At 55.2% G+C, this 61,123-nt stretch overlaps 1 protein-coding gene across 1 annotated transcript; it reads left to right on the top strand.

Moving 5' to 3' along the window:
* The first annotated feature begins 44,643 nt into the window (after positions 1-44,643).
* Positions 44,644-60,596, top strand: SPACA7 (sperm acrosome associated 7). The gene is made up of 7 exons (XM_069602133.1): positions 44,644-44,731; positions 47,670-47,726; positions 47,816-47,943; positions 50,154-50,331; positions 52,292-52,384; positions 59,786-59,910; positions 60,483-60,596. The coding sequence occupies exons 1-7, from the start codon at positions 44,644-44,646 to the stop codon at positions 60,594-60,596; spliced, it is 783 nt and encodes a 260-aa protein (XP_069458234.1).
* The last annotated feature ends 527 nt before the right edge of the window (positions 60,597-61,123 follow it).

The following is a 61,123-nucleotide window of genomic DNA, read 5'->3' on the forward strand; positions in this document are numbered from 1 at the left end:
TATCTATTTCACGCATAAAAAGTGAAAGTCACTCAGTTGTGTCCAACTCTTGGCAACTCCATGGACTGTATAGTAAAATCCTCCAGGCCAGAACACTGGAGTGGGTAGCCTTTCCCTTCTCCAGGGGATCTTCCCAACCCAGGGATCAAACCCAGGTCTCACGCATTGCAGGCAGATTCTTTACCAGTTGAGCCACAAGGGAAGCCCAATTACTTTTTTTTTTTGCACATGGTGGTGTTAGAAAGGACTTCTTAAATTGAATGGAGATATTTCCAAGACACTGCTGAGTGGATGTGTGGACCCTGGTCCCAGGGTGAGGCCCCTGCTCTGGAGTGAGTGATGTCTCTCTGATTCTGCTCCTGAAAGTGGCTCTGGTTTACTCTTCTTCCTTCTAAAGCTTCCTCCTTTGCCTTCAGCCCCACTGGCCATATTCAATTCAGACATCAGAGATACAAACTCCTTCCCAGTCTCCTTGTTTACAGGTGGGGAGCGGGGGCAGAAGTCATCTTGTCCCTAAAATCACTGCCTCTTTTAGCCCTGGCTGGTGGCTCCTTGGGCTGTAAGATGCACAGAAGTTTAGTTTGTTTTTTATCTATTTGATTTCTCTGTGCTCCAGGTGCTAAGAGCTGCACCCTCGGTTCTTATCCAGAACTGCCCCGTAGATTTCCTCTATTTTTTTTTTTTGCTATTTCGCCCTTGTGTTTCTGTTGGCCTGCCTGCAGGTGGAGCCCCATCAGGGCTTCTTCCCCAAGCCGTTAGTTTAGTATGCTGAGCTGGGACACGGGTGTGAGCTCAGCCTGACGTGAAGCAGCCTCGGCACTTCGCAGCCCTTCCGAGTTCACCCTTCCCTGTGAGGAGCGGAGGAGCAGCGGCCTTCTCTGATCTCATAAGCCCATGAATCTGTGGACCCTCCCGTTACTTCTGCTGGTAAGTAGTCAGATCTTCTCCGAGTAGGCCCCACGCTGCAATGCTTTGCCAACTGCGGACGCGTCGGCTGCTGTGGGCTTGGTGGTGTCTCCCTGCAAAGAAGATGCTGAAGACCCTCTCCTAGGGGGCACCGTGGACGTGGCCTTATTTGGAAACAGGTCAAGTTCAGGTGAGCTCACCGTGGATTAAACAGTCTCTAAATCTAATCCCTGGCACCCACAGGGAGGATGCCCGTGAGGACACCACCACCAGCTACCCAGAGAGGCCCGAGCGACCTGAGACAGCGGCGGAGGGGTGCCGCGGACAGGCAAGGAGCACAGGGTCCCCGGGAGCCGCCAGGGGCTGGGAGAGGCCAGGAAGCACCCCAGGCCCGTCGGAGGGAGCCCAGCCACGCCCGCACCTCACTGACTTCTGGCCCCCACACGCCCGCTGTTTCATGCATCTCGGCGTTTGTTACTGCCTCACGCCAACCAGCACCCAGACCCAGCCTCCCATCCAACCGCCTGCTCTGGAGCCACACACCTCGCACAGGTGAGCCGAGGGCCAGGGAACCAGAGGCGCTTCTTTCCCCCGAGGCCCTCTCCGTCCTCACACGGGTCCCCGTCTTTTCAGCCTCCACTAAGTTTCCTTTCTTCTCGACACCGCACTCCAATGACAGTGCCACACGGGGAAGGATTTTTTTTTTAATAGGCTTTAAGATTCACAGTAAAATTGAATGGAAGGTACAGAGATTTCTGCACGTTAGTAAGATGCAGTCTATATCTTCATCACCAAGGAGAATACACTCCAGGCTTCCCTGGTGTCTCAGACGCTAAAGAATCCACCTGCCAATGTCGGAGACACAGGTTCGATCCCTGGGTTGCAAAGATGCCCTGGAGAAGGAAATAGCAGCCCACTCCAGCATTCCTGCCTGGAGCATCCCACGGACGGAGGAGCCTGGCGGGCTACAGTCCACAGGGTTGCAAAGAGTCGGACACAACTTAGCAACTAAACCACCACCACCAGGTGCAAATGTCTTCGTCACTGAGGAGAATGCACTCCAGCTTAAATGACCTGGTGGGGCTGGGAGGCCACCTCCTCAGCTTCTCCATGTGGAAAGTAAGTGGCAGAACCTTGGATTGAAATGCCGCCTCTGCCGTAGCTCCTCCTCGAGGACCTTCCCACAAGAAAAGCAGTCCCACCCCCTCTTGGACACAAACTGTCCAGTTTAAGCCACAGCGAAGAAGCTCTCCTGATAAAGTCAACAGAGACGCTCCTCAAGAAGCACGGGCACTGGGTTCTAAGCCCTCTGTGTGAACAGCCCCCAACAAGCGTGGCCTTTGGCGCCTAAACACTCAGCCCCTGACGGTGGGTAGAGGTCAGACGGAGACTGGAGCGTTGGCATGTGGCTGGCGCTCAGTGAGGACCCCCTAAGGGAAGGACTCCGTGACTCTGGACCACACGAAGACCAGAAGGCCGGTAAGGCATATATTTTTTCTGCTAACCATCTTTTCTGATTTACAGATTTGTACTTCTCCTTTTTAAATGGTCAAGTTATTCTTGATGTGTAAAGACTAACAATGTCTTTTACTGGGAATAATTCCATTTTGGATTAGAGAATTAATGTTCTCCTGGTATTTGTATCAGTTCAGTTCAGTCGCTCAGTCACGTCTGACTCTTTGCAACCCCATGGACTGCAGCATGCCAGGCCTCCCTGTCCATCACCAACTCCCAGAGTTTACTCAAACTCAAGTCCATCGAGTCAGTGATGCCTTCCAACCATCCCATCCTCTGTCGTACCCTTCTCCTCCTGCCTTAAATCTTTCCTAGCATCAGGATCTTTTCAAATGAGTCAGCTCTTCAAATCAGGTGGCCAAAGTATTGGAGTTTCAGCTTCAGCATCAGTCCTTCCAATGAATATTCAGGACTGATTTCCTTTAGAATTTACTGGTTGGATCTCCTTGCAGTTCAAGGGACTCTCAAGAGTCTCCTCCAACACCACAGTTCAAAAGCATCAATTCTTCGGCACTCAGCTTTCTTCACAGTCCAGCTCTCATATGCATACATGACCACTGGAAAAACCATAGCTTTGACTAGATGGACCTTTGTTGGCAAAGTAATGTCTCTGCTTTTCAATATGTTGTCTAGGTTGGTCATAAGTTTTCTCCCAAGGAGCAAGTGTCTTTTAATTTCATAGCTGTAATCAACATCTGCAGTAATCTTGGAGCCCCAAAAAATAAAGTCTGTATGTTTCCACTGTTTCCCCATCTATTTCCCATGAAGTGATGGGACCAGATGCCATGATCTTCGTTTTCTGAATGTTGAGCTTTAAGCCAACTTCTTCCCTCTCCTCTTTCACTTTCATCAAGAGGCTCTTTAGTTCTTCACTTTCTACCAAAAGAGTGGTGTCATCTGCATATCAGAGTATTGATATTTCTCCCAGCAATCTTGATTCCAGCTTGTGCTTCATCCAGCCTGGCATTTCACATGATGTACTCGGCATAGAAGTTAAATAAGCAGGGTGACAATAATAGCCTTGACGTATTCCTTTTCCTATTTAGAACCAGTCTGTTGTTCCATGTCCAGTTCTAACTGTTGCTTCCTGACCTGCATAGATTTCTCAAGAGGCAGGTCAGGTCGTCTGGTATTCCCATCTCTTTCAGAATTTTCCACAAAGTCAAAGGCTTTAGCATAGTCAGTAAAGCAGAAGTAGTTTTTCTGGAACTCTCTTGTTTTTTTTGATGATCCAGCAGATGTTGGCAATTTAATCTCTGGTTCCTCTGCCTTTTCTAAAACCAGCTTGAACAGCTGGAAGTTCACGGTTCATGTATTGCTGAAGCCTGGCTTGGAGAATTTTGAGCATTACTTTACTAGCGTGTGAGATGAGTGCAATTGTGCGGTAGTTTGAGCATTCTTTGGCATTGCCTTTCTTTGGGATTGGAATGAAAACTGACCTTTTCCAGTCCTGTGGCCACTGCTGAGTTTTCCAAATTTGCTGGCATATTGAGTGCAGCACTTTCACAGCATCATCTTTCAGGATTTGAAATAGCTCAACTGGAATTCTATCACCTCAACTAGCTTTGTTTGTAGTGATGCTTTCTAAGGCCCACTTGACTTCACATTCCAGGATGTCTGGCTCTAGATGAGTGATCACACCATCGTGATTATCTGGGTCATGAAGATCTTTTTTGTACAGTTCTTCCGTGTATTCTTGCCACCTCTTACTATCTTCTTCCATTAGGTCCAGACCATTTCTGTCCTTTATTGAGCCCATCTTTGCATGAAATGTTCCCTTGGTATCTCTAATTTTCTTGAAGAGATCTCTAGTCTTTCCCATTCTATTCTTTTCCTCTATTTCTTTGCACTGATATCTGAGGAAGGCTTTCTTATCTCTCCTTGCTATTCTTTGGAACTCTGCATTCAAATGGGTATATCTTTCCTTTTCTCCTTTGCTTTTCGCCTCTCTTCTTTTCACAGCTATTTGTAATGCCTCCTCAGACAACCATTTTGCCTTTTTGCCTCTCTGCCTTTCTTTTTCTTTGGGATGGTCTTGATCCCTGTCTCCTGTACAAAGTCACGAACCTCCATCGATAGTTCTTCAGGCACTGTGTCTCTCAGATCTAAGCCCTTGAATCTATTTGTCACTTCCACTGTATAATCATCAGGGATTTGATTTAGGTCATACCTGAATGGTTGAGTCATTTCCCCTACTTTTTTCAATTTAAGTCTGAATTTGGCAGTAAGGAGTCCATGATTGAGTCAGTCAGCTCCCAGTCTTGTTTTTGCTGACTGTATAGAGCTTCCCCATCTTTGGCTTCAAAGAACATAATCAATCTGATTTTGGTATTGACTATCTGGTGATGTCCATGTGTAGAGTCTTCTCTTGTGTTGTTGGGAGAGGGTCTTTGCTATGACCACTGCATTCTCTTGGTATTTGTATATGACAGCCTCATTCAACCACCTTCTGACCTAAAGACTGTATTTGTTTTAGGATTGAAATATGGACGTTGTAGCCTGATCCCCTGTGTGAAGAATTCTAAAAGCAAGGGGTCACAGTACAAACACTTTTTTCATCTTGAAAACATACACAACAGGAAACGAAAACGGGAAAAGCTCCTGTCATGCAGTGTGCAAAAATTGTGCCAACTTCAGAATCTGTCTTAATCTGTTTTGAAATGAACTTGACCTTTGACACTTAATTCCTTCTATCGACAGCAAGATCCAAGGCTCTAATTTTTAGAGGTTTATAAAACAGGGAAAACAACTTTCTAAATATCAAGTGTTTCCTTGCTTCAGTTGTGTCCTAATCTTTGAGACCCCATGGACTATAGCCCACCAGGCTCCTCTGTCCGTGTGATTTCCCATGCAAGAATACTGGAGTGAGTTGCCATGCCCTCTTCCAGGGGATCTTCCCAACCCAGGTATCGAACCCACGTCTCCTGCAGTGCAGGCAGACTCTTTACCAGCTGAACCATCAGGGAAGCCCAAATATCAAAAAGCGCTCACAGAACCAGAACGTAAATGAAATGGATGTAGTCTAGTGCCAGATTTAATTCATTTGACATATACGTAGAAGCTTTATTTCTTAAGGGCCAAATATTTGGGGCCGTATTGGGATCTCCTTAGAGCTGAAAGGTTTAGAAGTGGAGGCACTGAGAAATCCTAACAGCTCTCGACATCCACGCTCTTGATGGCAGCTCTGTGTACTCTCCTGCATCTTGGAAAGCTTTTTCTAAGCAGAAGACTTTTAAAATTCAGAAGTTGAAACCCCCTCTCTGCTGAAGAGAGAAGGCAGAAGCCGCTCTTAGGCATTACAAATATTATCCGTCCTATGTTCAACATCAAAAGCTACAAATCAACAAAAAGACAAAGTAGTCAAGGGAGGAAAGAGCACACAGGAGCACACACGTCTCCCCTTAAAACGCTGATGAGTCTTCACAGGGCAATGGCACCCCTCCCGAGAGACCGACCCCAGGCTCTGAGGATCCCTCGCCCAGCAAGAGGCTCAGCCCCTGTCCTCAAGCCTCTCCCCTCCCAACACACACTTGGCTTCCAGAACAGCTTTAGAGCAACCCAGGCACGTTTTCTTCACAAGCACGCACTCGACGGCACATGCAACTCGTGCTTACTAAACATCTCTGCCTCGCCACACACCGCTGCCCAGCACACAGCGGGACTCGCAGTGAGTCACCAAAACCCAGAGGACAGATCAATCACACTTCCATGTGATTCTTTTGGGCTCTAAATTCTGTGCGCCTTTCTAATTTATAACAGTTTCTCTGGCTATCATGTTCCAACTAGCAAATACAGAAAAGAATCGTTGTGTTACAGCAGTCTGGGTGGCGTTTCCCTTTCTCCTGTTTCCACAGTCCCTGAAGCTCATTCAAAGGGTCCACCCCCCATAATCCAAGCAAAAAGCATTTATTGAGTAACCAGTACAGTCATGTCTCACTCAAGTGATTTTAAGGACAAGTGAACAAAGATAAAACTCTACCACTAAAACATGCTAACACAGGGTCTCGGTGGTCTCAGGCTGAGTCTGAATTTTTGTCCAGAACATTCCTGTGATGGACAAGACAGTAAGCGGGGAGGAGGGACAGGGGAGGGCAAGGACAACCAGAACTTCTAATTCAACCTTAGAAGGCAGGTCCACTCCACTTTCAACTATATTATACAATAAAATTGATACTTCATCTGATGGTACACGACACTTCTTACTATATCTGCAAAAATGTCTTTTGGTTAAATATTCCAGGACCTTGCAAAAACAAATTAGCAGTTTCTCATTAACCGGGCCTTTAAACGGTTTACAACGACTGGGTTTAGTTGTGGTAATTTAGTAATAATGCTATCTCAGTCTTGACTTCAGAGTTTGGAAGCATCTATCTATCTTTATGTCTGTCTTCCCTCAATAGAACCCCTAGAACAGGTCTTCTCAAACCATCTGTGGGGAAGCCCTGTTTGCTTTTTGATTCCAACCCACTGAAGACACTACTCTGCAAATTTACATGAAGATAAATTGCTAGAAAAATAAAAAGTAAATACGAACTACCAGCCTTAACCAGAAAAGCATCCTGTGTCGTGACTGAAACGCTTTCTAGGCTGACTCTCCGTTTCCACGTTACCGTGGACTCGCAAGCAGTTCGGAGGACACGTCATCTGAGACGGGGCACTGCATCATGTGGCCTAGACTGTGGTTCCCAAAGTGTGTGCCTGGGTCCCCAGGGGTGCCGCAGGAAACCCACAGGACACGGAGGAACTGTCTGCATCTTCACAGGGAAGGCCCCGGCTCTCAGCCTCAGCGGTCCAGCTGGTGCCCTAGCTCACCGTTTCCCATATCAGGCTGTACTCCATCCCTTCCTGGAACACCGTGCTTGCCAAGCCTGATGTTCAACAGTTGCTGACACAAAAATCAAGTATGCTCAGAAGTCTATGTTGAGCAGGAAGGGGCCGGGGCAGAGCCCAGTCTGACCGCACGTGTCCACGTGTCATTCAGCACCCAGTGGACATCACGTCCCCTTGATAAGGAATTCTGGTGACTGGAAAATGAAGCAAAAATAGTGTTTCTTTTTCTTTCAGTTTCATAAATTCTCATTGTTTGGCCCTAACTACCGAATAAACAGACCTGTTCAGGGTTTGTTCTGGCCTCAAGCACTGAGGAAAAATGTCACTGCAGCTCTGCAGCCACCAGGAAGGACCGGGCCACTCCGCGCTGTGCGTCCTGAGGAGCTGCCCTCAGGCGCTCACTGAGTGAACGGGTGCCTCGGTGCATCAGTCCTCCTCCAGCTCAGGAATACGCCAGGCTTCAGCAACCTCCCAGATCCCACGCGGGGGCCTCTGCTGAATCATGACGACGCCGCGCGTGGTGCCCGCTACTCCCCCCTCACCGTGAAGTCTCGCCCGTCCAGCGGGAGACCTTCTCACCGGCGCCGCCGCCCAGGACTCTCGCGTGCTGTTTTGCTCAAAGAGGATGCGAAAGAAGCGAATGGGGGCAGAAGGTGATGACTCTTCCGGAAATTCTTATTTGTGGAGAAAGTCTCGCATCTTCCGAGCAAAACATCGGTCCAGGGTGAAAGGAGGGCAGAGCCCAGGAGGGGCCTGGTGAGCTGTTTTGAGTGCAGGATGCAAACTGTCCGTGTTGTTCAATAACGAATTAAAACAGGAAGGCTTAAGTCTCCTCAGAGTTCCTTCTCTAAATGGTTCGCTACTCTGGGATGTTTTAACTAACGTTTTCCCCATGTGACATTTGGACCCACTCGACTTTTAAAAAGTCACAAATTGTCCCTAATAACAGCACAAATTATGTCAGCTGGTGACCATCACAGCACTGTTTAGCACTTTATCTTTTCCACATTACAGTGCAGTCATTTTCATTAGCCACTCCTCTATCCAAACAAAGTGCCCATTTAGCAGAATAATAAAGCAATTTCCTGTTCAGTGATGCTGACTGAGTCCACGGAAGTGACAGTTGGTGGCTAAAGTCACGGAGCAGAAAAGCACCAAGGTTCAGTAGAACCATCCCCCTAGTGCGGCCTGGGCTCCAAGGGGCCACTCCCCCTGCCCAGCATCATGCGGCTTGGGCACTGACCTCCCAACTGCAGACAATGGGGAGCAGCTGACCCCCGGGACCCTCAGCCTCACTGGTTTTGCCAGGAAACCGGATTTGTTGAGCCACGCCTCCTCTGTTTCCCTCCTCACTCCCAAGTGCATTCCCAGGGGCCATGCCTTAAATGCTGTTCACTGCATCCTTGGAAATTGACCTCAGATCCCCCCCGAGCAGATGAAAAGGAGAAGAGGGTTCTTATTTTAAGAGAAGAAAAACAAGCAAAAAAATGTGATCATTCAAAAGAGGGAATCTGTTAAGGACCAGTCATCACAGCGGTGTTTGTGACCCGCTTCCTGTGCCTGGAGACACTCTCCACTGACACATTGGTGGTGCCAGACCCTCACCACACGCCCCGCTAAGTACCAGCATCACCGGGGCCTCAACCACTGCCAACAACCAGGAATAGTCCCTTGGCACACCCACCAAAACGCCATCTTCATCAGCTTTGACAAACCTCTTTGCAACCAACGGCTCCCAAAACGGCAATTGCGATGTAAGCCTTCCTTTAATTCTTAGTCCCACACGGTGGACACTGTTACCATCACACAGATGGGAAATAGAGGGCGACACCGCGCCAGTCAGGGTGCTCCAGAGGGTCCCGCTGATGAACAAGCAAGCTTAAGCAGATAAGCACATGAACAGACATGCCCGTGTGCACCCACGGGCATCTATACCCATTCGTTTCTCTAGTTGAAGGCTTATCTCACTGATCCTGTCAGGGGCTGGCAAACCTGAGACCCACAGAGCAGGCCACAGGTGGGAACTTCAGGGGAGCTGATGCCACAGGGATTTCTTAGGGCAGAATTTCCCCTCCCCTAAGGAAACTGACCAGAGGAAGCCCAGCCTCGTGAAGAAGGCTGACTGCGGGGGTTGCCACGTCTGCAAACACCTCCTAGTGAAGTGCAGGGGTTTGGCAGAGCACCTGGGCACTACCTGGGCACTGCAGCTGGCCACGCTGCCACCCACGCTCTCAACACCAGGGCTCTGCCCAGGCTCACCAGCACCCGCGCAGCCGGGTGGACTCAGAGGCCTGGTCCGGTGCATGAAGAAGGACGTGGGCTGAAGCAGAGCTCGGTCCCAGCCAGCTGCCAAGAAAGAGACGTCCTCCCAGCAGCACAGGACCCCCCTGAGCCGACTGAAGGGCAACCTCGCGGGGCCAGGGCTGCGGGTCTGCCCTTCAGTATCGGGCACTTGCAGTGCCACCGCGTGCCTCTTTCGGTCATATTCCGGTACCCCCGACTGCACCAGGCATGGCCCCGGGGAAAGTTTTTCATCTGCCTCAGTTGATGCTATTAAACAAGTCAGCATCCAGGCAACATCAGAAATTACCACAAAGTCGGGTAGGGTGGGAGCAGCTGCTGATTCAAGCCCCAGATGCCCCAGTTCAGCACACAGAGCGAAGCAGACGGGGCAGCCAGACCTGCTGGCAGGACCAACCTCCCAAAGCCGGGGAAGATCCAGGGACCACAGGGCACCCTCCTGCTCATCAGAACGACCGCCTCCTGCCTCCTTCCCCAAATTGTCCATATTCAATGCCAGCCTTCACCTCCCTGCATCTCTGGGTAGGCAGGTCTGGGCAGTGAGAAGGGCGACAGGAGGGAGGTGGAGAGGGGAGAGAGGAGAGGGGGGACAGGAGGGGGGAGAGAGGAGAGGGGAGAGAGGAGAGGGGAGAGAGGAGAGTGGGACACAGGAGGGGGGAGAGAGGAGAGGGGAGAGAGGAGAGTGGGACACAGGAGGGGGGAGAGAGGAGAGGGGAGAGAGGAGAGGGGAGACAGGAGGGGGGAGACAGGAGAGGGGAGACAGGAGAGGCAGACAGGAGAGGGGAGACAGGAGGGGGGAGACAGGAGGGGGAGACAGGAGGGGGGAGACAGGAGAGGGGAGAGAGGAGGGGGAGACAGGAGGGGGGAGACAGGAGGGGGGAGACAGGAGAGGGGAGAGAGAAGGGGGAGACAGGAGGGGGGAGACAGGAGGGGGGAGACAGGAGGGGGGAGACAGGAGAGGGGAGAGAGGAGGGGGAGACAGGAGAGGGGAGACAGGAGAGGGGAGACAGGAGGGGGGAGACAGGAGGGGGGAGACAGGAGGGGGGAGACAGGAGAGGGGGGACAGGAGGGGGGAGAGAGGAGAGGGAGACAGGAGAGGGGGTGGAGGAGAGGGGAGAGAGGAGGGGGGAGACAGGAGAGGGGGTGGAGGAGAGGGGTGACAGGAGAGTGGGACACAGGAGGGGTGGTCGTAGAGGGGGTGTAGTGATTTTCTTTCTCCCTTCCTTCCTTTTCGTTGTCTAGCAATGGAATTTTAAAACAGCCAGCAACTAAGGCGGGCTCGGAGGACACCAGTCAGCCATTTGCACAATGCAGCGCTCGGGGGAGGACGCAGGCAGGCCTTAGATCTGTGTGACCCAGTCTAAACCCGGGAAGCTTGGCCGGCGTTAACCCGCGTCCTGGGAAGCACAATTATGGAGCACCGGGGGCCCTGGCTGGCTCGCGTCCCCAGCCTGCAAGCGCCCAGGGCCCCGCGGACGGTCAGCGCGGCGCGCAGGGACCGTCCCCTCTCCCGCTCTGGCCCCCGTTCCCAAGGCCCTTCCCGGGAATGGGCCCTTGTTCCCAGGGGCGCTGGTCCCCGTGGAGGCCGCGGGCTGGGAGCCGGTGGATCCCGGGCCTGAACCCAGCCCTGGGCTGGCCTGCCGTGCGCCGCCCGGGAGCCTGCCGTCTCCTCACCGCCAGCGGGCGACGCGGCTCCTGCGTCCCGCCAGCCCGGCCGGGCGGTGACCGGGCCTCGGGCCGCCGGCCCCTCGCTGGCGCGCCCAGCCCTGCCGGCCCTTCCTCCGCGCCCGCCCAGGCGCCACTCGGGGCCTCGCCCGGCTCCTCGCTCTCTCCTCACAGCGGCCAGGGGCTCGCCGCTTCCTGCGGGAGGCGCGCGCGCGTGCACACGGCGTCTGGTGCTCACCACTCCGCATGGGAGGCGCATGCATGTGCACACAGTGTCCGGGCGCTCACGGCTTCCTGTGGGAGATGCGCACGTGTACACACGGCGTCCGGGCGCTCACCGCTTCACGTGGGAGGCGTGCGGGCGTGTGCACCCACACACGTGATGCCTCAGAGTGCTGTTCTCGGCCGTGAGGCTCTAGTCCAAGGATGTGACCACGCTCCCAGGGACAGGGCCCAGGTCTACTCCACGAGGACGCTAAGTGCCTGTGACCGGAGGCCGTCCTGGGAGGGCGCGAGGTGTGGCTGGAGGCGGGGGTCCCGTGGGGCCGCCTGGGCCGGCGTCTGCCTGGAGGCATGGGTGCTGCCGGCCGGCCCTCTGCGAAGCTCTGTGTGGAGAAGCCACCGCGAAGAAAGCCCGGGTCGCGAACCACGGGCACAGCCTGGCTGAGCTGCGTCTCCCCGAGCGGCCCTGGGGCGGGCTCTGGCCCACCCTGACCGGTCTCCTTGTCCGTCAGGGGCTGTGCTGCTCCAGCGCCACCGCCCACGGTTAAGGGAGCCCCGGCTTCCCTCGGGCTCTGCCCACGTCTCCAGGGGCCGCATCCCCGAGCACAGGGCCGTTGGGTTTGTCCTCAGGGCGCAGGGACAGTCTCCAACTCGCTTATAGGAAGCTGGTCTGAGCAGCATCGAATGTGAAGAGGGGACCAGCAGAGGAGGGCGGGGACCACTTGGGGTCCTGCAGGAAAACGGAACAACTTAACAGAGGGGCATCACGGGGTGATGGGGTGCTCAGAAGCCCAAAGGGGCAGGGGAGGTGGCGGCAGCCAGCCCCCCTCAGTCCAGTGATGGGTGCGGAGACGCGGTGGGGACCGGACACTGGCAGAGCCCAGCCAGAACGCAGCCCAGAGCGCCGAGATTCTGGGCTCCCTGCTTCTCCTCCCGGCCAAGGGGGGTGGGGCAGGGAGCCGGGATCAGGGCCCCCAAGGCACCCCTCTGTGGACTGCGCAGAGGGTCAACCAGACGGCACCCAGGGGCTGGGGCCCCGCTCGGAGGAGACTCACGTCAGCATCCTCGCGTGAGTACTGAAGACTCCAGGCTTCTGAGATGCCGTCGCTGGTGGAGCTGGTTAACAGTCACGCCGCAGTTTGCAGTACACACCCACGCAGGCACACACGGAGTGCACACGCAGGCCCGGGCGCTCGGCCCTGGGTGCGTTCCCCTCCAGCCTGCCAGGCACCCGGCACTGTCCCCGCCCTGGAGGAGGCTCCACAGCACCTCAGGTGCTATGAGACGATGAGCCGGGCACCCCCGCCTGCTTCCAGCGCCCAGCTGGGTCTCGTCCTAATGGCTGGAGGGCGTTCCCCGCCGACTGTCGTCATCCACAGAGCCCCATACACATGAGCCTGGTTAAGCAGGAATTATCACTCTTCCTTCCGGACCCCCACCCTCTCCAGCCCCTAAACTGCCCCCCAGAGACCCCTGAGGCTCAGCAGGCAGACAGTGCCCTTCCCTGCACTGTTCTGGGCCTGATCACCTCCACCCCACCTGGACACAGAGGTCTGCACCTGAAACCCAGGCCCCATCGGCCTGGGAGGGAACACAGCTCCCGTCTGTGTGTCTAGGGAACGCTGAGGCATGGTCTGGGAGAAAGCACTTTCTAAAAAAGTTCTAGATGCTTAAAAAGTAAACTAGACCCACGCTGCTGTTGTTTTTAGTCATGGGGTCACCAAGAGTCGTGTCTGACCCTTTGTGACCCCGTGGACTGCAGCACGCCAGGCCTCCCTGTCCATCACCAACTCCCAGAGTTCACTCAAACTCATGTCCATCTGGTCAGTGATGCCATCCAACAATCTCCTCCTCTGTCGTCCCCTTCTCCTCCCGCCGTCATTCTTTCCCAGCATCAGGGTCTTTTCCAGTGAGTCAGCTTTTCACATCGTGTGACCAGAGGATTAGTTTCAGCCTCAGCATCAGTCCTTCCAGTGAAGATTCAGGTTAACTTCCTTTAGGTGATGATTTTGCTGGCGATGTTGAGAGATCACCGGCTACAACCTCCCAGCCCAGCCAGTGAGCCGTGGGCAGGTACCACCCCAGCTGACCTCAGAGTGGCTCCAGGGTCTGCCCTGTGCTCTCAGCCCCCAGATTCCTCTCCGTGCCAAGCGTGTGAGCCACCAAAGGTCTGTTCCCAACAGCTTCACAGAGCTCATGGCAGCTGCACTTTGCCTGTAACATGGAGCAGACTGGACACGGAGAGCATTTTTCCGTGTGCGCTGACACGTGATTTGAGGGGCCTCATCTCTGCAGGCCTAGGTGCCTTGATGTTGTAAAAGCACAGAGTCAGTACAGACCAGAGTCACGCCCCTCCACACACAACATCCCAACAAGCGCAGTCTGTGTCAGCGCCTGGCAGGGACCCGGTGAAAATTCCCAGAGAAGGTGACATTCTCCGCTCTGCTCCAGAGGAGCTTCTCTGATGCTGCAGAAGGGAGGAAACCAGCGTATGTCAGGGTCTGTGAGCCTGGTGAGCCACGTGGGCATCAGGAACCTAAGGTCTCGACACTATCTGATGAGTCGGGGGCCAAGGGCTCTGGGAATGAAGCCCTGGGAAGCCCGAGCCCCCATCTCCAGCCCCCAAGGCCACGAGAGACCGAGAGACTCTTGCTTCTGTCTGTGGCCGAGGGCAGTGAGGAGGTGCCGTCCTTGCTCGGGGAAGGGCCTCTGTGGCAAACACCCCACAGTGGGTAGAGAGCTGGCCAGGCAAGAGGAAGCCCTAACCCATCACCTAACCCTGGAGAGCAGCTCCTCAGGTGGCGCTTGTGGTAAAGAATCCGCCTGTCAAAGCAGGAGATGTAAGAGACCTGGGCTCTACCTGGGTCAGGAAGATGCCCTGGAGGAGGGAATGGCAGCCCACTCCAGTATTCTTGCCTGGAGAATCCCATGGACAGAGGAGCCTGGCGGGCTACAGTCCATGGGGTCACAGAGAGTCGGACACAACTGAAGGGACTTAGCACGCACGCGTGCATTCCTGGAAAAGTGACCAAGGGCTAACCCACATCCCTGGGCTTTCAGATGTCCAAGCAGAGTCCAAAGCCCCAGGCCCCTCCGGCTGGCAGGCAGGACCCTCTCCAACGGTCTTTCCACTCACACGAGGTTCCGCACTCACCCTCCTGCGCCTCCACCTGGGACCATCTTAGGGTTTAGGAGGAGTGACTCAGGGAGGAGAGCAGAGACAAGCACTGACCACTCCCAGGAGAGAAGCTGTGTGTCTGCCCAACTCCAGCCCCACAGCCACCTGCTTGTCCAGGCAGGTGAGAGGAGGGCAGCTCGTGGCCCTGCCATCCATGAGACCTGAGACCCCAAGCCAGGTCCAGGGAAGAGTTTTCTCCTGCAAGATGGCCCCCGGACACTCAGTTAGGATTGGGATAAGAACCACACTCTTCAGTCCCTGAGTAAGTTGGCACTTTCTAAGAATAAGGAGAAAAAATAAAACTTCAATAAGACACGTCAATTTTGTAAATATACAAACTACCTATAAAGGAAAGATATTCAGGCTGGCACTTGATTTTTTTCAACTGCAGCACCAACTGCAAAATAGCAATAAAGTCGTATTTGCAGAGTTACAGGTAAAGGATGATGAATTATATGATTAGGTCAATTATGGTTTAAATGTTGGGACAAATAAGTCTGTATTTAGATGGGCAAGAACTCAGAAGCCATAAACTCACTTCTAAAGAATTACTCAAGCAGGCTTTCCATACAAGTGAAAAATGGATTAGTAAAGGAACTTTGCATGAAATGCAGAAAAATGTGATGTTGAACAAACAGCAGAAGTTATCAGGTCTAAACATCCATCGATGATGTAGAGCTGATACAACAGTTAGGCCCAAGGTTTCAACACATTTCATAGGTTTTGTCTGGTGTCTTAGTTGTTGGGGCTAGAAAGCAAATTCAGCTCCTATTTCTCCATCTTGACCAGGGGCAGATTTCGACTCGTTGTTCTTATCAATTAAGATTTCTAAATGTTTCTGGTAGGAGAAAGGCCATTTGGTTTTTAATATCGATACACACTGCTCAACATGGGCAGGTGTCCTATGGATTCTAAAAGAGGTTCTAAGTGTTCGTGGGGGGTGATGTCCGTCTGCAGTCTAGTCACCAAGATGGTGACAGTTTGCCTTTTCTTCTCAGTGTTTGCATTTCCTACTTTTTCTTGTCTTTTGTGTTAATTCAGTGTTGAACGGAAATGGTGATAGCCAGCATTCTGGACTTGATCTTGATTTTTGTGAGAAAAATTCTGAAATGTTTTGCTATTAGCAGTGAGTTTTGTTGTAGTTTAGAGTTTTTCTGTCTTTTTTTTTCTTCTTTTTCTTTTTGCTGTTGTTTGAGAGATTCATCCACTTAAACATAATTTCTATTTTAACAAGATTTTTGTGACAAATTTATATTGAATCTTATCAAATGTCTCTGCAAGTTTTAAGATCACACGGCTTTTCTCAATCTGGAAGGACTCGAAACTAAACACATAGGATTTTCTCATGTTGAACCAACTCCAGAGAAACGCCCTTGGGTGGGGCCTTTGACGTATTTAACGTGTTCAGCTTGGAGTTTTGCTCAGGACCTGCGCCCTGTGCAAATGTATGAATGCATGTGTGCACACTCGGTCGTCCCGTCGTGCCCGACTCTCTGCGACCCCAGGGACTGTAGCCCGCCAGGGTCCTCCGTCCATGGGATTCCGCAGGCAAGACTACTAAGGGGTTACCATTCCCTTCTCCAGGGGATCTTCCCGACCCAGGAGTTAAACCCGTGTCTCTGGCGTCTGCTGCACTGGCAGGCGGGGTCTTTGCCGCTAGCACCACCTGGGCAGCGCGAGTACAAAGCCAGCCTGTAACTTTCACAGCGGATCCTGCCCCTCCACCCACACTGAAGTGTGAACATTTCTGGAGCCCAGTCACTCGGAGACGTGTGGCCTTCCTTATCTTCAGCACAGTACATGACCAGCATCAGCTGCTTTTCAGCCACGAAGCACACATCTCTCACAAACAAAACAGAGAGGAAAATGACGGGAAGACAGGGGGTCACGAGCGGGGCAGACAGACGGGGTCACGAGCGCATCCGCGGGAGGAAGCGGCGCGGGGCGTCCCGGATCTCCAGCGCAACGGCAGGGGTGGAGGCAGGCCCCGCGGAGACAGAGGGAGGAGCCGTCCCAGCTGCGCTCTGCCCCCGCGGGGCGCCGAGTGGTTGCCATCAGCGGAGTGACGTCCAAGCGCCTCTCTGCTGTCCACGAAGAACCCAAGTCCGTGTAGCGGTTCCCGCACACTTTCACGGCAGTTGACCCGAGCAGGTCACGCTCGACAACCATACGCGCCCCCAGAGGTTCTGGCTGGGGCGCCTGTCCACCCGCTCCCGGCAGGGCGTCGAGGGGCGCGTCTCTGCTCCGGCCGGGCCCAGGTTTCTCGTCTGCGGTGCACAGAGCCCCCGGCTCCTCCTGGGCACACGCTGATCTTGCCGTAAGCCGGCCCGTGCGAGGGGCCGGCTTCCCCGAGCCGGGCGCCTGGCTCCCGTCCGTGTAAACCCCTGGCCTCCGCGCCCGCAGTGACTCCAGGTTCACGCGGAGCCCTGCGACTCATCAGTTGCTCACGAGGCTCCCCTCAGGTCTGCAGAGAGGCTTCTGGACGAGTTCGGGGCCACGCAGGGAGCCCTCTGCGCTTTCTGGACGAGAGTCGATGCGTGGTGATGAGGATCGTGGTGACGACAATAACCTGTCTGATCTCACCACGAGCTGGACGCTGCGCTGAGACCACGTGTATGCCATCGCTCATCCTCACAGCCCCTTGAGACCTCACTTTGCCAGTGAGAGTGCTGACTCCCAGAGCTCGCAGAGGGGCGTTTGCTTGAACAAAAGCAGCCTCGGTCGCCCAGGGCCCCCCTTTCGAGCCCTCTCACCCCAAGCCCTCCTGACTGGCTCGAGGAGCTGCTGCAAAGGTGCTGGGCGCGGCTGCTGGGCGGCCGACCTGGAGGAGGAGACGCTCGGTCCCCTCCGAGCCCCTCCTTCAGGGGCTGCTCTGACCGCCCCCAGCAACCGACCTCCCCCCGTGTCCTGCAGGCGCCCTCTCCCCGGAGTGGGGAAGTCTCCCTTCAGCCGCAGGCACGTCCAGGGGAAGGGCCCAGCTGTGTGCCCTTGACGGGCCTGGGGGGCTCAGCCCACACTGTCCACCGTGGGGCCCGAGCTCGACCACCGCTGGACCAGAGGGAGGAGAGTGGAGAGCTCTGAGCCCCGTGTTTGTAGGAGTGTTGTTCATAACTCTGTAAGTTTTACAAAGATTTTTAACAGCAGGGGGTGAACATGCCCCTCACACTCGACACGGGAATAAACTAAGGAGAGCGCCCCGGGCAGGCGGGCCCACAGGGCAGCGGGTCAGGGCCACACGCCACACAGCCCACGGGCCAGTCCTGCCCGGCAGGGCCCACGGCGTGCGGCTTTCTCCCGCGGCGCGGACCAAGGTCCCTCCCGCGAAAGCGAGAGGAGCCTCCCGGAGAGGCCGGTGAAGAGTCGCTGGGAAGGACCGGAGAACAAGAGGTAAAGTCAACTGCGTAATGATGGCACAATTTCCAAATATTATGTGCGAGGCAGCCTCAAGACAAATATTTTTGAATTTTTAATGGAAAAATGGCATTTCTTTTATTTATTTTATATGTATTTTTGAGTGTTAACAAATAGTTCTAGTGGTAATTAGTATCTTTGTATATTTATTGAAAACCAGCACTAAATCTGTATATTTACAGAAAAACGCCTTCGACATAGATAATAGCACAATTCCATGTTTGTGAATTGACAGTTTCCTCTAAACACAGAGTAGAAATTCAGCAATTGTCACTACAGCTGTTTGTGAAAATTTGACAATAGATAAATAATGACTAGAAATCAATCTTTTCATTAAAATGCAAGAACCAAAAAATATCTAAAGGAATTTTATTATCCCTTCAGCAAGTCCGGGCCGGTCTTTAGGGAGCTCCTACACGGCCGTCGTGGCCTTGCTTCTCTCTGTGGACGCCGAAGCGTCTCTTTCATTTCACAGATGCGCGGTGGGGCGTGGCTTGGGCGCAGAGGGGGCGTGGCTTGGGCGCAGAGGGGGCGTGGCTTGGGCGCAGAGGGGGCGCGGCGGGGGCCCTGCCTTCCATCGACCCTCAACTCACTTTCAACATCCCCTCCTGACTTTTCCTCACTCACTGGAGGCCTGGGCTGCACGCACGCACACACGCACGTACACACACTGTACACACATTCACACACGCACACACTGTACACACATTCACACACATGCACACACATTCACACATACATGCACACACTAGACACCTTCACACTCATTCACACACATGCACTGTACACACATTCACACACACTGTACACACATTCACACACGTACACACACTGTACACACATTCACACACGTACACACATGCACACACTGTACACACATTCACACACATGCACACACATTCACACATACATGCACACACATTCACACACTGTACACACATTCACACATACATGCACACACACTGTAGACACCTTCACACACACACTGTACACACATTCTCACACACACTACACACATCCACACACACGCACACACATACACGCGCGCACACACACCCTGTACACACACTCGCATACACACAGATGGCGGTTCAGCCAAAGTGTTCACATTCATCCTGTCCACTGACCTGACCATCAAATGTGTTCCGGATATAACCCCTCCTCCCCCGCAAAAATAAAACCAAAACAACAGACTCAGACCATTGGCTTACATCATAGCCGTTCATTCACTGAGAGCACTGACCTAGACGCTGTCTGCGCGGGAGAATCAGCTGTGTGGCGGGTTTTCTCACAAGGAGGCGGGAGCCACGACTGAGGCGAAGACGGACCCACACGAGGAGCCACACGCTCTCGGCCGCTCTCGGCAGGTGAACGCCACGGCCGAGCGGGCAGCCGCAGGGAAAGACCCTCTCCAGTGAGTGTCAGCAGGGTCTGCGCCTGGTCCCGCTTGCAGGCATGAGGGCAAAAAAAAAAAAAAGAAGATGCTGATTCTAAACCAACGTCCTTCCGGGCCGGGCCCCGGGAAGCCCCTGCTCTGGGGGTCTCTGGCGTCTCTCCACGTTGCCATCCCGCCCGCAGCACCTGTGCTCAGGTGTGTGTGAGCAGACGCCCACCCTGAGCCGTGGGGTGAGCCGCAAGTGACCCTCGCGGTGGAGGAGTGGGCTGATCCCCATCACCAGAGGCCAGAGTTGACAGACCTTCGATTTCCAGCTTCCCTTAAAGGAGAAATAGAGCATTTTCCATTTTGGAGCTGGAGACACTTCCTGCCTCTCTCCCTTTGTACCCGTCTTACACAGTCCAGTGGGGGTGCTGCCTCTCACAAAGGAATTTTAGAAATGCAGTAATTCTTCGGAAATCAAGCAGCGAGGCCGGGTGTGTCTGTAAGCGGGCTTCACCCGTCCCACCAGATGAGGTGCCTGGGGCACCCTCTGCGGCGTGGCTTCCGTAACCGCTTGTCGGGTGAGCCGGCCAGGACCCTGTCTGTGGAATATGGTTCCCGTCTAGGTCAGCGTCTTAGGGGAGAGAAAAGCCCTTGAGCGCGTCTTCACAGAGGTCTCCCTGCTGGGCCTGGCAGGGGCGCTGTTGAAACTGTTCATCAGGAAACATCTTGGCTCACAAGCTATGTGAGGCCGGGTGCTGGGCTCTGGGATAGGTGCGTGTACATCCGTGGTGTACAGACACGGGGGGTGGAGAAGGACAGGGAGGTGGCCAGGTCCCCTGGGGGAGCCAGGTGGTCTGGTAACTCGCTTCTGGGCCCACTTACACCTCACCCTCCCCCCCGCCACTTTGCAAATCGTCAGTGAGATAGAGACACTCTAAAGCTGCTCCTTCCCTGATAGCTCTAAGCATCCAGGCAAGGCTTGTGAGCCGGAGGACTTGACGCCCCACACTCCCCTCCCCTCCGTGCAGGGCTCTGCCGGCCAACCACCCTCCACCCCAGAGCAGGTGTAAGGGTCACCCTCAGCACCCACGGGCTGGTGGGAGGAGGGGACGTCGTCTCCCCAGGGAGGCTGGGGTTCTGTTGTCAAATGAGGGGGCGTAGTCCTGCCACCCCCAAAACTCCTCTCGAGCGGCCTGCGAGCTGTCGCTGCCTCTGGCCTGCTGAGCAAAAGCCGTCGGGCCACCATCACCAGAAGTAAAAGCGCGAAGCTGCAATTCCAGCCCGGAAAATTGCAGGACTGATGAGAACCTGGATGGAGTCTGCTATCCACACCCGAGATGGGGCCGCATCATAGAAAGAGGTGAGATGGGCTAGGCAAACGGTCATGCTCTTTTTGAAGAAAGCTGTCTTCCCCATTTGGTTACACAAACGTAGCTTTCTTCAGAAATGGCAACAGACATGGTCAATGAGGTTGTTTTTATCAAAATGTCGAGTAGCATACAACAATTACAATTAAGCGCCAAAATCCAACCAAAACCAAGCCCTTTAAACAAACTGGAACGCATAAGAAGACATCAGACTGGTGTAAAATGTGGAGTTGAAACTTTCCGCGATCCCTCGGGTGGTGTCAGTCACAACAGCACAGGGTCTGCGGGAGAAGCCCCTCGGAACCAGAGACAGTCTCCAGAATAAAGTGCCGTGGGAGCCAGCACCCTGTGTGCTTTTAATAAAGCGGAGAGACGGCCCGGACTCCGACAGCACTTTCTACGTATTTATATTTGGATTGTTGCATGTTTAACATAATGCTGTCTATTTTCTGCCTTTTAGGTGCTTAGGCGATTATAACACTTTAACACTGCTCTGAAATAAGTGCTTTTTGTGAGAAGTTCATCCTCCAGGTTCAGACAGACTGCATTTCCTGGTAAATTTTATTTTGCAATTATTACACGTTTTTTAAAACATCTTCATGCCACAAGATGTGAAGTCCAAAATATTTATGTTCCTGATTGTCAGCCCTTCCTTCTTATAGATGTCGAAGTGAAAGGAAAAAGACAACTCATTTTGTTGAATCAATACAGGCGTATTATCACAGCAAGATTATAATTCAGGTGCACAAAACCTGCATTTTCCTAGCCCAGCAAGGAAGCGAGTAGGTGCTCAGAGGCACAGCAGGTAACTAATATCAATAAAGTAGCCCAGCTTTGAGTTCCAACAACAGAGAAGGGGTCAAGCGGCCACCCACAGAAGCGGTGAAAAGCAGAGTTGAGGCCAAAGTCCCCCCTAAGACCACCTCCCAGCTCTGGAAGAAGCGTCCACCCAGGGACACGCCCACACGCCCTCCCGGCACCCACAGGATGGAGGCGCCTCCAACAACGATGACTGGCTTTCTGTCCGGAGCAGGCAGGAGATGGGCATCAGCACCCCCTCTGACACCCCGTCTCTCTGCGGCTCTCGCCCCAAGCATCTCGGCCGCCCACCCATCACCTGGCACCCCGTCTCCTCCTCATCCCTCTCCATGCTGGGGTCTCTCTTCACGGCCGTGATCCCTGTTCCAGAAACGACCGTGTAATAGGACAGAAGAGACCTCAGTCACACTCGAGGAAAGCAGTCTTCGCAGTGTCTAAGCTCACTTCTGAACGTATGGAATGTACGTGTACTTTGAATATAAATGCTATGTGTATGCTGGCTTCCAGAGTCGGTCTCTAGAACTTCAGCTCCACGCAGAGTTCCCTCCGATGAGTCAACAGCAGACCCCAGGTATAGGACGTCTATGGGCTGCTGACCCAGCGAGACTCTGAGTGTGCAGGGCCAGCGTTCAGAGAGGAGAAAGTGCCGTGTTCACCAGCAGAGGCATGGGCTGACCCTGACCTGGGCCACAAAGGGCCCCCAGGGTGACAGTGGCGACCCCAGGGTATTCCCAGGGAAGCCCACAAGGCCCGGGCCCCACACAAGGAGGTTGTGCAGAGGTTATGAGAGTCTGGGTTTAGTTTAAGGAAATCAAGACGCTGTTTTCAGGTGTGAGTCATCACAAGGCTCCCTCAGAAGAACATCTCATCCTGAGGGCATCTGCATGCGGCCCCCGCTCGGCACCAGGCCGGGCCTCCAGCTGTCTGCCCTGGGGCGAGCGGCCTCAGTCGCGGGCACCAGGCTGGCCTGTGAGCAGGTGGGTGTGTGCCAACTGGAGTCACAGGGCCATGTGTCCAAGTCCCCAGACAGCCTGGGGGCGGCACGGCTGGGGCCCCGGTTGGCCGGCACTGTGCACTCGATCCCCGGGGCCAGGGCTGGATAGGACCACCACCCAGCATGGCGCCGCCAGGACCCTCAGGGACAGAGCGTCTGGGCGCGGCTCCAGCCGGGTCCTGGCCTGACGGCTCCACAGCCGTCACCCCCGTGGGTGAGGTCCGCCGGGGAGCGGGCACGTCCAGGCACTCATCACGCCGCGCTCCCAGCCTCCCCGCCCGCCTCTGCCCCTTTCTCCCCCAACCCCTGAGCCGACCTCTGACTCCACACCCTCTGAGAACACAGCTGCCTCCTGGGGATGGGGCCAGGGAGGCTCGGAATGCATCGGGGTGTCTGTCTCCACCCTTCTTAGGGGATTCAGAAGCCAGGAAGGTGCTCCTTAAGTCTCAGGTCTCAGGTCTCAGGTCTCTGCAAGGGTCCCGGGCACGTCCAGCGCCCTAAGCACCCGGGGTCTCGCCCTGCCATCAACACCGGCTCTGAGCAGCATGCAGGGACCGAGGACAGACTCGCCGGGCCTGCTCTCCAGGCCTCGGTGCCAGTGGGTCTGGGTGGGCGCTGGGCCTCTTGGCCGGGATCCCGCCACACATGGAGTCGGCAGTGCCTGGGGTCGGGGCAGCCCCCTTTGCAGGCGGCCCTGGACGCTCACAGCACTTTCCAGGTGGTGCCCACCAGCCACTGCCCCTAGGCCTGCCCAAGCCTGCGACATCACCGCCCACCTGGGCTTCTTCCTTGCAGACCCAGCCTGTGCTGTGCACGTGAACCCGTGCTCCTTAAGTGAAGGGAGCTGCCTGCTTTTTAAAAGAAGACGCGGAAGCTGCCCTCCAAACCTTGGGGATAACCCTCTGCTCTGTCGTGTGGCGGCAGCGGCTCCAGCTGTGTTTGCAGGTGACAGAGCCCTGTCTGTGGAGTCTGTGGCTCTAGCAGGCTGCCCTACCTGACTCCGTGTCTCGACCCCACAGACGCTGATTCCGGGCAAGTGTCTGCCAGGCTTGGTCCACCAGGGGCCCTCGGGGGCCTGCCCTCCAGAGTGGCCGAGGTAAGACCACCCGCCACAGGGCTGCTTTAGTTCTGTGATGTGGACGAGAGACCGTGTGAATCCCCCAATCCCTAACCCCCCATCCCCAACTCACGGGGACCCCCGCTTGGAGCTTCTTCTCTTCAGCGACGCCTGTTTGCATGCGAGCTCCCCTGGGTTGTCCCCAGTGCACACCCTCACGGGGCGGGGGCACTCCCCCAGCGACCTGTGGGGCCACGGAGACCCAAGAAGACTGCTCTTCCAGCTCTTAGAGGCTCCGAAGCTTCTTAACAGGCTCCTGGCCTCTGCAAACGGAACTGGGGACATTTATCAGCATGAGGTCGACACCGGCTCGGGTTAGGTGTTAAGGCAAGCCTGGTGGATGTGGCAGGAAGGGGCCCTCGGGGCCATGAGATTGCACGTGCCTCCCACGGCTGGGCCAGGGACTCCGGACTCTGTCTCATGGGCCTGTGAACCCCCTGAGAGCCAGTGGCAAATGCCCATGGGCCACTCCACGAGGACCCAGACGGTCAGAAAGGACACCCCATCACTGTGCCTGCAGCCCCCGAGGCCCCCAGCCCGGCCATGCTCGGCTCCAAGGCCGCCCGGGTGGCTGCACGGGGCTCTGTGACCACCATTCACGGGGCTGGCTTGTACCGAAAGCCAGTCCTTTCTGGCTCAGCAGACTCCAGGCCGCCTCTGGTGATTTTCGTTGCTTTAATTTAATTGACTTTAAAAGGCCGGCAGCGTATTGGTAAACTCGCTCCCCGGTCACATCTCCGGGAGGGTTAACGACCTGCCCAATTACAGGAGGGGTCCTGACCTGCACCTGGTAATTAAAATTGCTAATCACCCGCAGTTATCTGGCCGGGCTTTAGAGGCTGAAGAGCCGTTTGACCCTTCGCCCGCCGCGGGAACAATCTTTGCTGTCCGCCGCCGGGCGCTTGGCCCAGCTCGCCCGGCCCATTAAGGGCTCCTAATGGGGAGCAACAAAGGGTCCGCGACATCTGCGGGGGCGCAGGCCCCAGGTCTGCGGCACAGGTGCCTCGCGAGGCTGCCAGGAACGCGGGCCGGGAGACGGGCAGCAATTAGGCGGCTGTGTTTCTGCAGAGCTGGCAGCCGGCCTCCAGCCTCCCCTGGGTCCCAGCCCCCCGGGGAGGGGACGCGGGCGCCTTTTGTCCCAAAGGGCGCTTGGTCAAAGGCGCTGAACGCGGGTTTTTCTTCTCCTTTTTTTTAATGAAGCTTCTCCCTGCTCCCATGCAAGTGGAGAGGCTGGGAAGGCTTGACTTCAGCGGGGAGATGGGGGCTTTCCACTGTCACTCTTGAGAGATCGTGTCTGGTTGAAGGGTGCACGGACCAGACGCTGCATTCAGGCCCCCAGATGGTGGCCCCCACAGCCCCCCGGCGTCAGCACGGCTCCTGAAAACACACCTCCTCCATGCAGCCCCCTTCTCGGCGTTTAGAGGTGAGATGGTGCCAGTTTAGAAATCCGCACTCCGAGTGGCCTCGACCGCTTTGAGCATAAAAGCAGTGTAAGTCAGTCTATGAGCAAAAGATCCTTTCCAAATCTGGTGGGTCTCAATGTAGCCGAGAATGAGTAACTCATCAGTGGAGCTTTAGACTCGTCAGTGTTAGCAGCTCTTCCATGTTAGGTTGGTAACTGCCTCTCAAGAAACTGCCGCTTGTCTGGACTTCCCTGGTGGTCCAGAGGTTAAGAATCCACCCGCCAGGGCAGGGGACGTGGATTTGACCCCTAGTCCGGGAGGATTCAGCATGCTTCAGGGCAGCTGAGCCCCTAAGTCACGACTAGAAAGTCGCCCCCATGCAGGAGCAAAGACCGAGTGTAACCGGAAAGGCGATAAGAGTAACAGGGGCCACTACTCGCCACACCGCTGGAGCGCCGGAGCAGCTTATCCGCATTCCCTGGAAAAACGCTCACCCTTTTTCCAACCACATGTTGGAGGGAAGCTAAACTGCCTTATACCTCAACCAAAGCAACATAATTAAGGAAGAGAGGAGCATTCGGCACCCTTCTCGCTAAGTCACACATTAAAAAGACTTGCAAACATGTAAACCAAGACTATCCTCATTAAATTTCATTTCAGTTTGGAAAACATCACTTTTCATAAAATTATGCTACTTCAGTTCAGTTCAGTTGCTCAGTCGACCGACTCTGCGACCCCATGGACCGCAGCACACCAGGCCTCCCTGTCCATCACCAACTCCCGGAGCTCGTTCAGACTCAGGTCCATCGAGTCGGTGATGCCATCTGACCACCTCATCCTCTGTCGACCCCTCTCCTCCCGCCCTCAGTCCTTCCCGACGGCTGTGTTTGTGCAGAGCTGGCAGCTGCGCTGAGCAGCCGGCCTCCAGGCTTCACTGGACCCCAGCCCCCCAAGGAGGGGCTGCCAGGGCCTTTTGTCCTGAAAGGCGCTTGGTCAAAATCCCTGAACGTGGGTTTTTATATTTATATAGTTATATTTACCTTGTATGATTTATTATGATTATAAATAAATATTTTAAATTATTAGTTCTAATATCTATTATTGTAACTATGAAAGTGAAAGTCACTCAGTCATGTCTGACTCTTTGCAACCCCATGGACTAAACAGTCCATGGAATTCTCTAGGCCAGAATACTGTAGTGGGTAGCCTTCCCCTTCTCCAGGGGCTCTTTGCAACCCAGGGACCCAACCCAGGCCTCCCGCATTGCAGGCAGATTCTTTACCAGCTGAGCCACCAGGGAAGCCCAAGAATCCTGGAGGGGGTAGCCTGCCCCTTCTCCGGCGGACTGTAACTATAGATAGGTATAAGTCGCGCAAACAAGAGCTGTCTGGCGTCTCAGTAGCTGTGGAGGGTGCAACGCTGCCCACAGGCTAAAGCATTTGAGAAGCACCGCTCCCCACCCGGAGTCGGCACCACCAAACCGCCAGTGGCAGAAAGGGGCTTATCTGTGAAACAGGAATAGGCTTGTGGCTGCCAAGGGGAGGGAGTGGGGAGGGGTAGACGGGGGGTTGGGGGTTAGCAGATGCAGAAGATCATATACAGGACGGATAAAGAACAGGTCCAACCGTGGAGCCCAGCGAGCTACGTTCAGCATCCTGTGATAAACCGTAAGGGTAAAGAATACGAACGGGGATGTACACGCGGGCTTCCCAGGCAGCTCAGTAGTAGAGAACCCGTCTGCCAATGCAGGAGACACAAGAGACACAGGTTTGATGACCGGGTTGGGAAGATCCCCTGGATGAGGGCCTGGCAGCCCACTCCAGTGTTCCTGCCTGGAGAATCCCCTGGACAGAGGCGCCTGGCGAATGCAGTCACAGGGTTGTAAAGAGTGGGACCCGGCTGAGAACCAACACTTCGACGCTTTCATCACTCATCTCGAGAGCTATTAACCTTGTACCTGGGTTACCGGGAGCAGACTTTCTATAGAGTCCCTTCTCCCACACCACAGGCCATGGTTTTCTCTCTTGCTGAATGTGCATTTTTCCTGTACGTATTTTACTTAAAATTCTCAAGTTCAGGGTTCAGGATGATCAGAATCTCTGTTTCCATCCTGGCCACCTGCAAAGCATTCCTTCCTTTCCCTCTTTTAAGGTCATGAGCAGGAGGAGACGTGCAGGGCCCTCCGCTCACATGCCTCCAGAGGCATTAATAAGGCTCCTGGACCAAGAGTGAAACATCGGTATTCATCATCACCAAGAATGAAAGAATGGTATTCACTGTGCAGTTCTTATGCTAAACTGTTGATCTCCTCATCAGGAATCCCTGAAGGGAATGGGCCAACCTAGACAGTATATTAAAAAGCAGAGACATCACTTTGCCAACAAAGGTCCGTCTAGTCAAAGCTATGGTTTTTCCAGTGGTCATGTATGGATGTGAGAGTTGGACTATAAAGAAAGCTGAGTGCTGACGAATTGATGCTTTTGAACTGTGGTGTTGGAGAAGACTCTTGAGAGTCCAAGTCTTGCCGTCCAAGGGACTGCAAGATCCAACCAGTCCATCCTAAAGGAGATCAGTCCTGGGTGTTCATTGGAGAGACTGATGCTGAAGCTGAAGCTCCAATACTTTGGCCACCTGATGTGAAGAGCTGACTCATTGGAAAAGACCCTGATGATGGGAGGGGTTGGGGGCAGGAGGAGAAGGGGACGACAGAGGACGAGATGGCTGGATGGCATCACCAACTCAATGGACGTGAGTCTGAGTGAACTCCGGGAGTTGGTGATGGGCAGGGAGGCCTGGTGTGCTGCAATTCATGGGGTCGCAAAGAGTCGAACACGACTGAGCGACTGGACTAAACTGAGGGGGTCACTTTGGTGAGGTGGCCCCTGCAGTTGAGCCAGCGGAGGCCAGGGGGGCAGGGTTCTGGGCAGACGTGCAGCGTCCCTCAGAACAGTGTCCCCAGCAGGCTCCACACACACAGGCCCCCGGGAGCCCGCCTGCCCCTGAGCAGGCACTGTTCCCACATCCCAGGGGGAAATGAGCGCGGACGTTTGGAAACCAGGTGCCGTTGGGGCTGGGCCTCCACCAGGCTGTCCCAGGGACGCCTGAGCTCGATCACCACCTCCAGGGGCTCCAGGCCGAGACCAGCCCAGGGCTGTCTGGGACCCAGGCTGTCCGCAGACACAGGTGCCCATGCCCTCCGGCGGCCCAGCCGCCCTCTCATCCCTAGTCAGAGGCTGTGGGGAAACTGCTTTGCGGGAGGCAGGCGGGAGGCAATTCCCTGTGATTGATAGCACTAAATATGAAACCGCATGTACCTTACCCTGGGAGCGGGGAATCAGAGGCTCATTGTTAGTGGGGAGATGAATGGAACTTGAGATAACCTTGGCAAATTAGGCATATGTTAGCATCAGGCTTTGTCACTAAGCAGGCTATAAATTACAGGCATATTGTAAGTCCGTAAACTCTTCTAATGAAGTGAATGACAGTGGTAATTCAATGCGGGACATGCTAGCTTAACCCTTTTAAGAAATTAGCCCCAGGTCACTACGATGCTACAAGGCAAGATGCCTGCGAAGTTAGAGTTTAATACCTCCTGAGGGACCATGGGCAGCGAGATAGAAACATCTGATTAAGCGCTCCCGCAGATGGGAAACACAAGTTCCAGGCCCTGTGGGCAACTGTATTATTCCACAGTTCATTCTTTTAGGAGTGTTTTCCTCCCGCTTGACGTCTTCACTACAGCCCTTGCCCTTGGAACGGTCGCACTGACTGTACGAGGGGTGAGCCCGGGGCGCCATGCATTTCTGCGTGATTACTGAGCGCGTGGGGTGTCTTGTGTGCTTGGGGGCCAAAGGCTCAGACACTCTAACCAGAAACAGGGGCAGAGCTCCATACAGAGGCACCACGGGCAGTGTCCTGCTGCCGTCACGAAGTGGGATTCATCAATAAAACCAAGGTGCCAAGGCAGCCCCGTGCATTTCGCAGCCATTCCCGACAGGTGGGCCGCTGGCGACAGCCGCACGGGGGCTGGGGCGCGGTTTCAGAACGTGCTGTATATCGGAGTAAAAGTTGCACGTAGAAATAGCTGACAAATCGGGGTTGATCAAAAGAAAACTTTAAATTCAGATGGGAAAATTAAAGGTAATATGCCATGATTTAACGTGTGTTGACATAGCGAAAAGCCTTCTTCCGTTCTTATTCAGATGGAAGTAACGCAGCACAGCACCCGGAGATATGATTACGGTGCCGCAGGTCCCGCTCTGGCGCCTAGCGTCACCAAACGAAGGGTTTTCAGAGCAGATCGCCCCTGTGTGGGTGCCCTTTCCCTCTTACAGAACACAGTTATCTTGTCCGGTAGGTGTTCAGGGATCATGTGCTTTTTATTTCCCTCATCTTGGGGCCAGCACTCTGCAGCTGTCCGCCACGGCGAGGAATTCCAGGCAGATGATTCGATGCCTGCAGCTCTTACGTGAGCAGATCGTAGCTGGCATCATTTCCTCTGCCGCCAGCAGAAGGTGTCCACGGAACACTGTCAAGCTGAACTGAAGAATTCATGCTACCAGGGAAAGCGTAATTTCAATATTCCAGCCGTGTCTTTCCTCAGGTGGCCTTCAAGGGTCTTGACCAAAAATGTTGGATGCGAGTCTGTGTTAGCAATGTATGAACTGGGATCACTAAAGAATCTGAATCATTTGCCTCGAAACCTAAGTCAGGGAAACAAGCGCTGAAGCTGCCGTGTGCCGTTATTTGGGAAACTATACACAGAGTGTATCTCTATACGCTCTGAACTGTGGGGTTGCTACACTTCTCTGGGGCTGCACAGACCGCTGCATTAAACCGGACCTTCATGCTTGTCAACAGGCATCCTTTCAGGCTGTGGGCGGAACAGATGTCTTCCTCCGGGAGGTCAGTCTTGAGGGGCACTGGCCCGGCCGCCCCCCCCCACCGGCTTCAGGCCCCTCCTGACCTAGGCGACAGGTATGGGTCAGGGTCAGGGTCAGGGAGGGAGGGAGTCCTGCTTGCGGGCACCCTGGGCTTGTGGGCCCGGCTCCCGGCCGCCGGCCGTGGCGGCAGAGCCCGAGGGCACAGCGGGTGGACGTTGCTGGATCCTGTGAGTGAAGAGGTGCTGCTGCCGTTTCAGGAAACAGAGGACGCGGCAGCAGCCCTTGGGGTCACGGCTGCCGGACGGAGCCCCCAGGGCACAGGCCCGGGCGCAGGGAGGTCTTCCCACACTCAGAAAGCGCCGAAGTCCTTATCCGGGGACGTCGGGGCTTCCTTAGTTAACAGCAACCTTCTGCTGTTCTGACCACTGGTCTGTCTCCGGAACTATACATCCTGGCCGTCTCTCACCTGTTCCGAGCGGTCCCGCAGAGCCATGCGAGAGGCCGCGTCCTGGGCTGCGGTCCTCAGAAAGTCCCCCACTTAAAGCAGGATCCTCGACTTACGTGCGCTCGTGCCAAGCCGCTTCAGTCGTGTCCAACCCTCTGTGACCCCGTGGACTGCAGCTGCCAGGCTCCTCTGCCCAGGGGGTTCTCCAGGCAGGAATACTGGGGTGGGTTGTCGTGCCCGCCTCCAGAGGATCGTCCTGACCCAGGGATGGAACCCACGTCCCTTGGGTCCCCTGCATTGGCAAGTGGGTTCTTTACCACCAGCACCACCTGGGTTGTCTTTAAAAAGAGAAAACTTTGAGTGCTTCACCCAAAGGCCCATGCACACACCGCCTGGCCCTCCCCACACCTGGCGTTCTAGACCCAGGTCCCCCAGGCGCTGGCCTGCCGCTGAGGCCCAGACACCTGCGGCTGATACCCCCAAGCCTTTCCCCAGGGAGCGGGCACGGGGGGCCCACGGGGCCCACAGAGCCCACGGAGCCCACGGAGCCCACGGAGCCTGCCGCGGCCACTGTGTGCAAGCGACTGCCGGGGCTGGGGGTCAGGGGACGTGGGCCCGGCTTGTCTAGGGCAAACCAGTTTGAAGCCAAATATAATTAATTGTGTAAACTGAGTCATTTCAGATTAATTCTGCTAAAACCACATCATGGAACTGAACCGTAGAGGAATGGTTTTCACAAAGAAACCAAAGTCTCTAAACGTCGGGCTCATACCCAGTGCCGACGACCAGGCATCATAACCGGGGCTGCTGAAAATGAGCTCACACAGAGACCATGAACCACAATTTAACAAACTTCAGTGCCCCTGCTGTGGAATCGGGTGGGGTGGGGAGGAACACTAACGTATTCTGACTCCCACTGGAGTCACGCTGAAAACCTCGGAAGCGTGCGTGTTCACACCTGAGAGTGTCAGGGACAGACGACAGCCGTGGAGAGGGAGCCAGCTGACCGGGTCCCCAAGCCACACACAGAGAGCCTGCACACACGTGTGCAGACCACAACGGCCCGCTGCACCTCCAGAATTCTAGACGGGGCGGGGGCGGCGGGATGAAGTTAAGGAAACTGGCCAAAGTCAGCAGCGCCTGGTGTTTAGCTGCGCCGTGCAGGGGACTGGGCTCACCATCAGTCCTAGGTGTCCCGTCCCCTGGTCCACAGCTCGGGTCCGCGGCCGGGCCGGGCGAGAAGCGCCTGACACCATCTGGGCGAGCCTGGCGTCCGTGTCCCCGGGGATACGCCGGGCCAAGCAGACTCACCGCCTCGCGCCCTCGAGCCTCTGTCCGCCCCAGGTGGGCGCCTCTCCCAGCCTGTCGTGGCGGGAGGAGCGCTGGGAGCCCGCACAGGCCCGTGGTGGGGAGAAGCAGCCTCCAGCCAGCGCCCGCAGATGACCCGGCCTGAGAGCCGCCCCCAGGCCCGCGTGGCCGCCCCCCGTGTGCGTAGCGGGGCTGGCGTCGCGGCTGCCATTGTAGAAAGTCGCTCCGGCCACGTGGACCCAGGAGGTCTCTATAAGGAGCGCACACCAGGCTGGTCTTACAGCAGCGGGATCCGGGTCGCTCCCCACGACCGCTGTCTTCCCAGGCCCCATCTGCCCGACGATCCTGAGTCCCGGATAGCCCGGACAGGACTCTCCTGGGGCCCACATCAGGGCAAACCGCGGGAAGGTCTGGGTGCTTCGAACGGCCCGAACCTCCACACTCCCTGCTGGTGCTGATTCCCCTCCTGGGGGCTCAGACACCCGACACCTCACCCCAAACCGACCATCAGCCCCGCTCACAACCCCCACCCTGGGCCCACCTGGCTGCCGTGGAGAAGGCCCACCACCCTGCTGGTGGTGACTCACGACTGCTCAGCTCCATGGGCTCCTGAAGGCGGGGCCGGCCTCCCAGCTGGCAGCCCACCTGCCCCACACACAGACCCCTCTCCTTGAGTGGCTCTCGTCCACAGGACCTGCCCACCCCCCAGGGGCAGAGCGTGCCTGCCGGGCCATCCCACGATGCTCCCAGGCCAGAGGAAGGCCACAGGCTGCTGGAGTCAGAACAACATCTTCTTCACACCTTCCGGTGCGGAGCTCCGAAGCTCCTGCCACTCTAAATCCCAGCGCCAGCCACGGCCTCTCTCAGACCGCCTCCCAGCCCCCTCACCACAGGCGGCAGCGCCAGCACGCTGGCTCGCTAGCAGCGCCTTTGCAGCTGTGTTCAGGCGTGTGTATGTTTGTGGGTGCCTGTGGGTGACTGACCCACTCCAGTGTTGCCGCCTGGAGAATCCCAGGGACGGTGGAGCCTGGTGGGCTGCCATATATGGGGTCGCACAGAGTCGGACACGACTGAAGCGACTTAGCCGCAGCAGTGGGTGACTGGGCATGGTTGTGTGTGGTTGTCCAACATTGCGGACAGCTGTCATTGGTTGTGGATGGTGTATGTGGTTGTCCATCACTGTGGATGGCTGTCCTTGGTTGCGGGTGGCTGTAGATGGCTGTGGGTGGTTCTATATGGTTGCGGATGGTTGTGGATGGTTGTATGTGGTTGCGGAGGGTGGTGGACGAACATAGCAGCTGTCCCTGGCTGTTCTAACGGTTTTGGAGGGCCCAGTTCCTCTCGCCGACTTCAGGTGGGTGAGTCTCCACAAACACTGCAACCCCTTGGCAGCCCCCGGGGCCACAGGCTTTGGCCCAGGAGTATCTGAAAGTCCCTCCACCCCTTAAACTCCAACAGGCTCTGGAGGAGGCGCCAGCGTTTGTCCACTTAATTTTGCTCCATTACATTTTGGTTTTTTTTTCAATACATTACATTTTGAAATATGTGCTGTTATTAACCAATTCCCTTTTATTACAGTTCATTTTGATGAATTTCCCGTTAAGCATAACCCGGGTTTTCAGGAGCACAGGCTGTTCATATGAGCGATGACTCTCATTCCAGGGAACGGAGGTTGCAGCCTTTTTGTTATACACGTACTGGTGCTGGCTTGACAGGGTCGGGGACCACACGGCCCCGCTTGGGAGCCCCTGCACGTCAGCAGCTGATAGACTGGGCTCAGGCAGGTGGCCCTGTGGCCACTCAGCGGAAAACGCACAAGCTTCCCGTGGTAAATAGTCACCCTTCTGATAAAGCAAGAAGGCCATCTGCAGTCTGCCTCCGCCCACACCCAGCGGCCGCACCTGTAACAGAACTACCAGGGTTCTGCACGCTGACCCGGGCGCGGGTGCACAGAGCCGGCCGCGAGCCGGAGCTCCGACTTCAGCATCAGCGCTTTCAGAACAAGGAGCCCTTGGAGACTCGAGGCCGAGCCGGCCTGGCGCCTCTCGTCCTTGGAACCACGCGTCTGCCAGGCATCCGTGGGGACAGTTACTAAGGACGAGCAGTCTTCTTCTTAACCCCCAAACACTCATTGTTTTCAACCAAATGACGACCAAAGTTTTTTTCAGATATTCTTATTAGCCTCCCCTCTTGAGGACGCTTCGTCTGGAGACTTCCCTTGACTCGCCACCTCTGAGCCGCCCCCGAGGAGCCGGGACCTTGCAGGGCTGCCCACGCTCAAGGGCGCCGTGGGCGGACTCCGGGTTCGGTTTTCAGAAGGAAGACTCTTGAAGCACTTCCAGAAGTGGAGGTGGTGGGCGGGGACCAAGTGAGAGCCCCCAGGAGGGTGAGGAGGGTGGGAGACGTGATGGGCTCAGCTCCAGGCCCGGGGGCGCCGACGGGTCGCCATCCGAGAGCCACGAGCTGCTCGGCAGAGGGGACAACTTCTGCACCTGTGGGGACATGTCATCTCGCTAGCCCTTCCAGGGTCTGCACTTTCCACAAGGGCCAGGAGGAGGTCTGACCACATGAAGGAGCCTGTCCGGCCGGGCCCGGGATCCACAGGGGACCAGCCCCTGCAAGGGAGCCTGGAGCCTGGCCAGGGAGCAGCTGGGGGCGGGAGGGTCAGGGAGCCATGGGGAGAGGCAGAGGGCACAGCAAGGCCGGACTCTGATCCCCAAACCCCACGGGCGGTGCCAGGCCCACCTCGGAGCGGCCTTGGGGAAGGAGCTGCTGCTCTTAGAGCCGCCAGACAGGAGGCCTGAGAATTGAACACGACCTCTTACCCCTCCTCCACCCCCCAGCAGGAGGACCCGGGTGACAACACCCACGCTACCCCACATTTGATCTTCACACCTCCTGGGGGCTGCAGGTCAGCGGGAGGGTCTCGGACGCCCGGTCAGGTGAGCTCTCTCTGGCCAGTGCAGCCCCCGCCCGCCCCGCTGCCCCTCCACCCCCCTGCTCTGCACCCCTCAGCCTGGCCCCTCCTGCCTTCCCTGCCTTCTCCCCCTCCTGCTGCACCCAGAGTGGGGGGCGCCCATCCAGGACCAGGCAGTTCACGGGCGGGAAGGAGCCCAGCCTCAAAGCCCCGGGGCCCGAGCTCCCCTCAGCCAGCGGGCTCAGCCCAGGGGCCCCCGGGGGCAGAGGCACTTGGCAACCCCGGACAGTGTGTCCTGACAGGAAGCGTAACTTCAGACAGACGCGTCAGCCTAGGGCAAGCCCTGCATTTCCTTCCCTTCCAGGGGAATTTGAAACTGCCAAGTTCAAAACAACCCCGATATTCAGGTTTTTATTAATTCAGACGTTGCCCCAGGATGCTAAGTCAGCCCACCCTGGGCCGCGGGCTGTCCATGGAGTCGGAACGTGACCGACTGCAGAAAATGCCTGTGAGGATGCGAGGCTGTGTCCCTGCCACGTGGAGAGTCGGGACGGCAAGAAGCGTGAGGTCACTGGGCTGGGCCAGGGATCTGTCCATCCGGCTTCCCAGGCTAAGGACACGGCATCTTTCTTTTCAAGATCAAAGTTAGTTTTTAAAATTTTACTCACTTGTTTCAAATAAAAATGTGAAGACACATCCCAACAGCACCGTTGGTTTGAACCTGCAGTCGATCGGGGCGGTGCTTTCGCCAGGGGTCGTCCAAGCCTGGCTCCTGCGGCCCATAGAACTACGTTCCCCGGTTCTGTGCGCTCCAAGAGGACAGATCCGGATGCTGCATTTTCCTATCCTAGCCGCCAGCCCCTGGACTTCCTGTGTTTCAGCAATGGCATTGGCCCGTGACCTGCTAAGCATTTGGCACGAATCTGATCTCACAATAAAATTAGCCCTGGATCCCTCGTCCCTGTGGAAATCACATGGCCTCTCTTCCCCACTTCCTTAATGGCTCCTTCACAACAAAGCCTCAATTGAATGACCAACCTGGCCATCAGTGAGATTCGGAATTAGATGTACCGAGTGTAAATCAATAGAAAGGAAATCAAAACTAAAAGGCCAGGATTATTTTTGCCGCTCGCTTTGTGCAAAACAACTTTGCATTGAACCCTGGGGCCACCTGGAGACTCCAGGACAGCTCTGCATGCTGGCTCAGGCCACTAATGTAATGAAGAAAGTCTTATGAGCAGACTCAATGACAGGCCTATTACAAGGGGACCATAAGTCTGGGCGGTTCACCTCCAAGAGCGACCAGATAACAAAATTAGACAATTCAGGATTCCAAGTGTTCGATTCTAAATTGAAAGGGACGATGCCTTGGAAGGGTCTCAGCTGTGTCTCCTGGGTTCCTGACTTGGATTTCCACGGAATTTCACGTTCCTGGGAATTTTTAATGCATCGCTTTCTCGATTCTATGGGAGTAGGCGTAGGGGTGGGAGGGGGTGGGATGCGAGGAAGCCCTCCAGGCACATGCATCTCGAGGACCTTTGGCAGCTTCCTCCCTCCAGGACTGCCGGCCCAGAGCACTGGTCTTCCTCCAGCAGAGCACACCAGGTAGGGTCCTTCCGACGTCTCTGATGCCCACCCTGAGCCTGCATCTTCAGACTTGCCTTTATCGCGTTGGGAAAGCCGTTTTCCAACTTACTCAGCTCTTGGATATCAACAGCCGATAAATGATTAACAGGCTGCTCCTTCCAGAAGCGTTTCATGTGACGTGGTGCCCCCAATAGCAGACTAGTTTAAGCAAAGGAAGAACTCTCTAACGGTGAAAATTCAACCACCTGAGCCAGTAAGGAAACGGGCTGTACCTTTGCGGTTGGAAGGAGCTGCGTACTCTGTCGCCATCTACAGTTGGGTCTGGGAACTGCGCGTCCCTGGGGCGTTTCCGCAGCGGTCAACGGGGCGGTGCCGAGCTCAGCTGCTGCCCTGCTCCGGTCAAAAGAGAACCGTCTCTCTCCCACCCTCCCTTCTAGTCCCAGCGCACGGGGGCTTTCATCCATCCTGCATCCTGTGAAGAACATGGGTGCTCACAGCGGGGCGTGAACTCTGGAGGGCGGGTGCTAGGGGCGGAGGATTTCGGGGTGAAAGGCGCTGCAGCCGCCGCCGGTCTCCAGGCTGCGCTAGGTCAGCGAAGGAGAAGGCGGTTTCCACCCGTTACTCCCGGCAGCGTTTCACAGCAGGCGGAGTGAGCTTTTCTGCTAAGGTGATCTTACCTCGAACACTAGAGCGACAGAAAGAGATCTTGGCACTTTAAAGAAGAAAAATAACAAGTTCGACCTCTTTTCTGGAGTCTCTGAGGTCTGGGATGCACTGACCGACGTGAAGAAGAGAAGAGAGAATTTCTATTTATGGGAAAACACGGAGAATTGAAACAAAACCTGAAAATGATGTTAAAAATTAAAAAGTGTGTGTGTGTGTGTTTAATAAATAAGCACAGGACAGGTCTGCGCGTTTTGAAATAAGAGCTCCTCAATTCTATTTTGCAAGTGAGATTCTCTCTGTGCCCAGACAAACCGGTAACTGATGACCTGTGATGTTTCTCCAAGAATGATTTCAGGTTAAAAAAAAAAAAAAAAGTTCCATGTTAAGGTGACATTCTCACCAAATGTACAGTTTCACTGCCAGTCCACACATCCAGCCAACAATTCCCTGGAGTTAATTAGACATCATCTGCACGCGTGTATACACATTCAGTCTCTTCATATCTGTACACACTTTCTAGTACCTCTGCTCTGATTCTTAAAGAACCTTGACTAATTCACTTTAGCCTGCAGCTAGTCCTACGCCGTAGGGCTAAGTATAAAGCAAGTGACACTCTCAAACGGGTGACAGAAACGAGCGGACTGGGGCGCGTTAAGTGCTCGTTAGCTGCGTGTTGTCACATTAACTACGGGGTGTAGCACCAATTTTCTCTTCTCTGTCATGAGCCAACACTCTCCCCTTTCACGGAGCAAGTCTCCTCGCGATGCCGTGCCCTGCACACACCCAGCTTCAGCTGTGTGCGTGTGGGGTCCTCTGGGCCTTATTTCCTTCACCACGACGTTAGCAGAACACCAGCAGGAAACGTGTGCTGGTCACAGATGAGTAACGGAAATGGTCACGTATCAGAAAAAAAAAAAAATCTAGCCATGCTAGGATTCAATCCACACAGCGCTTAGAGCCACGGCCGTGGACAGAGTGGTTTTATTTCAAGTTGTGACTTTAGGATCTGTTTCTGGGTGGGGCCATGTGAAATGTGGGATCTCAGATCCCCACCAGGGACTGGGCCCGTGCTCCCTGCATCGGAAGCATGGAGTCTTAACCTCTGGACCTTCAGGGAAGTCCCAAGGCTTTTAGAATCCTAAAGACGGTTATGAGACCCAGACATGTAGGATCTTAGTCACTTTCAATTCTTAGTCACTTAGTCCCAGTCATTGTAGGGCAGACAACTGCGGATTTGTGAATGCTCTCGCAAAGAATGCTGGGGTGTCAGCCAAGCTCTGCTTTCCACAGTGATGGGAAAAGCAGCAGTTAGGCTGAAGCGCACGCATGACTGGGAGTGCTGCTGGTTTAAAAGCATCTTTAAAGTTTCTTTACCCTGTTTCCCTGTTTGTCTCTCTGTAGTTAATGATGTCGTTTTGGGGAAAAAACCTGCAATTAAGCTCAGCTAACAGAGGTCCTACTCCATAGCGGTATATTTCACAAGGAGTGGGTCTGGATAAATATATCTAGCACAACATTACATCTAAGCCCTGATTGCTTTTCCTTCGAATTTTTCAGTTGATACTCAAGTCTATATAAGCAATTTTTTCTTTTTTGTAAAGTGATCCTGTACTCAAACCACAGTGTGTTTTGTAGAATATATTGAATTTTGCCAAAATTATTCCTTAAAGCAATACTAGGCTCTTTATCTGAATTCAAAAGACTTAGACAAAACAGAACCTGCAAATGGAGGTGGTCTTCTAGGACAATCTTTGCCTCGAGATGCTCATAGCCAAGCATCTAAGCCAAATAGCCACAGCCTAGAGACGAGGTCCTACTGCAAGTGTGTGTGTGTGTGTGTGTGTGTGTGTGTGTTACTCAGTCATGTCCAACTCTCTGTGACCCCATGGACTGTAGCCCTCCAGGCTCCTCTGTCCATGGGATTCTCCAGGCCAGAATACTGGAGTGGGCTTCTTCCCGACACAGAGATCGAACCCAGGCCTCCTGCATTGCAGGTGGACCCTTACTATCTGAGCCACGAGGAAAGCCCTTATTGTATGTAGAAACATGTAAATAATTGGATTTCCTGTAAGAGCAACTTCAAAACATCTTCCTCTCAGAAGACACAGCCCATGTAGAGACAAGGAAAATGCGTGGGGGGGTGGGGGGGCCCGTGGGTGGGTGGGTGGATGGGTGGGTGGTTGGGTGGATGGGTGGGTGGGTGGGTGGGTGGGTGGGTGGATGGGTGGGTGGGTGGAAGGGTGGGTGGATGGGTGGGTGGATGGGTGGGTGAGTGGGTGGATGAGTGGGTGGATGGGTGGATGTGTGGGTGGGTGGGTGGGTGGAAGGGTGGGTGGATGGGTGGGTGGGTGGATGGGTGGATGGGTGGGTGGGTGGATGGGTGGGTGGGTGGGTGGGTGGGTGGATGGGTGGGTGAGTGGGTGGATGGGTGGGTGGATGGGTGGGTGGATGGGTGGGTGGGTGGGTGGATGGGTGGGTGGGTGGGTGGGCGGGTGGGTGGGTGGGTCGGTGGAAGGGTGGGTGGATGGGTGGGTGAGTGGGTGGATGAGTGGGTGGATGGGTGGGTGTGTGGGTGGGTGGGTGGGGGAAGCGTGGGTGGATGGGTGGGTGGGTGGATGGGTGGATGGGTGGTTGGGTGGATGGATGGGTGGGTGGGTGGGTGGGTGGATGGGTGGATGGGTGGGTGGGTGGGTGGGTGGGTGGATGGGTGGCTGGGTGGAAGGGTGGGTGGATGTGTGGGTGGGTGGGTGGATGTGTGGGTGGGTGGGTGGGTGGATGGGTGGGTGGACAGATAGATATAGAGGTGTTCTCAGGAGTCTCCTTACTAGGCATACCCTGCCTGCTGCTCTCTCAGCAGAGGTGGCCTTTCCCGGGTCATTTCTCTTTTGTCACCCACCCTTAGGATTCCTGGAGGGGAGTCCTGTGAATGCAGCTATTACAGCCCACTAAGGTCAAGCCTGGGGTCCCTAAGCACAGTGTCCAGCATCGCCGCTGGGCAGCATCAGGGCTGTTCTGCTCAGACTCGCTTCCCATGGGCCCTTCCCAGGAGAAACGGTCCCCAGTAGGAAGACCCACTGGCCCCCATGACTTCCACGCGAGACTGGGCCCCTCCCCACCTTTACAGCACCGGTGTAGCCAGTCTCTACAGTTAATCCTTGAAGCATCAGAACTCAGTGACTGGCACAGTTCATCTTTCCCAGCAAGTCTATTTAAAGCTTTCTGAAGACAAAAGTAAGAAGACAATGACACAGATTGCGGAGACCAGAGAGAGAGAGAGAGAGAGCGGGAGAAGACGCGATGGAGCGCAGGCAGCCGGGCAGCGTCGCAGCGCTTCAGATGGCGGCCCGGCACCTGAGCGCACCCACATGGCTGACTCAGCGCCACACGCCGGGCAGAAGGCTGTGTCTGCAGGGAGCAGAGATGCCCACTGTGTGCGTCTCCAGTTACAGTCCTTTCATTCTTCCACTTAGAAGAGTCTACAGCCTAGGAGCCAGCCTCACTCCCGCTTTAAAACAGCTGATCGCATGGCCTTTGCCAAACTTCGGGTCTACTGCTGTTTCACAAGTGAAGACAACTGCGACCACGCTTTGAAAATGACCTCAGGACTTGCTGGGGCCAGGGTCGCCTCCCGCCCAGACCCCAGGAGCGTGGCGTGAGCCAGAGATAAATGACCCAGCCCCTTGGGAAAGCCATCCCCGTGGGACCAGCCTGTAAGTGGCTAAGCTGGGGAGTAAGTCAGCCCTGTGACCGGAGCTGACCTCTTGACCACGGCTGCTCCGAAGCCTGACCCCGCGGGACGCGGGCCCCACATTTCACAGAGAGCCTGCATGGCCTCCTACGGCTTGGACACTGAGGTCCTCCCTGTTCTTCCCGCTAGGTGCCACGAAAAGGCCTGGACGTCACAGACGAAGCAACCGCGGGAAGCCTCTGGAAGGAGCAGGCAACTCAGACGCTCGAGGACCCGAGGACCAGCCTGGCTGGGAGCCCCCACCTCTGCAGTTTGGCCCAGGGCTCCCATCAGGCGCCAGAGAGAGCGGCCAGCCTGGAAACACCCAGAGATCCGAACGCAAAAGCCTGCCCTCCAGCCTAAGGACCAAGAGGTGGGTCGGCTCCCCGAGATCAGCAGTGTCTGCATGGGAACAGCTCCTCTCTAGCCAAACAGCACAGAAGAGGTGTGGCCCCTGCCCCCAGCCCGCCAGCAGAAGGTGGCGTGCACCACCCCGGAGCTGAAGACAAGGCGGCCAGCCCACCTCTGCGGTCGGGGTGGAGCAGGCTGAGCGGGGAGCCCGGGCTCCCACCCCGGCTGACAGCAATGAACACCCCAGCCTGGGGTCAGCGGCCCGCCTGCTACGGACAGGCTTCGGAGATCCGAGTCTTATAGGATGATCCGCACACCGTCCACGCTTCCGTCGACGACAGTCTGCCACACCAAGAACCGGGAAAGCGACAGGCGGGACAAGAACAGAAGCTCAGCAGACGCCAGCTCTGAAACGGCAAGTGCGAGAAGTCTCTGCAGAGGATGTGGGACCAGCGGTGGCAAAAATGCTTCAACAAGCATTTACAAACACAGTGGGGACAAATGAAAAAATAGAAAGTCTCAACAAAGACAGAGAAGGTTTCAGCAAACAAAGAGAAAATACAAGGCCGAAGCATACAGACGTTTCAGAATTAACAAACGCTGCGTCTAAAAAGAATATAAAACTCGAGATGGGCTCAACAGCAGAATGGAGAAATGATAAAACAATCTGTGACAAAAAGATGAAACTATGGAAATTCCTCAGTATGACTGGCCATCTTAGCCAGCCAATGAAGAAAGAGTCACTCAGTCATATCAATTCAGGCAGAAAAAAAAAAAAGTTTTAACAAGCCTCCTCAAATTGATACACAGGTTTTACACAGATTCCAGCAAAATATTTTGCAGATATAGACCAGATTATCCTAAAATGCATTCACATACGTGTACTCAGTCACTTCAGTGGTGTCCGACTCTGCGACTCCGTGGACGGCAGCGCTCCAGGCTCCCCTGTCCTTCACCACCTCCAGGAGCTTGTTCAAGCCCATGTCCATCGAGTCGGTGATGCCATCCAACCAGCTCATCCTCTGTCATCCCCTTCTCCTCCCGCCTTCAGTCTTTCCCAGCAGCAGGGTCTTTTCTGAGTCAGTTCCTCACGACAGGCGGCCACAGTATTAGAGCTTCAGCTTGCGAATATTCAGGTTTGAGTTCTGGGATGGACTGTTAGAAGCCAAGCTAATCCGCCTTCTCCGGGAGGCCCATAGATGTTTATAGAGAGACTTCTTCTAAGGAACTGACTCACAGCTATGACGGCAGGGCCAGCAAGCAAGCTGGAGACCCAGGGAGGAGCTGGCGCTGCCTTCGGCACGAGTCGCTCTTGCTTGGGGCACTTCAGGCTTTTTTTTTCCTCTATCCAGGCCTTCAGCTGATTGGACAGGGCGCACCCACAATCACCCAGGTTGTTTTTTAGTTTCCTCTCATGCCTAGCATTTATTGAGTGCTCACCACATGCCGCAGGCTCTCCCGTGCACTTATCTCCATACAGCTTCCCCTCCCAATTTGGAAAACAACATAACATAAACCCTAACACTCTCAGCATGCTCAAGTGTAAGGTTCCGGGATATAAAGTACAGTCCTGGGGCTCTTCAGTCGTCACCCCCATCCTTCCCCTAGCTCCTTTTTCGAAAAAAAGACATTTCTTTGAAGAGCAGAATATACTTAGAATTATTAGCTTCTAAAAAGCCCGTTTCTGCCAAGCTTTAACTCTGTAATTCCATATCTCACACAAACTAGCTAAACCGTTTAATGGGGACAGCCCCATAATTCTCTTTATCTTGTGAAACAGAACGTCTGTCCCCTTTAAACAGTCCTCATTCCACCCCTCCTCCACCCTTCTGCTTTCTCTCTCCATGACCCTGACCACTTCACATATCTCATATAAGCGGAATTATACAGTATATGTCTTACTGTAACTGCAAAGCCCCCCCCACTTTAAACATAAATCTCACTCTGAACAGCCTCACAGAAACATCCAGAATATTTTCCCATCCATGCAGGCGGTGTGGCCCACTCCGGCTGGCACACGCGGGCGCCAACCAGGGCACTACTGGTCACGCAGGACGGTCAGGACGGGCTGCGAGGAGGGAGGGCAAGGATCGCAGCCCAGGAAAGCGGCGCCTCCCGGGAGCAGGAGGAAACAGCCCCACGGGGCCCCCAGGAGGCACGCGGCGCTGCGCACACCTTCACCGTCGCCCCGGGGCCCCGGTGGGGGCTTCTGCCCCCAGAACCCGCAAGATGACAGCTCTGCGTGTTTGGAGCGAGTCTTCAGGACACCCCTGCCCGAGGCGGGGCTGCCCACACCCTCGCAGGGAGACGTCCGGAGCTTCCTGTGTGTGAGCCAGCTGGCTCTGCTTGGTCTGAGCTGCAGGTGGAGGCTAAACCGCGGGGAAATGTCGGTTTCTGATCCGGCCCAGGCGGGGGCCGACCTGGATGGTGGCCGAGACAGCTTCACCTCCGGAGCTGGCTGCTGTAGTGAAGCTTCCACCTCCTCGGTTTGGTGCGGGCGGTGCGCTCCCCCCTGGACGGTCACTGTGGACGCTGGCTTCCCTGCTGCCTCTGGCTGCCGCAGACAGCGGCTCAGACTGTGGGTCCTCCCAAGGTGCTGTTTCCCCTTGAGGATGCTGGCCCAAGGCCCTCAGACCACGGACTGGCTCACGTGGGACACGAACCCACCATGCCACCTGCGAACGCAAGCTCCGTTCACGTTTAATAAGGCTACGGACGCTGGGAGCGCTCGCAGCATCCTCTGGGGCCGCTCCTCAGCGTAGACTGCTGCCCACCCGTCCACGTTAGCTCCCGGTATCCTCAAGAAAAACACCACAGTCCTCCAGCAGGCATGCCACCTTTAGGGTCCGTCCCAGGCTTGGGGGGCACAGCCGTTGTGTGTCCAGGACCGTCGCCCTGTGGCTGGAGGATTGTCCACCTGGGCCCACCCTGCCCTGGGGGAACCAGCCACCCCACTCCGACCCCAGACAAGGGAGGCGGTCCAGGATCGGGACGTGGGATGGCTTAAGGCCCACGGGCCTCCCTGGAAGCTCCACGACGGAGTCCGCCTGCCAATGCAGGAGACACAGGAAGACCCCCCTGGGGGAGGAAATGGCAGGCCGCTCCAGGATTCTTGCCTGGAGAATCCCATGGACGGAAGAGCCTGGTGGGCTACAGTCCACACGGTCGCAAAGTCGGACATGACTGCACACACAGGGCCCAGCTGGGCCCGCCTGAGGGCTTGCCGTGGGGTCGTCTCACTGGTGCGAGTGGGGCGAGATTCCCCCGGGGTGGAGAAGGGGGCTGGCGCTGCAGGGCCCTGGGGACGTGGGGAGGCCTGGGCGCCACCCCCGCTGCCCTGCCGCCTCCAGCTCTGCGGCTTGGTGAGCCCCAGCCTCCTTCCAACCACCTGTTTTGCCCGAAGCAGAATTTCTGGGTTTTGCCAGGTCCCAGGGCCGACAGGCCTGAGGGAGGGGTGAGGAGAAGGGTCCCCGCTCCCCACGGTCCTGGGGGGGCCCCTCTTCCCTGTCACAACCCCTCACACACGGGCAGGACCCAGCTCCTCTCCTGCCATGATGTCACACACCCTGGGCATTCCGCTGTGTCCTGGAGACCGAGGCGGGAGAAGCTGAGGGGCCTTCAGGAGAGGGTCCTCCTTCTGCTCGGGGGGCATGGCGGCCACCACTGGACTGACCCTCCTGGTCCTGCTGCTCTACTGCGGGCAGGGAGCCGACCTCCCGCCGATCAACGTGACCTCAGGTACAGCCTCGGGGCTGTCGTGGCCGGGAGGAAATGGGGCCCCCGGGTGAGTCGGGGGCACGGGGTTCTCCCAGGCCCTTCCCCTGCGTGCCGCCCCAGATTTACCACTTATTCCTGGAGGATGGAGCAAGCTGCCCAGCTATCCTACATTCAAAGACTTTTTCGGATGGGAGAGTAGCATGCATTATATACTTTAACTTTTATGATGGACATTTCTGGCTTACCCAACAGCAGAGGAGTCGTGGAGAGACGCTCCATTACCTGGTTTCAGTCGCACACATCTTGCCATCTTGTCTTGCGCGCGCACACACACACACACACACACACACACGCTTTCGTGGTTGTTGGAGTATTTTAGCATCGCCCAAAATGCCTTATGATTCCCTGCAAATGCGTCTTGCTAAGATAAGGGCATTTTTCTTTTACGCACCTTCAGCGTCACTGAAGCACTAATAAAATGAAGAAAACTCCCAAGCAGGGCCAGTCCTGGCCCACGCCCAAACCCCCCCACCCCCAGGGCTCAGAACGTCCTCTACAGGCGGCGGGTTCAAATCCCACCCAGGCAGGCCCCGCTGGGCTCCGGCCACTGCATCCCGACCCCTGGGTCGAGCAAGAAGACAGTGGACACCCTTGTCCTGGGATGTGACTCGCTGCCCGAGGAGTGCGGGGGGGGAGGGGGACCTGAGCCTAGGCCCCCTCCCACCCTCCTCAGAGGGACAAGCCCAAGGAACGAGGCCCTGCCAGGCCCCCTGCCCAGTGCCCAGGGGCCGAGCGGCCCTGGAGGTCCGCACAGGGCTTGGGCGGCTCCCCTGAGAAGGACGCGGCCTCGGCCTGTCCCCGAGTGACCAGGGAGGCCCAGCCCGCTCCGGGTCTGGGGGGAGGGCAGGGGGGTCCCTGCCTGACCTCGCCGTGAAGGAGCTGGTGTCTCCAGTGGTCTTTCCTCAGGACACTGAGTCTTGAGGTGCTGCAAGGAGGCCTCCCCTGGGTGCCAGGGCGCGGGGTCTGTGACAGGTGGGGACGGGGCTCACCCTGCGCTGGCTCCCCGCTGCAAGGAGGCCTCCCCTGGGTGCTGGGGCACGGGGTCTGTGACAGGCGGGGACAGGGCTCACCCCGCGCTGGCTCCCCGCCCCCGGCGCCGCAGGAACCGCTCCGGCCGGGACGGACCCAAGTCTCCCGACACAGCCCTGAGCCCGTCTGGCTCCTTGTCCCCACAGAGCGTCCACAGCGACCCCGAGGGCAGCTTAGGGCCGGTCCCGGGCACAGTCTCTGCTCCAGCCTCCAGCCTCGGTGGACACTGGGCTGGCCTGACCCCGAGGCCAGGAAGGGTGAGGGCCTGGGCCCCGGGGGGACAGAGGTCACCATCCTGCTTTCCCCGGGTGGAGCAGAGCACACCCGCAGCGCTCCACGGCAAGCCCATGCCGGGGGCCAGGACGCGCACTGTGCAAGCACGGAGCAAGCAGCGTTGTCCCCGCGCGGGCACAGGGCCGGCGGACCCTGGACGTTGGGAGGAGACGCAGGCGGGCAGGCAGCCACACTGGACAGGGCGCTGCCCGGGCCGGGCGGGCGTCACAAACATCAATATTTCTCTGCACACGCGCGCGGGCGGGCCTGCACAATGGCTCCGTTATAATTAGGGACAGACGCGAAATGAGAAGAATATTTTTAACAAAGCGCTCGCAGGAGCAGCTGGGCCCATCCGTAACGACTCGCTAACGTCGCCTCCGAAGAGGACTGTGCTTCTGTTTGCGGCGCTGACGGAGGTCAGCACACTGGGAAGCGATTGTCATCGCAGCGCAGACCTTTCTGTGCAGTTTCCCTGCATTGTTCTGAGCCCGCGTGTGCGCAGATGAGCAATTGCCATGCAGATTGTCCGTCATTAAAACCGTTTCAAAATCAGCATCGTCACTGGTTTAGCGCTGGAACTTGAATGCCTGCAGACACCACCTGAGCGCTCTGTGTGCAGCAACAGGAAGGCGGCCTTGCCCGGGGTCCTGGGGGGCGGCCGTCTGCTCTCTGATCTCCCCGGGGGTCCTGGGGGGCGGCCGTCTGCTCTCCCAGGGTCCTGGGGGTGGCCGTCTGCTCCCCAGGGTCCTGGGGGGCGGCCGTCTGCTCTCCCAGGGTCCTGGGGGGCGGCCTCTGCTCTCTGATCTCCCCGGGGGTCCTGGGGGGCGGCCGTCTGCTCCCTGGGGGTCCTGGGCGGGGTGGCCGTCTGCTCTCTGGTCTCCTGGGGGTCCCGGGGGTCCTGGGCCGACCGTCTGCTCTCTGATCCCCCTGGGGTTGAAGGATGGGCCTGATCTTGACCTTGAGTGGAGGACGTGGACCCCGACACCAGCTCTGAGAAGAGTGGGAGGCGCCCTGGGGGTGCAGTGGGGACCGGTGCTCAGGGTCTCTGCACCCTGCCCAGCCCTGCACGGCTGATTCAGGTCAGCGAGGCCGGGAAGGTGGAGCCAGGGGTCCAGGGCCCCACGGAGGACTGGCTTCCAGAGGCCCGCCCCTAGGGACAGAGCCCCCCCACCGGGACCGCTGTTTACAGACGAGGGGTCACAGGGGCCGGGCTCTCAGGTCCCCAGGCAGAGGGGCAGAGGGCAGACGGCCGTGCCCGTCGCCCTTCCTCCACGCCACATCCTCAGCCCCAGACAGGCTCGCGGCTGGAACCCGTCATCGGGGAGGAGAGTGTGGTTTCCACAGAAGGACACGTGTGCCCCTTCTTACCCTCCCCGAGGGCGGCGCCAGTGAGCCTGCCCAGGAGCGGGGTTGGTTCCCAGAGTAGGGCCACCTGTCATCACCCTCCAACCTCCTTCCAGACCAGCCCTGAGGGGAGGCCTCCCTCCCCTCGAGCAGGCTGGTGGCCCCGCAAAACCAAACCTATTTGGAGAGAAGCCGGTGCCAATTCAAGGAACATTGTTAACCTACTAGGGTTTTTATTTCCCCGCCCCAGGTACAGCAACTACAATGAATAAGACAAACGTTCAGGAGGATATGCCTGGAGTACTCGGTAAGGAACGTCCTCCTCTCAAACATGCCCGCGTCTGGGCGGAGTGGGGGGCTGGCCGTCGCCCAGATACCCTGGTGCAAGCCGCACAGGCGGGAAGGTGGCCGGGTCTGAGGCCCCGCCAGACGGGAGCGGTGACGGGGACACCGCTGAGCGGGGCTGCTGCTTAGACCCGGAGCCGGGGTCAGGCGCCCGCTTGGGGAGGACCCTGCTCCGCCAGGTCAGGGAGCGGCAGCAACTCACGCTGTCCTGGAGGGTCTGACGGTGCCGCTGCGGGTGTCTGGTCTCCAGGGCCGTTGCAGGGGCAGCGGTCAGCGTCCTGCAGGTGTGACGTCCAGAGGCCGCCGGCTGCCCCGAGGGCGCTCACACGGGGGTCAGCGTGCTCTCTGTGTGATGCAGGTCTGGTCGTTGTCCGTTTGCACGTTCAACGTCTCATTTCTCTAAAAGGAAAGTTTAAGTTGGAAAATACACGAGGTTTAAAAGCACAGGCATTTCTCACCTTGCACGTCTGTCCGGCTCATCGCTACCTGGGATTTTTTCCAGAGACAATTACGTGTGCGACGCCCACAGGTGTGGACGTTTCCCTGTGTCTCCACGTGAGCTGGAACCGGGGGCCCAGCCGGCCTCCTTGCTGGGACCGAGGGCTCCTGGGCTGTGGGACTTTCCTGCTAAAACAGGAAAAGCAGGGCAAACCAGGGTGGGTTGGTCACCCCGCCGGGCGGGAGTCAGCACAAGCCCAGCGCGTGGACAGGCTGGCCGGCTGGGCCGCGGGGTTCGAAGCTGGGGCTCGGCATTGATGTGTTCACAGTCCCCACCCCGGTCCCTGACTGTGTTAACCGTGTCCTACACGCACGGCTTCGTTTGAACCTCAAACAAATCCTGATGAGGTAAGCGCAGACCCCGTCATACAGATGAGGAAGCCCGAGGCCCGAGAGACACGTGTGTCAGAGAACGTCCGGTGAGCGCAGAGCCAGGTGTGGTCCAGGGCTGCCCGGCACCAAGGCCAGGGCCCGCGTTAGACGCTCCCTGGGCAGGCGCGGGGACGCACAGGCAGAAAGCAGGCCGCCGGGGGTAGAAACCAGGAAAGAGGCTCGCGCCTGCCTGCCTGCCTGCGGGGCGCAGATAACAGAGGCAGGGTGTCTCCAAGGGGACAGCGCGGCCGCGGGGGCAGAGGGAGAATCGGGACCACACCGGGCAGGGGTCCAGCATCTTACCTCCAGCGGGCGTGTCCAGGCACCTGGATGAGCTCAGGTTTCCAGAAGTTACCTGGGGAGGCAGTGGGCTCCCCACCCCTGGACAAGGTGTTTAGAAACCAAGTCCCTCTCCCCGGCCTTGGGTCCCTGTGTCCAGCCCTGCTCTCACCGCCTGCCTCAGGGCCGCGCAGAGCAGAGGGGTGTGACACGCATCCTTGTGTGCTTTTCCCAAGATGAAATTCTAGTCAAGGAGATGTTGGAGCCAAATAGATCTTCATTTTTTGAAGCACAAAAACCACTACCAACATTACCAACAATAACAACCTCAACAACCTTAACAACAACTCCGACAATGAGAAAAAGCAAGTATACCCTTTTCAAGCCTTAATCGTCTATGTTCCTGGAGGTCTGTGGAGTGTGAGCACAGTCCCACCTGGCAGCGTCTTTGAGATCAGCTACTCCTGGGCAAAAGCAGACGGAGGTGTGAAGGACACAGTAGTCCCATGTTTTCTGTAATCTTCCCGAGGCGGGAAGGTCAAACCCAGACGGGCAGAGACGAGCTCCTGTCTCTGGGTGGTCTGCGGGGGCACGTGCAGGAGAGGCCTGGTGCTTGGGGTGCATGTGGGGTTTAGCCGCTGCAGGACCCCAGGATGCATGCAGGTCGGAGCTTCCGACTACCCCTCGAGTGTGATGCTCCTCTAAGCCTCCTGAGAGCAGGGGCGGGGACTTGACTCCAGCCAACAGGGGACAAAACTAGGGTCTGAATGGCCTGACCCCGGGCCACAGAGCTGGTGGCGAACAAAACAGCCGCTTTTCCCAGCGCAGCTTTGTTGCTGTTCAAACGCTCAGTCGTGTCCGACTCTGCGACCCCACGGACTGCAGCACGCCAGGCTTCCCTGTCCTTCACCATCTCCCAGTTTGCAGCTTAGCGTAGTCCAAACACACAGAAAAGGGAAATAGCACCCTGAGGTCCAAACAGAACATGCGGTTAACCCTCAGTGATGGTGAGAGCCGTGTGTCTGAAATCTACAGCAGAGCCTGGAACGCGTTCAGCAGCAGGGAGGCCAGCGTTTTCTTGAAATTCTGCATCCAGACGCCAATGCCAGTTCCTGGGATTAGCTCTCAGAATGTCCGCCCAACAGCTGGGTTCACAGAGGTCAGAGAATGCCCGCCTTTGCATGTTCTCACTAGAGCACGTTGTCAGGAGCTGAAAAGTGTGTTAGCATCCCCGCCTCAGGTTCCAAAGCGCAGTGTGGGTCAGAGCATCCTTGCACTCATGCTTTCCCGTTTTTCCCATGCTCCTCCTCAAGATGCCAGCATTCACGAGAGTGACCAGCTCAGTGTTCCTGAGGGTTTCCACAAGCTAGCAGACTTGTCACCAATATCCCTGGAGACTGAGGACAAAATTCTCAATGGTAAATGCACCCCGGCGGGCCCGCACCTAAGCTCAGACGTGGTGGGAGACTGCAGGGTGCAGACAGAGATGCCTCTTCCCGGGACGAACAGCCCAGGCTGGAGAGCGAGGCTGCTTTCTGCAGATCACCGCTGCTCGGGAGGGGAGCTGCCTCAGAACATGTTCCGGCCGGCTGGCTGAGTGTCTCTGCAGGCAGGGCCCGGGGATGTGCATTTCAGCCCGTCCCACCACCACCCCCCCCCCCCCCCCCCCCGGTCTCTCCAGTGAGCTGGCGGCTGGCATTTGGAATACAGAGCAGGCAGAGGGCTGATATTTCTAACGTCCCAGAAGGCGGCACACACTCAGCCTTGTGCGGATCGCCGCAGCCCAGTGTGGTGTTGGCCAAGCAGTGGTGTTCTGTTTCCATCACACATCTCTGCTTATTGACTGGGGTTCTGCTTTAAGAAAGAGCTTGCCCCTTGTAAATATGTGTGCATGTGTGTGCGTATTTAAATGCTTCTTAATACCCATTCACACTCATATTTACTCTATTCGGTCAATTTTAGCACGTTAACGTCGTTATTTTCTTTGTCCACACTGCCCCGAACTTGCCTTGGAACGCCTTCCGTTTAGTTTTTCTGTCCTTCATCGCCCCAGCCTTTCAGGCACGTCCTCACTCTCTGGCAGCACAGCACGCCCTGGGCAGAAGCAGACTCAGACCCCCACACGCACAGACATGCACCTCTGTGCTGGGTCCCTCGTCTGCCTCCCTGCTCCGCTTGTTTCTCTCTAAACCACAGTGCACCCCTCGAGCATCACGGGGTTCTTTCAGGACCCTTCTTGAAGCTCCTTTCGGTACCACTTTGTCAGAAACCTGGCCCCCACTTTCCACAACATATTCAATCACTGCTCAGTCCTGGATTCAGGATGCTGCCCCCACCCCCCCTAGAGAAAATCCAGGCTCCCCGCTGCAGAATGACACCCGTGATTTAGTGTGGCCCGGGGCTGCCCCTCCCCACGAGGCACTCCACACGTGGCTTCTTTCCATCATCAGCTCCCTGCTGCTGTTTGATTTCCATGTCACTCCCTTCTTCCTGTTAATTATAAATACTTGTTTACAGACTTCCCGGGTGGCTCAGATGGTAAAAGCATCTACCTACAATGCAGGAGACCCGGGTTCGATCCCTGGGTTGGGAAGATCCTCTGGAGAAGGAAATGGCAATCCACTCCAGTATTCTTGCCTGGAAAATCCCATGGACGGAGGGAGAAGCCTGGCAGGCTACAGTCCATGGGGTCGCAGAGAGTCAGGTGCCACTGAGAGACTTCACTTCATTTACATTTGACTCTGCAGCACCACCCTCCCAGGACCCCACCCGGCCGCAGGGGACCAGCCTTGTCAGCTCCACCCTGTCCTTGCCGGTCTCGTTTTGCACAGATGAGGAGATGAGGGATATTCGTGTGTCCCTCCCTCACTGCTGCAGGGGTTCACACCGTAAGTCTCCTCTGGCCTTTTTCCCCCACTCAGCCTTGAAACCTGAGAATCCCTCCGTGTAAGGATGGTCTCGTCTAGCTCTCGCAGCTGCGCGGTGCCCACAGGGTGTGAGCCGCACGAGTGTGCTGCTATCTGGGCGCAGCCTTCTCACCCCTTTCCACCCTCTGCAGCTACGAGCACCACAGACCCTGCTGCAATGAACAGCCTGGCACGTGTGGATGTTTCTGTTGTTGGCGATGAATCTCCAGGGAAAATTCTTAGGACTGGGATAATGGGTCAAAAAAGGAGTGACTCTGTAATCTTAATAGTCAGATAATGCCTGACCCCGGTATTCATTATACATCATAACTTCCCCAAACACTTTCCAATAAAATCTGAAAACAAGAGTGGTGTTCTAACCCAAACTTCTAAAGACAAAGTGTGAGCCAAGATGTAGACAAGTATGTAATCACGCAAATGTTTCCCTTTTTCCCCATGATCTTCATCCAAGAACCCAGTTTGGACGCGTCTTACCAAACCAGTGGCCCCGAGGACTACCGTGACTCACAGACCTCAGGCACTGCAGACAGTCTCCACAGTAACGGTAACAGCAGCCGGCCGACCCACCCCCTCCCCGCTCGCACCCCGCATGCAGAGGAGAGGCTGTGGGACCCAGCCTCCCCTCCATGCGTGCTCACGCTCGTCAGTTACCGCCAAGCTGGTGGGTGAGGAGCATGTTCCCGTCTTGTTTTAATTTGCAATTTTCTAATTGAGAGTGAGTTTGGACAGCTCACATTTTAAAGACCATTCTTTTCATCAAGATCTTTCCTTCTATTCTTTCCTTCCAGTCATTTTTCAAGGCTTATGTTTAAAATACTGTTGAAACATACGGTATAAACTCTGTAACTTGCTTCTTCAGGCAACATTTCAGTGCTTTTCCGTTTCCCTTCCGGTTGCATTAAGGCAGAACTGACACACGTCACTGGACACGTTCAGGTGTGCGGCGGGACTGTCTGACTTACATACGTCACGGAACAATGACCACAGGCCAGGAAGCCCCCTGAGTGCCCTGCTGGTGTCCCCGTTGAGGAAGCCCCAGAAGCAAGCATCTGGGTGCTTGAACCCTGACAGACTGAGAACGTTCTAATCCCATTCTCTTACATGTCGCTGCACAGTTTTCCCAGCACCATTTATTGAAGAGACTGTCCTTGCTCCGCTGTACAGTCTTGCCTCCTTTGCCGTGGATTAACTGGCCGTAGGTGTGCGGGTTTACTTCCGGGCTCTCTTCCGTTACATGGATCTGTGCCCGCTTCTGCACCGGTGCCACACGGCTTTGATTGGTGTAGCTTTGCAGCACTTATCTGAAGCCCGGGAGGATTATGCCTCCAGGATTGTTCTTTTTCCTTAGAATTGCTCTGGCAGTTCTGGGTCTTTTGTGGTTCCGTGTAAATTTTAGGATTATTTGTTCTGGTTCTGTGAAAAGTGTCGTGGGTAATTTGATATGGACTGTTAAATCTGTAGCTTGCTTTGAGTAATACATCCATTTTAACTGTACTAATTCTTCCAATCCAAGGGCCTATCTGTCCTTTCTCTTTTGAATCTTCTTCAGTTTCATCCATCGCTGTTCTACGGTCCTCATCACATGTCTTTCATTTCCTTTCCTTTATTTCCAATCTTTCAGCATCACTTTAAGCACACAGTGCATACTTGCCTATTGCTTTCTAGGGAGTGTTACCAAAAAATAACTTTAATGCCTGAGTCAAGCTGATGCATCACTGATGTGACTGGTAAATCCTGAGAGTTTCACACTCACAGAATTTTAAAGCAAACTGCTAACTATGGGGTAAACCCAAACAAGGCTTCCTGACTCAAACAATAATCAAAACAAAGTTTAAGATGTGGCCATCTTACTTCGATTCAGAAACGGACTGAGGCTCAGGGAGGCTCGTCTTCTTTCCTGTGTTCCTTCCTCCCGGGCGGTCAGGTCGCGGTCCCATGAGGGTGACACCCAGGTCCCTGAGAAGAGGGCTGCTCAGGACAAACCCGCCGCAGCTCTGGGTGCTCAGAGCCCATTGCAGTTTAAAGTCCACCTGAGCACCCCGTGAGGAGCTGCGGCCCCGGAGAAGCCACGACTCAGGTCCTCCGGCATCTGAGCCTGGACTTTTTGCTCGGGCAGGGCGCCCGCGGGCCTCACCAGGAGTGTGGTAGCTCTCATCTGTGGGCTGAGAGTGCGTATCTGCCTGGAGCCTGGTTGTCAGGCAGGAACGTGGAGCGATGCAACAGCTCAGCTCTCGGATGTGAGATCTGAGGCCCCGCCTGGGAAGTCCTGGGGCCAGAGCCCAGGAACCTGCAAGGGGCCCCTCTCGGGGATGCTGGGAGACCCCCAGCAGAGAGTTTCCCAGAGGCCACCAGGGCAGGGCAGCGGCTCCGACTGCTCCCCACCACAGTCCTTCCTGCCTTTCTCTTGGGGGCTCCACTCGAGTTCGTTAGTGAGCCAGAAGCATTGCCGTGCAGAACAAGGCAGGATCTGCCTTATAGGTGTGTGCTCACGCTGGACCTGACATCATCAGTCTAGAAGCCAGCAGCCAGCACCCAGAGACACAGATTTATCTAGAACTTCCTTCAGCTGCCAGAGATAAAGCCAACTCCATGAAACTGCTCCTGATCCCGTGACACTGCTTCGCCTCCCTGAACTTCTGTGCCATCATCTGTGAGCTGAGGCTGCTGCTACTGCTAGGTCGCTTCAGTCATGTCTGACTCTGTGCGACCCCATAGACGGCAGCCCACCAGGCTCCCGTGTCCCTGGGATTCTCCAGGCAAGAACACTGGAGTGGGTTGCCATTGCCTTCTCCAATGCATGGAAGTGAAAAGTCAAAGTTAAGTCGCTCAGTCATGTCCAACTCTTAGTGACCCCATGGACTGCAGCCTACCAGGCTCCTCCATCCATGGGATTCTCCAGGCAAGAGTACTGGAGTGGGGGTGCCATTGCCTTCTCCAAAGCTGAGGCTAGTGGTAAATAATTAACCTACAACGCAAGAGGTTTGATCCCTGGGTCAGGAGGATCCTCTGAAGAAGGAAATGGCAACCCACTTCATCCAGTATTCCTGCCTGGAGAATCCCATGGACGAAGGAGCCTGGTGGGCTGCAGTCCACAGGGTCTCAAAAAGTCAGACACGACTGACCATGTTGTTGCTGTGTTGTGCCCGACTCTTTGCGACCGCATGGCCCGCAGCACACCAGGCCTCCCTGTCCGTCACCAACTCCCGGAGCTTGCTCAAACTCATGTCCATTGAGTGGGTGATGCCATCCAACCATCTCATCCTCTGTCGTCCCCTTCTCCTCCTGCCTTCAGTCTTTCCCACCGTCAGGGTCTTTTCCAGTGAGTCAGCTCTTCACATCAGGTGGCCAAAATACCAGAGCTTCAGCATCAGTCCTTCCAGTGAATATTCAGGACTGATTTCCTTTCGGCTTGATGGCTGAGCAGACACACACAATAGAGCCTTCCCCTGTGGAGCTACTGTGAGGATTAAAGAAATACAGGTGAAGAACATGGGCAGACAGAGCCTTGTTCGTAAGAAATGTCGGCCTTCATGAAGGTGTAACTTGCATGCAGTGAAATCCACCTTCCTCAGCGTCCCGCTTCCTCAAATAGTGCCGTGTCGCCAGCACCGAGAACAAGACACAGAAGGGCCCATCGCCCAAGCACCGCGCCTCCGTGCACTCAGCCCTCTGGCTGCCCCCGCCCTACAAAGGCCGGCCTGTTTCCTGTCCCTCCGACGCTGCCTTTCCTGGAATATGGACACGAGGTGAGGTGTCGTTGGCTGCGTAGACTGAGTCTGGTCTCCTCCATCAGCGATTTGCCCAGTCACGTGTGCGTCTGCCACCCCCCCTCCTCCTGCGTGAGTGACGCTCCAGTTGAACCACAGCTTGCTTATTCCTCACCAGGGGAGTGACATCCGAACTGTTGTCAGGCTTTGGAATGTTAAATAAAGCCACTGCAACCGTGTAGAGTAGCTTTGGGGTCGATGCAAATTTTCATTTCATTGAAATAAATATCTAGAGGCATGGTAACTATGTTTTACTTTGGAAGAAACTGTCGAAACAGATTTTCCTGGATCCTCCGCAATATTTGCTATTTCTACTGTTTAACAAATCTAATGAGCCTGCAGGGGCATCTTCTTGTAGTGCCGATTTTCATTCCTCTAGTAACCAACACGTGAACCGTGAACTCCCTGATGTTCAAGCTGGTTTTAGAAAAGGCAGAGGAACCAGAGATCAAATTGCCAGCATCCGCTGGATCATGGAAAAAGCAAGAGAGTTCCAGAAAAACATCTATTTCTGCTTTACTGACTATGCCAAAGCCTTTGACTGTGTGGATCACAATAAACTGTGGAAAATTCTGAAAGAGATGGGAATACCAGACCACCTGACCTGCCTCTTGAAAATCTATATGCAGGTCAGGAAGCAACACTTAGAACTGGACATGGAACAACAGACTGGTTCCAAATAGGAAAAGGAGTACGTCAAGGCTGTATATTGTCACCCTGCTTAGTTAACTTCTATGCAGAGTACATCATGAGACACGCTGGACTGGAAGAAACACAAGCTGGAATCAAGATTGCTGGGAGAAATATTAATAACCTCAGATATGCAGATGACACCACCCTTATGGCAGAAAGTGAAGAGGAACTCAAAAGCCTCTTGATGAAAGTGAAAGAGGAGAGTAAAAAAGTTGGCTTAAAGCTCAACATTCAGAAAACGAAGATCATGGCATCTGGTTCCATCACTTCATGGGAAATAGATGGGGAAACAGTGGAAACAGTGTCAGACTTTATTTTCTGGGGCTCCAAAATCACTGCAGATGGTGATTGCAGCCATGAAATTAAAAGACACTTACTCCTTGGAAAGAAAGTTATGACCAACCTAGATAGCATATTCAAAAGCAGAGACATTACTTTGCCGACTAAGGTCCGTCTAGTCAAGGCTATGGTTTTTCCTGTGGTCATGTATGGATGTGAGAGTTGGACTGTGAAGAAAGCTGAGAGCCAAAGAATTGATGCTTTTGAACTGTGGTGTTGGAGAAGACTCTTGAGAGTTCCTTGGACTGCGGGGAGATCCAACCAGTCCCTTCTGAAGGAGACCAGACCTGTGTGTTCATTGGAAGGACTGATGTTAAGGCTGAAACTCCAATACTTTGGCCACCTCATGAGAAGAGTTGACTGACTGGAAAAGACCCTGATGCTGGGAGGGATTGGGGGCAGGAAGAGAAGGGGACGACAGAGGATGAGATGGCTGGATGGCATCACTGACTCGATGGACGTGAGTGTGAGTGAACTCCAGGAGTTGGTGATGGACAGAGAGGCCTGGCGTGCTGCGATTCATGGGGTCGCAAAGAGTCGGGCACGACTGAGTGACTGAACTGAACTGAAGTGAGTAACCGATAGTGTTACGCATCTTGTCCTGTTCACTTGCCTGTAGGATACGCCTGTCCACCCCAGCGTTCTTACCTGGAGAACCCCATGGACAGAGGAGCCTGGTGCGGGCTACAGTCCATAGGGTCGCAAAGAGTTGGACATGACTGAGCATGCACGCATATGCCTATCTTCTTCGGTCAAACCTCTGTTCAAATATTTTGTCCATTATTAGTTTCTTTTCTTAATGCATTTTGAGAAGCATCTGTATGTTTTGGATACAAGTCCGTCATCAGATACATGATTGGATAATATTTTCTACCAGAGTGTGGTTTGCTTTTTCATTTGCATGACATTGCTTTTCAAAGATCAGAAGTTCTTAATATTAATCAAGTCCAATTTATTAATTTTCATTTTCTGGATCATGTTTTTGGTGTCAAGTATACGAAATCTGTGCGTAATTCAAAGCCACAAATGCTTTCTGTGTTTTCCTGGACGTTTTACGGCTGCAGCTTTTACGTTGGGACTATGGCCAGTTAATGGTGCACATTACGCAAGGTACAGACGGCTTGCGTGGGTCTTTCTCGCACATCAAGGTTCCATTGTTTCAACACCATTTGTTGAAAGAGCTCAGCTTTCTCTGTTGAGTTGCCTTTGCTGACATTTTGCTCTTCAATTGCCAGATGGTATCCATCAGTCAAAGGCATGTGTGTGGGTCTATTTCTGGATTCTCTCTTTTATCCCACTGACATAAGATCTATTCTTTCTCAGATACCATGCTGCATCAGCCACTCTATGTTTACAATATTTGAAATCAGGTAGTGTGAATCCTCTTACTTTGGTCTTGATTTTCTAAATCAATTTAGCTCTTCTGGTTCCTTTGTTTTCTCATAAAATTTTAAGACACAGCTTTTTAATTTCTAAAAAAAAAAAAAGTCAGATGTGGATTTGATTGGGATTTCTACAACTCCGCAGACCACTTGGGAAGAAGCCGACATCTGGACAATATCTAGTCTTCGAAACTGCAGTGACTTCGTTTCTTTAGGTCTCCCGTGCCTCTTCTCATCAGTGGTTAAAACCATGCATTTATTTGATCATATTTATACATACACATTTACTAATTCTTGGTGTTGTTGCAAATGGTACTTTTCATTCCCAGTTGTCTGTTTCTAGTGTATGGAAATGTGGTTGTTTTACACTGATCCTGTAACCATCACCCTGGGCAACCCGCCCTTCAGTTCCAGGAAACTGCCTGCAGAATCATCAGGATTTTCTTTATAATCATATCATCTGTGAACAGTTGTATTTATATACATATACATATATACATACATATATATCTTTTTTTTTTTTTTGCCTTATTACCCCAGCTCCAATACAGTGCTGAATGTTAAATAGGAGTGGTTAGAATGGACATTCTTTGCTAACTTAAGAGTGAAAACATTAAGAATGCTTTTACTAAAGATGTTAGCTGTGGGCATTTTTAATAGAGTCCTTTCATTAGGCTGAAGTAGTTCCCGTCTACTCCTAGTTTACTGAGCGTTTTGATGGTGAAGTCCCTGTCTGCTCCGAGTCTACTGAGCATTTTGATGGTGAAGTCCCCACCCCCGTCCGCCCCCGAGTTCACTGAGTGTTTTCATGGTGAAGCTCCCATTCACCCTGAATTCACTGAGCGTTTTGATAGTGAAGTCCCCGTCTACTCCTAGTTTACTGAGCGTTCTGACGGTGAAGCTCCCGTCTGCCCCGAGTTCACTGAGTGTTCTGATGGTGAAGTCCCCATCTTCTCCTAGTTTACTGGGCATTTTGATGGTGACCTAGCTCACTGAGCGTTCTGACAGTGAAGCCCCCCTCTGCCTCGAGTTCACTGAGCGTTCTGACGGTGAGGCCCGCTCTGCCCCGAGTTCTGATGGTGAATCGGGTGCTGAGTCTCAGCCAAGTCTGTTTCGGTGCCTGTCGTAGGCACAGTGGACTTTGTTGGTAAAAAGCCAGACGGTGCAGAATTTCGCCTCTGGGGGCAACGTGACTCCTGCTCCCACGGCTTATGTGTCCTGGCACAGAAGCGGCCAGAGACGACGCCCGGAAGCCTGGGTGAGCATCTCATCAACAAAACTGCATTCATTAGAGTAGGTGCTGATCCACCCTCATCAAGAGAAAAGAGGCAAGAAAAGCAGAGGTCACTGCTTTTAACACAATAACTTACAGCCCACACGTCCTCATTCACCAATCACTGATCTTTGGAAATGATCAACTGTTTTGTTTTTTTAATGCTTATATGATGAATTATACCAAATTCATTTTTGAGTGTTGAACCAGCCTTGTATTCCCAGAATAAACCCAGTTGGTCATGACAGTTTCATCTCTACACATCTTGGATTCAGTTCGCTACAATGCAGAGTTTTCCCACCTGGACTCCATGGCGATAGCTGCCTGGGAGGAAGGGTGTACCCACGGCCCCGCCCAAGGCCACAGGCCACACCTCAGGCTCCATGAGGTGCTGCTGTCTTGGAGCTCATGGTTTTTTAATGTTGAAAAGACGTTTGGAATCTTGCCTTAACTTGCAAAAGGCTTGACTGTTCTATTAATTTTTCCCCCAGGAAAGAAGCACCCCAAAACTGACCAACAATTGAAACAATCGGTTCTGGACATGATCCTTCAAAATATCGGAAAATCTTCAGGTAAAGTGAACAACGGTGTGGTGATGAGAGGGGTCGTCCCCCTGGTGAGAAGGGAAGCCCTGAGCCCGCTCAGAGGACCCTCGGGAGCCGTGAGCAGCTCTGGAGAGGAGCCTCCATCCTAGGGGGACCCTGCGAGCCCCACACCAGAGCCCACAGTCCCGGGGTCACCAGCCACCTGCAGGCTCCGCCCCCTCCTTGGCTGAACTGAGCAAGACTGAGCCTCTTTCCAGAGATAACGGGGCTGAGGGGGACTGTCGCACACCCACGTGCCCTGGTGCCCAGGCCCAGGGAGATCATCGCACCAGTGGGCAGCCACGCCCCTCGCCGCCGGCACCTCCCACCTGGGACCTGCTTCCCAGGCCTTTTCAGACGCCTCGGCCTCTGCCTCTCGAGCCTCTGGAGCTGTGTTCTGTATCTGCTCTTCGCTTGCTGAGAACCTCCCCTAAACCCACCCTCCCTCCTCCTCCTCCATGCAAACCCACCTCGTAGCCTCACAGCCCTTCCTCTCGCTGCCCGCAGACCAGGGCATCGCCAGTTGAGCCACTGGGATCCCACGGGAGGCTCAGGGCGGAGGTGGAAGCCCTAGAATTTCTCAAGGAAATCTCTCTCCGCACAGGAAACTCTCTCCAGTAAGCGGCAGAGGAAGAGAGAGGCCCAGAGGCGTCTTGGAGAGGGGTCCGGGGCTGTGCGCTCCGAGGGAGCTCCCGAGCGGGGCACCCAGACTGCGTGAGCACACACCCACCCTTGGCAATAAAGAGCATATGTATGTACATACGTCACGCTGGTAACCGCTCTGCAGAACAGAGTTCTGCTCTGGGACCTTAAGCAGTCCCTTCAAAAGTCAAGCTAGAAGGTGAGGGTTTGTGTAAAGAAATAAGAAACAAATACATTTGAGAAGAAGAGCGTGGAGACCTGCCTCTTCGCTGCAGGGCAAGGCTTGCAACCCTCGAGGGTCCTGTCCATGAAGAGCCAGTCTGAAGGCCTGAGTGCCAGCCCTCCCGCCTCCCTCCTCCGGCAACAAAGTGCACACACGTGTGACATGCAAACACACACGCGCACACACACGCACACACTCCACACACACACACTCACATTCACATAAACACACACACATACACACATGCACACACACACTCACATTCACATAAACACACACACATACATACACACACTCACACACACACTCACATTCACATAAACACACATAAACATACACACATACACACACACTCACATTCACATAAACACACACACATA

This window comes from Ovis canadensis, chromosome 10 (genome assembly GCF_042477335.2).
Source record: "Ovis canadensis isolate MfBH-ARS-UI-01 breed Bighorn chromosome 10, ARS-UI_OviCan_v2, whole genome shotgun sequence".
Lineage (NCBI taxonomy): Eukaryota > Metazoa > Chordata > Mammalia > Artiodactyla > Bovidae > Ovis > Ovis canadensis.

Excerpts from the sequence above, each read along its gene's own strand:
- SPACA7 (XM_069602133.1), top strand. The coding sequence starts at position 44,644 with ATGGCGGCCACCACTGGACTGACCCTCCTGGTCCTGCTGCTCTACTGC. Across the intron at positions 44,732-47,669 it reads GCCGATCAACGTGACCTCAG|GTACAGCAACTACAATGAAT; the intron begins GTACAGCCTCGG and ends TCCCCGCCCCAG. Across the intron at positions 47,944-50,153 it reads GGAGGACCCTGCTCCGCCAG|GTTCCAAAGCGCAGTGTGGG; the intron begins GTCAGGGAGCGG and ends TCCCCGCCTCAG.